General features: G+C 35.7%; 5 protein-coding genes and 2 pseudogenes across 6 annotated transcripts; 6 read left to right on the forward strand and 1 right to left on the reverse strand.

Annotated features, from left to right (window-relative positions):
• Window positions 1–14,742: 14,742 nt before the first annotated feature.
• On the forward strand, window positions 14,743–15,554 carry LOC120200862 (protein INAPERTURATE POLLEN1). Its single transcript, XM_039201602.1, has one exon. It carries the CDS (start codon window positions 14,766–14,768, stop codon window positions 15,552–15,554), a length of 789 nt encoding a protein of 262 aa, XP_039057533.1. The 5' UTR covers window positions 14,743–14,765.
• Window positions 15,555–20,477: 4,923 nt separating this feature from the next.
• On the forward strand, window positions 20,478–25,882 carry LOC120200863. The gene is given in 6 exon segments (XM_039201603.1): window positions 20,478–20,504; window positions 20,902–21,001; window positions 21,004–21,861; window positions 21,864–23,528; window positions 23,652–25,304; window positions 25,468–25,882. Coding segments are annotated over 5 exon segments (4,263 nt in total). The 3' UTR covers window positions 25,265–25,304; window positions 25,468–25,882.
• Window positions 25,883–29,336: 3,454 nt separating this feature from the next.
• On the forward strand, window positions 29,337–31,495 carry LOC120200864 (annotated as a pseudogene).
• Window positions 31,188–31,499, forward strand: LOC120200865 (5-methyltetrahydropteroyltriglutamate--homocysteine methyltransferase-like). The gene is made up of 2 exons (XM_039201605.1): window positions 31,188–31,208; window positions 31,266–31,499. The coding sequence occupies exons 1-2, from the start codon at window positions 31,188–31,190 to the stop codon at window positions 31,497–31,499; spliced, it is 255 nt and encodes an 84-aa protein (XP_039057536.1).
• Window positions 31,500–32,550: 1,051 nt separating this feature from the next.
• On the forward strand, window positions 32,551–51,168 carry LOC120200883 (exocyst complex component SEC10b-like). 2 transcript variants are annotated; one of them, XM_039201614.1, is made up of 25 exons: window positions 32,551–32,646; window positions 34,903–34,971; window positions 35,086–35,340; window positions 35,424–35,498; window positions 35,860–35,961; window positions 36,103–36,153; window positions 36,230–36,335; window positions 36,586–36,696; window positions 38,882–38,973; window positions 39,108–39,276; window positions 39,362–39,438; window positions 39,556–39,654; window positions 39,734–39,824; window positions 47,569–47,654; window positions 47,744–47,917; window positions 48,377–48,430; window positions 48,503–48,631; window positions 48,724–48,816; window positions 48,916–49,062; window positions 49,464–49,561; window positions 49,807–49,891; window positions 50,159–50,217; window positions 50,408–50,506; window positions 50,589–50,672; window positions 50,765–51,168. In XM_039201614.1, exons 2-25 carry the CDS (start codon window positions 34,903–34,905, stop codon window positions 50,841–50,843), a joined length of 2,484 nt encoding a protein of 827 aa, XP_039057545.1. In that variant the 5' UTR covers window positions 32,551–32,646; the 3' UTR covers window positions 50,844–51,168. The 2 variants fall into 2 exon arrangements, with proteins under 2 accessions (XP_039057545.1, XP_039057546.1); XM_039201615.1 differs by lacking the exon at window positions 32,551–32,646 and adding an exon at window positions 33,085–33,126.
• LOC120200866 lies at window positions 51,130–52,896 on the forward strand (annotated as a pseudogene).
• Window positions 52,897–53,324: 428 nt separating this feature from the next.
• On the reverse strand, window positions 53,325–57,605 carry LOC120200884 (anthranilate phosphoribosyltransferase, chloroplastic-like). Its single transcript, XM_039201616.1, has 10 exons — window positions 57,296–57,605; window positions 57,076–57,219; window positions 56,761–56,922; window positions 56,550–56,633; window positions 55,269–55,457; window positions 54,137–54,227; window positions 54,002–54,061; window positions 53,764–53,882; window positions 53,479–53,613; window positions 53,325–53,410 (listed from the first exon to the last, which is right to left on the reverse strand). Exons 1-10 carry the CDS (start codon window positions 57,506–57,508, stop codon window positions 53,381–53,383), a joined length of 1,227 nt encoding a protein of 408 aa, XP_039057547.1. The 5' UTR covers window positions 57,509–57,605; the 3' UTR covers window positions 53,325–53,380.
• Window positions 57,606–72,089: the final 14,484 nt, after the last annotated feature.

Raw genomic sequence — 72,089 nt, forward strand, 5'->3', positions numbered from 1 at the left:
GTAGTTGTAAAGTAAGAAAAATGAAAAAGGAAGAAGCTTTGATGGTGTTAAAAACTTGAAGGATTTTCGGCTATGGAGAAAATGAAGGAAGAAGATAAAGAAATGAGAGAGAAAAAGTAAAAGTTAAGAATGAAATAAAAAAATTAAGAATGAAATAGAAAAATTTAAGAATGAAATAGAAAAATAAAAAGAAAAAAAATGAGAGGGAAATGAGTGATATGACGGTTAAAAGAAATGAGTGGATGGGGGGTTAATGCGTGTATGAGGAAGGAAAAATATCCTACTAAAAGTAATGATGATGATGGGACAAAAACTGTGGAGTGATAAAAGTAAAAATCAGAAATAAAATAAATTAAAAAGGAATAAATCAAAAGAATATCTTCCCCCATTTAATGTGTTGTATTTTCCTCCCTTTGGTAACCGCTCCCTGCACGGTTTATAGCACTGTGGTCCCTATAAATCAAATCAAATCAAAAATTATTTACAAAATAAAATAAGAATAAAAAATTAAAATAAAAGAAAATATGAAATTTTAAATTTTTATTTATGCACAGTCACAAATTCACTGTCGTGGCATCGAAATTTGCTTCTCCTCTGGGCACTCCTCAGCGTCGTGTAGATGCAAAACTGCCTTGTTGTGCGGTGGTGGAACACCATTATATGCTTTTAGACGCTGGCCATTTACTTTGAAGATCGTCCCATATATATTTTTAATTTCAACAGCTCCATGGGGATAGACATAATGCACCTCAAATGGTCCTGACCATCGAGATTTGAGCTTCCCAAGAAAAAGTTTGATTCTGGAATTATAGAGCAAGACTTGTTGGCCCACATGAAAATGCCATGGCATCAGTTTCTGGTCATGCCACATCTTGGTTTTCTCCTTATATATTCGAGCATTCTCATATGCTTGTGCTCTAAACTCTTCAATTTCATTAAGTTCCAGTAATCTCTGCTCCCCAGCTAGTTGAGCATCAAAATTCAATTGCTCGATGACCCAATAAGCTTTATGTTCAAGTTCAACCAGGAGATGACAAGCTTTCTCATACACCAGCTTGAATGGTGACATCCCCAAAGGAGTTTTGAATGATGTTCTGTATGCCCAAAGTGCTTCATCCAACTTCGGCGACCAATTCTTACGTTTTGGGTTCACCACTTTCTCTAAAATCTGTTTGATCTCTCGATTAGATATCTTTGTTTGGCCATTTATCTGTGGATGATATGCCGTGGCAATCTTATGTCAAACTCCATATCTTTTCAATGCCTTGGCAATCAACTTGTTATCAAAATGAGTTCCTTCATCACAAATAATAGCACGAGGTACTCCAAACCGAGTGAAAATATACTTATTCAAAAACTTGAGCATGGTTTTAGAGTCATCCTTTGATGGTACTAGTGCTTCCACCCACTTTGATACATAATCCACAGCAAGCAAGATATATAGATTTCCTCCAGAATATGGGAATGGTCCCATGAAATCGATGCCCTAAACATCAAACAGCTCTATTTCCAAAATATTTTGTAGTGGCATTTCATGACGTCTGGATATGTTTCCAGTCTGCTGGCATCGATCACAAGATTTGTAAAATGCTTGAGCTTCTCTGAACAAAATTGGCCAGTAAAAGCCTGATTGTAGGACCTTAGCGGCAGTCCTTGCTCCATCAAAATGGCCTCCACATGGGGCTGAATGATAATGGTATAGAATATCGCGTTGTTCCTCTTCGGGTACACGTCTAATGAGCTGATCGGCATAATGCTTGAATAAATATTACTCATCACAAAAATAGTGCCTTGTATCATGCTTGAACTTCCTTTTAGCCTGACTATCTAAATCAAAAGGTAAGATTCCACTAACAAGAAAATTAACAAGGTCAGTATACCACGGGATTGTCGCGGTATATAAAAGTTTCTCATAAGGAAATTCCTCTTGAATATCTACAGTGTCATGGCATTCAGAATTGTTCTCTAGCCTAGATAAGTGATCAGCAACTTGATTTTCAGTTTATTTTCTATCGACCACCTCTAAGTCGAATTCTTGCAAAAGTAAGATCCACCTAATAAGTCTAGGCTTGGACCCTGGACCCTGGACCCTGGACCCTGGACCCTAGACCCTGGACCCTAAACCCTAGACCCTAGACCCTAGACCCTCGACCCTAGACCCTAGACCCTAGACCCTAGACCCTAAACCCTAGACCCTGGACCCTAGACCCTGGACCCTGGACCCTGGACCCTGGACCCTGGACCCTGGACCCTGGACCCTGGACCCTGGACCCTAGACCCTGGACCCTGGACCCTGGACCCTGGACCCTGGACCCTGGACCCTGGACCCTGGACCCTGGACCCTGGACCCTGGACCCTGGACCCTAAACCCTAAACCCTAAACCCTAAACCCTGGACCCTGGACCCTAGACCCTAAACCCTAAACCCCAGACCCTGGACCCCGGACCCCGGACCATCTATATGCTTCATATATCCAAATAAATTAAGGATGTCACCATGTAAAGCATGCAGGTGAGTCTGGGTCTGCATCACAACTTCCTCAAGAGCAAGAAACCTTGCCTCGGTATTTGATTGTTCAGTACCTGCAAATTGCTCATAAGCAAGGTCTTTAGACTTAGGATTTTTAATTCCCAATAACATAGGTAATCTAGCCCTAGTTATGCCCAAAATTCCAGGTAAAATCTCATCAAAAACATTCTCATTAACCTTTTTCTTACGACATAAAGCAGTAATTAAATTAGGGAACACTAAAGCACTTGTCTCTTTACCCAAACACTCATGAACTTGATGAACAATGATTTGACCAACATCAATAGGACGGGATACCATGATCGAGTGTAAAAGTATTAAACGAGAAAGTGATACCATCGTATTGTGAAATGTAGGCATGAGCTTGTGTTTGAGGAAATGGTTCCATAACTTGGTACGCAGTTGAAGATGCTCACGATTGACCGAATATCGACTGGTTTAGTGAGCATTCCACTCGGTGTTTGTGAAGCACAAGCCCTCTAAGATCCCATCATAGGTGGTGCTATCGGCATCATTTTTGAACGTGGCATGTCGGTCCTCCACATCCTGCAAATGAAAATACATATTAATCGCAGAGGGTATAAATCGAATATGTTTACCTCGCACGAAAATGGAGTGTTGGTTCAGCTTGGAGATATTTTGCATAAAGCTCCTTAACCAACGAGGCATTAACCGAACCCGGATGCCTTGCAAACTTCTTACATTTGAGTGGAGTAACAATGTCCATCACGTCCGGTCCAAAGCCACCGTCTGTCACCTCGGTAAAAATAAAACCCAACTCAAAGAAGAGTTTTTCAGTTTTTGAAATTTTGAAATCATGCCTTGGCTTCACCATTCTCGAACTGTTGCAAAGTGGAAGCCTCGATTGCGGCCAGTCTTGTACGCACCATTTTTAGTAGTTGTGAAGTAAGAAAAATGAAAAAGGAAGAAGCTTTGATGGTGTTAAAAACTTGAAGGATTTTCGGCTATGGAGAAAATGAAGGAAGAAGATAAAGAAATGAGAGAGAAAAAGTAAAAGTTAAGAATGAAAGAGAAAAATTAAGAATGAAATAGAAAAATTTAAGAATGAAATAGAAAAATAAAAAGAAAAAAATGAGAGGGAAATGAGTGATAGGACGGTTAAAAGAAATGAGTGGATGGGGGGTTAATGCGTGTATGAGGAAGGAAAAATATCCTACTAAAAGTAATGATGATGATGGGACAAAAACTGTGGAGTGATAAAAGTAAAAATCAGAAATAAAATAAATTAAAAAGGAATAAATCAAAAGAATATCTTCCCCCATTTAATGTGTTGTCTTTTTTCTCCCTTTGGTAACCGCTCCCTGCACGGTTTATAGCACTGTGGTCCCTATAAATCAAATCAAATCAAAAATTATTTACAAAATAAAATAAGAATAAAAAATTAAAATAAAAGAAAATATGAAATTTTAAATTTTTATTTATGCACAGTCACAAATTCACTGTCGTGGCATCGAAATTTGCTTCTCCTCTGGGCACTCCTCAGCGTCGTGTAGATGCAAAACTGCCTTGTTGTGCGGTGGTGGAACACCATTATATGCTTTTAGACGCTGGCCATTTACTTTGAAGATCGTCCCATATATATTTTAATTTCAACAGCTCCATGGGGATAACATAATGCACCTCAAATGGTCCTGACCATCGAGATTTGAGCTTCCCAAGAAAAAGTTTGATTCTGGAATTATAGAGCAAGACTTGTTGGCCCACATGAAAATGCCATGGCATCAGTTTCTGGTCATGCCACATCTTGGTTTTCTCCTTATATATTCGAGCATTCTCATATGCTTGTGCTCTAAACTCTTCAATTTCATTAAGTTCCAGTAATCTCTGCTCCCCAGCTAGTTGAGCATCAAAATTCAATTGCTCGATGACCCAATAAGCTTTATGTTCAAGTTCAACCAGGAGATGACAAGCTTTCTCATACACCAGCTTGAATGGTGACATCCCCAAAGGAGTTTTGAATGATGTTCTGTATGCCCAAAGTGCTTCATCCAACTTCGGCGACCAATTCTTACGTTTTGGGTTCACCACTTTCTCTAAAATCTGTTTGATCTCTCGATTAGATATCTTTGTTTGGCCATTTATCTGTGGATGATATGCCGTGGCAATCTTATGTCAAACTCCATATCTTTTCAATGCCTTGGCAATCAACTTGTTATCAAAATGAGTTCCTTCATCACTAATAATAGCACGAGGTACTCCAAACCGAGTGAAAATATACTTATTCAAAAACTTGAGCATGGTTTTAGAGTCATCCTTTGATGGTATTAGTGCTTCCACCCACTTTGATACATAATCCACAGCAAGCAAGATATATAGATTTCCTCCAGAATATGGGAATGGTCCCATGAAATCGATGCCCTAAATCAAACAGCTCTATTTCCAAAATATTTTGTAGTGGCATTTCATGACGTCTGGATATGTTTCCAGTCTGCTGGCATCGATCACAAGATTTGTAAAATGCTTGAGCTTCTATGAACAAAATTGGCCAGTAAAAGCCTGATTGTAGGACCTTAGCGGCAGTCCTTGCTCCATCAAAATGGCCTCCACATGGGGCTGAATGATAATGGTATAGAATATCGCGTTGTTCCTCTTCGGGTACACGTCTAATGAGCTGATCGGCATAATGCTTGAATAAATATTACTCATCACAAAAATAGTGCCTTGTATCATGCTTGAACTTCCTTTTAGCCTGACTATCTAAATCAAAAGGCAAGATTCCACTAACAAGAAAATTAACAAGGTCAGTATACCACGGGATTGTCGCGGTATATAAAAGTTTCTCATAAGGAAATTCCTCTTGAATATCTACAGTGTCATGGCATTCAGAATTGTTCTCTAGCCTAGATAAGTGATCAGCAACTTGATTTTCAGTTTATTTTCTATCGACCACCTCTAAGTCGAATTCTTGCAAAAGTAAGATCCACCTAATAAGTCTAGGCTTGGCATCCTTTTTGTGTATTAAGTATTTTATAGTCGAATCATCAGTGTGAACAATAACTTTAGTGCCTATTAGGTATGGTTTAAATTTAGCGAAAGCAAATACCACGTCAATTAATTCTTTCTCAGTGGTGGTGTAATTCAATTGTGCTTCATTCAAAGTGCGGTTATAATGGTAAATAACATGAAAAAGTTTACCTCAGCGTTGCCCCAAAACAGCTCCTATGGCATAATCGCTTGCATCACACATCAGCTCAAATGGTGATGTCCAATCAGGAGGAACTACAATGGGTGCTGAGATCAATTGTTATTTCAGCTCAGTGAATGCGCAGAGGCATAACTCGTCAAATACAAAGGTTGGTTTTGTTGAAGCAATATGCACAAGGGCTTAGAAATCTTGGAGAAGTCTTTGATAAATCTTCTATAGAATCCAGCATGTCTAAGAAAACTTCTTATTCCTTTGACCGAAGTTGGTGGTGGTAACTTTTCAATTACTTTAATCTTCACCTTGTTTACCTCGATACCCTTGTGTTAAATTTTATGGCCTAACACAATGCCTTCAGTCACCAAGAAGTGACATTTTTCCCAATTCAATACCAAGTCAGTCTCCTTGCATCTTTTGAGAACTTTTGCTAAATTGCCTAGGCATCGTTCAAAATCATCTCCAGATATTGAAAAGTCATCCATGAAGATCTCCAGAAAATCCTCAACCATGTCTGAAAATATAGCTTGCATACATCACTGAAATGTTGTCAGGCATTACAGAGTCTAAAAGGCATCCTCCTAAAGGAAAAAGTGTCATAGGGGCAAGTAAATGTAGTTTTTTCTTGGTATTCTGGTGCGATAGCAATTTGATTGTACCCTGAGTACCCATCCAAAAAGCAATAGAATGCTTTGTCGGCCAATCGATCCAACATTTGGTCGATGAAAGGTAGAGGAAAATGATCATTCTTTGTAGCTTTGTTGAGTTTTTTATAGTCCATGCATATCCTCCATCCGGTAATGGTGCTAGTGGGTAATTATCTTCATTAGTAACCACCGTCGTGCCTCCTTTCTTTAGAACACATTGGACAGGGCTCACCCATGAGCTATTGGAGATAGGGTAGATCACACCATTTTATAATTTCTTTCATCACCACTTTCTTTATAACAGGGTCGAGTCTTCTTTGTGGTTCTATTGAATTACCATGGAAATCTTCGAACATAATCTTATGCATGCATATCGTAGGACTAATGCCGTTCAAATCGGTTATAGTCCAACCAATTGCTTTCTTATGCTGCATCAAAACACTTAATAAAGTTTACTCTTGGTTAGCAGTAAGGTTAGCGAAAATAATCACCCGTAAAGTTTCATTGCTACCTAAGTAAACATATTTAAGATGCCCTGGCAAAGTCTTAAGCTCTAAAATAGGTTCATGCAATAATGAAGGCTTAGGAAGATTAAATTCATCAAAATTCATACATGATCTAACTTGTTGTAAGCTAGATTGCTCCTCCAAAATTGGGAAGTTGTCGCACTCCACTAAGCTTTCATTATCCCCCCAATAGTCATTTTCTGCTAGCTAAATGAATTGTTCTGGCAAAGATATTCAGTCTTTTCTTCAATCACTGAGTTCAATTCAGAAATGCCTTGGCATTCTTCAGTGTCATCAACATACTTGAGAGTTCGAAACACATTGATCAACCACTCTCATGGTGAGTTCACATTTTTCACAGTCTATCAAGATACGTCCAGTGGCTAGGAAAGGTCTTCCCAGAATAATGGGTGCCTTGGCATCAACTTCGCAATCTAGAATTAAGAAGTCATCTGGAAACACAAACTTATTCACCCTTACTATGACATCCTCGACTCTCCCTTCAGGTTTCACATGGGATCAATCGGCAAGTTATAAAATAACCGAGGTAGGTCTTGCATCTCTTATGCCAAGCTTCAAGAATATCGATTTCGGCATTAAGTTGACACTTGAACCAAGATCACATAGCGCCTTTCCAACGAAATTAGCTCCAATAGAACAAGGAATTATGAAGCTACCCGGATCATTTTGCTTTGGCGGCAACTTACTCAATGAAGAATAAATTTCTGTTGTCGTGGCAACAGTCTCTACTTTCCTCTTCTTGGTACAGATCTCCTTCAGAAATTTGGCATACATCGGCATCTGTTCAATAACTTCTAAGAGAGGTACATTGATATGGAGCTGATCAAGAATGTCCACGAACTTCTTGAATTGAACTTCATCAATATGCTTCTTCAATCTTTGCGGGAAGGGTGATGGAGGTCTAGCTTCCTTAACTACAGTAGTAGGAATTGTTTTTACCTTAGTAGAATCAGTAGTAGAACCCTTCTCCTTGTCCTTCTCAATAATGATATCATCATGTAATTCAACTTCATCATTGTCAGTAGTGGGAATAGAGTCATCATGTTGTGCCCCACTAGCCTTGACTTGTTGATTGATTTGTGTTCCACTCCTAAGAGTTGACATATTGCTATGCTTTTTTCCATGCCCTTTAGTGACTTCAGTATCACTTGGAAAACGTCCTTGCTGACGCTCTTGCAATACCATAGCAATCTGACCAACTTGACCTTCCAAAGCTCTTAGAGACAAGCTATGGCTTTGAAGTAAGGTGACTTGACTATGAAGTAAAGCTCATTGATTTTTAATTGAAGTAGAGTGGTCTTGCAGTATTTTCTTCGTAGTAGATATGAACTCTTGAATTGTAGCTTCCAATGAACTCATGCTCGCTGAAGATGAAGCTCCTTTGTTTGCATTATGCCATGGCATAACATTTTGGTAACCTTGAGGCTCATTGTGATTCTGCTGCTGAATAGACTGATTAGCATTGTGGGCTCCTTGATTTCCTATGAGAAATTGGGGTACTGACGCCATCCAACATTATAAGTGTTAGAGTAAGGATTGTTGCTGCCTCGATTAAAATTACCTACAAAGTTGATGGACTCATGATTGGTCGGGCATTCACTCTAGTGATGATTGTCTTGGCATGACAGACATTCCAAACTAGTTGCTTTCACTTCCTTCACCTTAGTGGAACGTTGTAAATTTTTTAGCATATTGGTGATAGTTGAGAGTTAGGCGGACACCGAATTCTTGGTATCTAACTCAATTGCTCCAGGTGCTCTCCTCCCACTCCCAAGCCTTGAGGAAGGAAACTAATAATCATTGTTAGCAATTTTGTCCAAGATATCAAATGCCTCAGTAAGTGATTTATCCAGCAATGTCTCATTTGCCGAGGCATCCAGTAACATCCTTGTGGGTGCATTGACTCCATTATAGAACATAACTACTTGAGTCTAATTGTGAAAACCATGATTTGAACACTTTCGAAGCAAACTTTTGTAACGGTCCCAACACTTATACATAGATTCGTCGTCACCCTGGCGAAAAGATTCTATATCATTCCTTAGTTGTGTATTCATGTTCGGTGGGTTGTACCTAAATAAAAAAACTCTTGCAAAGATCGGTCCACGATTTCATCAAACCGAACGGTACACCACTTAACCAAGCCCTTGCTCGGTCACGCAATGAATACGGAAACAACTTTAATTTCAGAAAATCCTCATGCACTCCTTCTTGGCGAAAAGAATCACAAACTTCCAGAAAATTTCGAATATGCTGCATGGCATCTTTATTTGGCATACCCCCAAACTGACCAATGGAATTTAACATGTTGAACATGACTGGTTTCAGCTCAAAATGTGTAGCTTGAATTTTGGGTGCCACAATCCCAGGATTCAATTCATCCAGCATCAGATTTAAATGATCACGAATAACGCGCGGCCTACCAGATGCCGTGACATTCGAAATTTTGTCATCTTGACCAATTCCTTGGTTTCTAATCTAATACATATTTCCTCGAGCCGTTGATTACGTCTCCTTTGTCTAAAGAGTCTTTCAATCTCAGGTTTTATCAGTTCCAAAGGCTCTTCAGAATGTCTTCTTGGCATGCACTAAATAAACCTGAAAAAATAATAAAATAAAAATATAAAGTAAACTATACACAAATAAAAATGCAAAAATAAAATGCTCTGGCAAAACTATATAACTTCAGGCTGTCAATCCCCGGTAACGACGCCAAAAACTTGTTGTTTGTTGTGAGTACTATAAAATTTTACGCAATTAATGTGCAAGTATACACAATCGTAAAAGTAATAAAGTGATGAGTGAATATCGTCTCCACATAGCACTACTCTATCTATGTATAATTAGTATTGATATATATACAATATCACAGTAATGGATGTGTGTATGCTGGTGGATATAGATTGATGGTCTGATGGTGTAGCAAATGGAAATGCAGTGGCAAGAGCAGATGTTTAGTGTTGAAAATGATGAAATATCAAGGCAATGGAAAAGGGTAAAACAGTAAATAAACAACAAATAAAATGATAAGTAGATAATCCCCACACGACAAGCTTCCACTAGAATGAATGGTAGAGATTGATTTAAGGAATGCTAAACTTATCTCTCTGGTAGATTTAAGCTATCTAAACTCTACTTGCTCAACAGTGTTTTTCGAAAGTGTTCCTACTATCTCTAGTCAAAGGAACCTAACAGAATAGGATGTCATGACATCTTCTCTCACTTAACGATGATGACAGCCCACACTATTGATAAAAATACCTTTTTAGTCATTGAAATCCTATCCTAGTCTCTCTCGAGTACTAAGGGATTAGGATATAGTATTCCTAGACCGGTTCAAAGCCCATTGAAAACACTATAGCCCATTGCTTATGAGGATTTTATCTTGTGTTTCTCTCGAATACAACAAGTATTTTTAGCTTAGGTTTCTCTCGAACACCTAACCTTCATTTAAGAAACGGACACTCTCATGCCTCTTACAAGCCTATATGGTGAAGTATTATAAGCAAAGCAAGCAAATAACCAAGATAAACAAAAATCTATCATTAAATAAAGTTTAAACAACCATTAGAACAACAACTACCAAATAAATTAGTTCATGGTGGAGTTCGAAATATCCATAGAACAAGCCATAAAATATTCGTTCCAACAACCCAAAAATAATATAAAAATAACAGCAAAAGGGAAGTGAGAAGAAGCTTTCGACGCACGCCACCGGAGGTCTCCTCGACCACCACAAACCACCTTAGCTCGCTAGCTCCTCTCGGACTTATCTCGCCACTCCTTGGAGCTTTATCAATAGAGGAAAACCCAAGGAAGAATAAGGGAAAAGGAAAATAAAAATGAGATTTTTTTCTGTTCTGCCCTATGCGTGTATTGTATCTCCTCTCTCTCTCTAATGAGGTGTCATATATAATAAAAATATCTAGGGGTAATGATGAGATTGTTGGGTGATGTTGGGTGCAAAATACCCCTCATACCCCTAGAATCACACCATATGCGTGAACCTTATCCTCCAGGTGGCAATGGTCCTCTGGCAGGCGGTTACAACAATTATTTCACGTGCATAGCCAACTGTCCTCGTACAACTGTATCTTTTTGTCATTTTCTGTGCCAGAAATGCCAAGGCATTTCAATCTGCTTCAGCCACGTGTGATGCCGCGGCATTACTTTCCAAAGACTCCTTTTGCTTGCTATTCCCTGCACACCACAATGAACTGTACATTTCTCTCATACAACACCTTTAAGAGATAAAATAGCACTACCACTACAAATGCAACTATATGATCCTAAAATGACTAAAATGATCTTTTAAACAAACAATAACTTAAGTGAAAAAGACTTTAAAAGTAGCCTTTCTAGGAAGTTAACAATAGTCGATTTAAACTTAATCATAAATTTTATAAGTATATGTATATATTAGGATAGAAAGAGAAATAAATTGAATGACAACAATTAGTAAGATCTTATTGGAAAATAAAATAACATTCAAAATTAAATGAAGATTTTATGAAGATCTTATTGGAAAATAAAATAACAATTAGGATATTTGGGTATGTTTTGGTTAATTTTCGAAATAAAAATGGTAAATTATGGGTAAAGGTAACAGTACCGATATTTCAAGGCAAAACTAGTTGAACTTGAGGATCAGTATCGATACTGATTAAAGAAGGTATCGATACTGAGATGGGGGTATCGATACCAAGAGTAAAGTATCGATACCATTATCGAGTATGAAATTCCATAATACCAAAATGGTATCGGTACCGAAGTGGGTATCGATACCATAAAATGGAAGTATCAGTACTGTAGGAATGGTACCGATACTAGTGCGCTTGAAATGGTGAATTAGGTATTTCTTTCAGCTTAATTTATTAATGATTGGATATAAGCAATATGAACTTCAATATTCATTTCAATTGTATTATTGTGTAGACATTGAACGAAGATAAATTCTGAACGATTCAACGTTATAGGTTATCGATCAAAAGTGATAAGGATTTCATTTAGGACTTCAGTGAGGCAAAGGTAAGTGCAACTTATTTGTTTTATATTAGATTCGAGGGTGACTTGCGATAAGTCAACCTCAGAGTTTTCTATCGAAAACCTTTCAATTTATTTTATGTTATATTTTTACAATGTTTTATTCAAGTTATATTACTTAAGCTATGTTTTGATGTTTATGTGTACATGATTATTAAAATGTGATATGTGGATATGTGTATACGAAAATGCTAAATGTGAAAGCGCCTATGTGAATAAGATACACTCTGAATAATGAAATGATAAATAATTATGTGGTTAAAAGCCCAAGGTATATGTATGAGGATTAGAGGTATAGTTGCATGCCAAGAGTCAAGGGTTCTATGTGGTCCTTCGGGACAAGTATGTGGTAATTTGGTGCAAATTATGTGAGCAGTGGTGACAACATTAGTACACAACCTCAATGTACTCAAATAAATAGAGTTCTCAGTAGTATACATTGGACATTTGAAAACAAAGTTATATAAATCGAACAATGTATAAAAGTATACATTCTTGTTATGAAAAGTAATTTGAATCCCTTATGAAATGTTTCTATGAAATGAAACAAATATTTCGTTTACAAAGTTCTATTTGGCTCGTACTTGCCTCACTAAGTCAACGACTTAGCCTGTGATTGTTTCACACGTAGGTTTGAAGAAAACATAAGGTTGAAGCTAGACGAGGATAGAATACACCCGCAAAGATCAAATCAGAATAATTTAAAATGTAGGTTTCTTATTATTTTGTAAACGGTTGGCATGTACTATAAGTTTTAAATTGAAAAGCTCTGATCTCTTTTGTAATCTTATACTTTTTGTATTTATGTAAATTACTAAGTCATATATTTAAATGTGAATGTGAGTTTTTATTAATTATTTTAAATTCAAGGGTTCTACCATTTTTAATACAAATAAAAGTTTAAATTTTCCCTTATTTTTAAGATTCGAGAATTTAACATGTTAATGTGACACCTCGGGCTCGTATCCGGGTCGGGTACGGGTTAGGGGTGTTACAGTCAGTAATTTTAAAGAGAGTGGGTAACTTGAGACATAAAAAGAAAAGAATTAAGTGCAACTCTGGAATCCGGAAATTGTGGAGGTTTGGGATTTGGAAAACTAATGAAGCACACTAAATCACTAATAATGGTGCCTCACATGGAGGGTTTTGTGTTTTCACATGGTCAATAATGTTAACTTAATCGGCAAACAACATTTCTTAAATGAAGATTTTAATTATTCTGCAGATACACGCCTATATGCATCAATATGCGCATGCATGCATGGTCTGCTATCTATAATCTTTGACAGGCACAGATGAGCACAAAGTGTTCTGCAAAATAAAACCCTGAGAAGAAAATACTAAAAACACATTCGAATTCCAAGTATCTATAACTTCACCTTAGAATTGTTTTATTCGCTTTGAAGGGATTTTCATGCTTGACTTCAACCCAAGTAAAAGGATTCGATGTTATCCAAGTGAATTGTACTAATTTTCTTGCCGGTAAGTCCTATTATCCATTATTACTAGATTAGTGCTAAAGCTTGCTTCCTTCCTCCTGGTATTTAAACCCAGCTGGTAAAATTTCCAAGTTTCCAAGTCCAGTTATATAGTTGAAATTTGGGACATATGGGAGGCCAATAGCCTGCATTTTCCTATATATATACACATACTTCCCTATCTCTCATATATTACCATACTGATCAAGATTTTCATAAGGATCCATGGAGTCTGCTAGTGCTAATCTCAAAGGATGGAATTTTTGGGTGCCTGCATCTTAGTTTATCTTAATTCATAAGGTTATGTTGCGTTTATCGTGATTATGTCAATAGCGAGTGTCAGCAATCATTGTAAGTATCGTTGTTATGAAATAATGATTTTGGACAACACATTTACCGTTATTACCGTTATTCTCTTACCATTTAGCCAAATGTTATCTTTTTTGTTTTATTATCTTCAATTATTAATTAAGCGCAACCTTTTAAATAAACACTCGGTACATTTTGGGGAGAACATTTTCATTGCTATATGATAGGCTTTTAAAATCATTTTAGCTCACCATCAACTACATGCATTACCATTTGGAGAATTTCCATAGCTAGCATATGCCATTTTGTTGTTTTCCCATTTTTAGTAACTCAGTGGGTTCAATGTCATGGAATGAAGTTTAAAATAGGGTTCATATTAGCTTGAGGTGCAAAAGGACTATTCTTCTTCACACGTACGATAATATTTACAGCATGATAATAGTTTTCAATATAAACGAGGAGAAGCCTGAAAACGTTGATTTACTAGTATAGTTGAAAAATAAATGGCCTTCACCTTTGAACATAAATGTACTACTACTAGTACAGCTAAAAAGTTCGACCTCATCTCAAAACTTACTTGACTTTATTAGCTTATGAAACCCTAACCCTAAAAATCACTCAAATTGATTTAAATTCAAAAGTGAATAGAATTTGAATTTAATCTGAATTATTAATAGTTCGATTCTAAAATGATCTAATTAAATAATTAAAAAAGTCTAAATCCAAAGTGATTGTAACATAAAGTGTTTAATGGTATAACTAGCAAATATATTTTTAAAGGTGCACTAATCCAATTCAAGTGGCCCAATAAAAAGGGTAAAACGTTGGTTCTCAATTCAAGCCAATTTTCAATTTATGAGTGGGCTCTGTTCCATTAAAGCCCAATATTAAAATTCGTAAGGAGACAAATGAGGGCCTACACTTGATAGATAGGTTGATACATGTCTGCAAGAAAGATTCTGAAGAGACAAAAAGCAAAACCTACCCTTTTCCCTCCAAAAACCACCGCCTTTTACGTTCCTCTCTCACTACCAACAGAAGCCAAGAAAAAGAAGCAGTCTCTGGTGCAACAATGGCTGGGCCGTTTTCTTTCTTGACTCGCAAGAAACCCACCGCAATCCCTTTCAAAGACTACTACGACAACTGGTTCAACACTCTAACCGACACCCTCCTCCCTCTCCTCCATCAATCCCTCTCATCTCCCTCCCCTTCCCTCATCCCCTTCCGCCGTGACCTCCTCCTCCAACACTTCCTCTTCTACTACGACTTACTCGACCTTGCTGCCTCCGACGATGTTTCGCAGATTCTTTTCCCCTCTTGGCGTAACTCCCTCGAAACCCCATTCCTTTTCCTCGGCGATCTCCACCCTTACCTCTTCACCAACCTCCTCCGCTCATTCATCGACGCAGCCAACAACGAGGCTTCAATCCTCGAAAACCCTGACTCCATCGATAAACCATGGCAAGTTTTGACTGCTTGGATGAATCCACCCAAGAAGCTGATCCTACGTATGGAGCAGATCGAATGCGGGTTAAGGCTGATGGTTCCCCCACTTGTTTCTCGAGTGAGGAACGTGCAGGCAAATTTTGTGGGGAAAGTTGCAGAGAAATGGGCGAAGAAGAAGGGGATAAAAGAGGCTGTGAAAGCAGAAATGGAGGAAATGTTGGATGTGTTTCTGGGGGCAAACAGGTTGAGGAGGAGTGTGATCATCGAGATTGTGAATGCAACGGATGTGTATCAAGGTGCTTTGTTTCTTCAAGGCTTAGCCCAATTTCTTGTTGGGTTTAAAGACCAGGCGTCACTTGCTGAGTTTCAACGATGCAAGATCCCCATCAATGGAGGAACTCACTCGGATTTTTGAGGTTTACGGTTTACCACTAACCATTTCCATGTTCTTTTGCTTCAAATGTATAAAATTCGATCGTGGTTGTAAATTTGTACTACTTGTCTCGGATTTAAATTGTAGTTACAGACACATTTTTAATCTCATTGTGTTTATTGTAATTGTGATAATAATATGTGTTATTACGGTCATTCTAAATATCGAGGTTATGAAATAACGATATTGAACTATATTTTTACCATGATATAACGTCTGCTATTCCAATATGGAACTGCTATTTCACACAGCCTTTCCAAGCTTCTTTGCTTTAACTGTTGTTGCTTGAATGAATTTGTACCTAGTTTCAAATGTGTAAAAGTTAGATCGTAGTTGTAAATTTGTACTAGGTGTTTGAGATTTAAATTACGGTTGCATTGTGTTTTTTGCGATTGCAGTAATAACTGGTTTTATTACGGTTACTTCTACGTATCACAGTTATAAAATAATGATTTCGAATGACATTTTTATTACTATTCCAATAACAGACAGCTATTTACAATCCCGGTATTTCACACACATTTTCAAGCTTCTTTGCTCAAGTGTTGTTGCTTGAATGAATTTTTACCAAGATTTCAAATGTGTAAAATTGTATCTTGGTTGTAAATTTGTACCAGTTGTTTTTATAGGGGATACATGAACTTTATATGGCTTCCATTGAACATTTTTGCTTAATCCTTTCTGTATTAACAATTTAATTACTTCTTCTGTTAAAAACATTTGAACTCAATTTAACTTTCATTCTATAATTTGATTTCTTTATCAAATCCTGTATATTAGTATCACAAAATGACATCAATGTGTGATTTCGTCTAAGGTGATGTTTGTTTTTACTGTGTAAGGTCTGCAAAGCTCTTATGTCTGCGGCGCGCAGACCACGCGCAGACATTGAGCTTCGCAGACCGTTTGTTTTTTAGAAGACAAAAGCTCTTCTAACGTCTACGCGTGGTCTGCGCGGCGCAGACGTGGTCTTATGTCTGCAGACATCTTCTAACCTCTTCAAAGAGGTTTTATATTTATTTTTATATTATATTTGATTTTAATTTTAATATTATTTTTTAAATAAATTAAATATTAAATTTTTAATATTATATTATAGATATTAATTTTAATATTAATTTTTTAAATAAATTAAATATTAAGTTTTTAATATTATATTATAGATATTTAATTTTATATCATAAAAATTATTTTATATATTATTAAAATTTTATATTTATTTTAATTATTTTGATTTAAGTTTAAATATAATATTTTTTTGGATTTGTTATTTTTAAATTATATTTAAAAATTTTATACAAAATGTAAGTATTTAAACTACATTGCTTAATAAAAAATGATTTCATTGTTTGATAATTAAGATTTTAAAATATAAAAAATTATAAAATATGTTTTTAAAATTTTAAAATATAATCACAATTAAATAAAAAATAATCATAAAATAATTTGATAAATTAAAAAATTTTTCTAAAAATATCATATAATTATAAAAATAAATTATGAATATATATTTTAAAAAATTAAAAGTATTACATAATTGCATATTTAAAAAAAAATCATATAATTTAATGATCATTTATAAATTTTATTCTATAAAACTTATAAAACTAATAATACTTGTGATTATGTGAGACTTATAATAGAATTAATAAGGTGGTGTTTGTTTTTCTAAAAAAATTATTATTGTAGTTGTATGAATTATTTAAATTTCAGTATTGTAAAACTAAAATTATTTAAATCTCAGTATTGCAAAACTCTTTTAAGTTTAAAAAATCAGTTTATTTATATTTCAGTTTATTTTAGCAGTCTGCAGACATTAAAAAACAAACAGTCTTCTTCTTGTAGACTGCAGACTTTTGGTTCACCTCTTCTGCTGCAGATGCCTGCAGATGTGGTCCGCAGACTGCAGACCTTTTATCTCTGCAAAAACAAACACCACCTAATTATAATTATCATTTGTTTTTATGAGAGAATTTAGTTTTTATATTTTAATTTGGCACATATAATATGTCTCCATCCCATATTAGTTCCAGGCCACTTTGTTTTAAATGAAAGATGCAATTGATAAAATAATATATTTTTACATTCTTTAATATTTTTCTGTTCTATATTGTATTTTTTAATATTTTTATTCCAATTATTCTTTTTAATATATTTTCTTTTTCTTCTAAATTTACTATAGTTTTTCCTATAATATTTTTTATTAATCTTCCTATATTTTTTATTTATTTTGGTAATAGGTTTGCTTCTCTTCTTTTTATAATTTCTTCTATAGATTTTATTAATTTCTTCTTTATTGTTAATATTGTTGCAACCATATTTTTTAGGTTACCTGAAACAAATCGAAGACTGTCCCGTATTCAGAATCCACACACGTCATTTCACTTCCCTCACAGCGTTGTGACTCTATCTTGCCCCTTGTTAAGTACTTGCCCGCTCTGCCTACCCCTTGCCCAAGCTACCCTACCATGATGAACCCCAAGTATACCTTTCCTTTTGCCGTCTCTCTCTCTCTCTCTCTAAAAATCGATCAAAAACAGTTTTTTCTCTATTCTCTGTCGATTTTCTCTCTCTTTTTAATTTTTTAACCATCTTTTTTGTTCTTCCATAGATCGAAAGGCAGCTTATGAAATCGAACTTGGTGGATGGATCTGAGATTGAATTAGATTGGGTAATCGGGAGAAACGCGATCCAAGGGAATTAGGGTTTTGAATTTGAGATTGAGGAAAGTTAGGGTTTGGTTTAGGGGGATTTTCAGAACATGGTGAAAGGTAGGTTTTTGTACGGATCAAGGGTTCGAATTTTGTGAGAAAGAGGAGGAAATTGAAGATAGTGAGACAATGAGGTGGCATTGATGATACTCGAAGGGGAAAATGCAAGGCTATGCATGGACGGGAGAAGTGAGGGGAGGAAAAAGTCCCTACACGTGCAACGGCTGGTCTGAGTGGTGATGGTGTGCTTCGCTCTTCTTCTTCATTAACGTTGATTTCATTTCAAAGGTATAGCTTTTTAAAACATTTTCTTCAACTTTGATTTGATTTTATTATGTTTTCTTTTATTATATCAGTTTTTATTTCCGTTTTTTTGTCTTCGGGTGATTTGAGGAGAGATGTTTTGCTAGATTGATTTGGAGGAAATAGAGTAAGGGATTCAATTTGTCCTGTGGGGATTTTGAGATGGTGGCTTGACTGGTGGTGGAAAGCGTGGAAGGTGGAATTACTCCTGATATTCTTGGATTTTATTGCTTCGGTGTTGAATTAGCTGGGGTATTGATTAGTAAGAAGGCATTTAACTTTTTATCTTTCGGGTAGATTGTTTGTTTGAGGTGCAAGTGTAAGAACTTTTGGCTTGATTTTTTGACGTGCACAGTGTTTCAGTTCTGGGAAGCGGTGTCTTATCTTACATTATACTTTAAGTAGTGATTGAGAGGAGTCTGTTTCCTTGGCTCAATTTACATTTTTTAAAATATTTTTGTGCGCAATACCAAAATGGTTTAGTTTTCTGTAATTTATAATTGCGGACTTTGCGGAGAAGTTGGTTAGCATGCAATGGCGTGTTTCTTCTTTGTCCAATGTGAAGGGAAGAAGTGTTTGGGAGACATATATTTAGATACAGCATAGATCAATGTGTATGTGCAGAATTATGGGAGTTTGCCTACTATTAAGGAGAAGTAATCACCATCATTATTGTTCTTCGAAATTTGGGAAAAATTTCCAAAGTTAGGACAGCCCGGACATTAAACTTTCTGGAAAGGAATCAGTTTCTGGATAATCATTTTTGAGGCAGAGAAATAATCACCAGGTTTATAATTCAAAATACGGGAAATGTTGCGTATATTTTGAACAGTTTGGAGCATGAAGTAATATTTCCATTGGGAAATAGTTTCTGTTATTTATTAGTGATGGAGGATTGGCAAATATTTTAATGTAAAGATCTGATACTCGTACTAGACATAGAGACTTTTCTATTGCCTAGGAATTAGGAAGGAAGAAAGTGTATAATGTTACATGTGGTGGATTGGCATATGCAACGAGTTTGACTTCCTTAAATATTACAAGTAATAATACATATTAAAATCTTTAACTCGATTCATATACTGGCAGCATTTTTTTATTATGCTACCACTGATGGCCTTGGATGCAATAAATGCAATATTTGTTTCTTAACTTGAAGCATATAAGTCTGTTTCATATTCATGGTTTAACCTACATGAATATGAGTAAGAAGATATGAGTTTTTTTATGCCTGATGGTGTCTTGGTTAAATTATAACAAAATGTATGCAGGTAGAGTCATATCTTATCTCTAGCCTGTAATATGATAATTAGTCTATAGAAATGTATTAGCATGTTGTCAATTGAGCCATTTATGATGATAAAGTGCATCTTAAACATATCCTAGGATTTACTGAGGAATGTATGATATAACTATTGAACACACAATATGTGAGTAGAAAAATTATCCTTTGCGGTTCTAAATACAAGTATAGTAAGCTTTGAACATATCTGAATTGCTGTAAGTCCTTTTTGCTAATGGTGCAGTCTGATGACTTAGGAATTGTTTTTGTGCAATTGGTTCTAAGTTGTATTGTAATGATACTGAAGTTATGGTTTAATATCAGTTGGAGCTTTTCATCATCTGATTGTGAATTTACTGCTGAGAAAAAAATTGTTTAGAAGTTGACCTGTCATGCTCTATATGGTGTTAAATGCATCTTTTTCTATACCTATGAATCTCAGAAGGCTTTCTTATATAATAAAGGTGTGTTATTGGAATCACAACATATCTGAATGGTGGAACACTTGCCTTCCTATTTGTTATAAATTCCTCTTTTTCTCACTGATAAAATTTGCAAACATGGATACTTTACTACTTTATTGACACTACCTGTTTTCGTCCTGATATGATGGATGCAGGATTAGTGTCAGTGACTGTGCTCTCTTCAAACCACTCCAAGATTCTGCACTGCTGCTCCTCTCTTTGGAATAATTCACTGTCCAACTTCTGATAAAAAAAAAACAAGTTAAATTTGTGTGTGATTTGGTTTTATTGACCTGTTGGTAAAGCTTGGCAAAGGCATCCTCTTGAAAGCTGCGCCAAACTAAATCTTTTATTCCTTTTGTGAGGATGAGATTCCTGCGGCCTTGGTATGTTAAACTTCTATCGGGTATTTGCTCACTTGGGTGTTGTTGAGTTGATGACATTACAAACAAGTGTATATGGTGGCTAACTGATCAAGATTATATTGATATGAGTGCCAGATGCTCTTGCATGTCTTATTAAGGCCACTTTTAGTCGATATTTTCATTTTTATTTATTTATTTTATCAGGAACATCGAGAAGTAGATCAACTGTTGTATAAGACGTGTTTAGAGATGCATGCAACAGTGCAGCAGGGTGGCCGTTCTCCAAAGCCGATAAATGGTCTGACATGACATCACAGTTAAAACCCGGTTCAGATGGTGTAAAAAACAGTGCTTCCTCATTTCCCTCCCAGGGTAAGGGAAAAAAGAGGGAGCGTGGTGATCAAGGCTTTGAGCCTGTCAAAAGGGAACGAACTAGTAAAATGGATGAGGGGGATTCTGGTTATGGTAGATCAAATGTTAATTTAAAATCTGAGATTGCAAAAATTACTGAGAAGGGGGGACTAGAAGATTTCTCGGGAGTTGATAAGTTGGTTCAGCTCATGTTTTCCGAGAGAAATGAGAAGAAAATAGATTTGGTGAGCCGGTCAATGCTTGCTGGCGTGATAGCAGCTACAGACAAGTTTGACTGCCTTAGTCATTTTGTTCAGCTCAGAGGGTTGCCTATTTTTGATGAATGGCTTCAGGAGGTTCACAAAGGGAAGATTGGTGATGGTAGTGGCTCCAAGGATGATAGTTCAGTCGACGATTTTCTTTTAATCTTACTTCGAGCTCTTGATAAGCTCCCTGTAAATCTTACAGCTCTGCAAATGTGTAACATTGGCAAGTCTGTGAATCATTTGCGTAGTCATAAGAATATAGAAATACAGAAGAAAGCAAGGAGTTTAGTTGATATATGGAAAAAACGAGTTGAGGCTGAGATGGATGCTAAATCTGGTTCAATTCAGGCTGTTCCCTGGTCTGCTAGAGCTCGTCTTTCTGAAGTTTCTCACGGTGGAAGCAAGCACTCTGGATCATCTGAGGTTGCCATGAAGAGTTCAGCTACTCAACTTTCTGCCACCAAAACTGGTTCGGTTAAGCTTTCACTAGGACCCATGAAGGAAGCAACATCTCCTGCTTCTGCCAGTACAAATTTAAAAGATGGCAGGCACGAAATGCTACTGTCGTTGGCCCCTCTGACACTCACGCAACCAATAGGGATGAGAAAAGAAGCAGTTCTAGTCAGTCCCGCAACTATAGTCAGTCTTATTCTACTGATCATCGGAAGATCGGGGGAGTTTCTGGAAAGGAGGATGCAAGAAGTTCTCCAGCTGGTTCAGGAACAGTCGCTAATATCTCAGGTAGTTCTTTACGTCACAGGAAATCCGTTAATGGTTTCCCAGGACCATCAGGGGTGCAAAAGGAAGCTGGATCTAGCAAAAATTCTTCTTTGCATAGAAATCCTGCTTCAGAAAAAATATCTCAGTCGGGTTTAACATGTGAAAAGGCGGTGGAGCCTCCTATGGCTGAGGGTAATAGTCATAAGTTCATTGTTAAGATCCCAAATAGGGGTAGAAGTCCTGAACAAAGTGCCAGTGGAGGGTCTCTTGAAGATCATCCGGTCATGAATAGCAGAGCTTCTTCTCCTGTGCTTTCAGAGAAACATGAGCAATTAGATCGTAACGTGAAAGAGAAAAGTGATGGTTACCAGGCAAATTTTATCAGCGATGTGAATACTGAATCTTGGCAGAGTAATGACTTCAAAGATGTGTTGACTGGGTCTGATGAGGGAGATGGTTCACCCACTGCTGTTCCCAATGAAGAAAACTGTAAGAATGGAGAAGATGCTAGGAAAACAACTGAAGTTACGAAAACTGCTTCCTCATCATCTGGAAATGAAATTAAACCAGGGAAACTGCAAGAGGCTTCTTTTAGCTCCATAAATGCTCTAATTGATAGTGTCAAGTACTCCGAAGCAAGTGAGTGCATGCCGGTTGGGGATGATGCTGGGATGAATTTGCTTGCTAGTGTGGCTATTGAAGACTTCTCTAAGTCAACTGTGGCTTCGCCTATTGATTCTCCGCGAAACAATACTCTTTTTGAGCATTCTTCCATGGGAAATGATACGAAACTAAAACCTCCAATTGGGGATGAGGTTGTTAAAAATCGAAATCAGTTTGTTGAGGCTGTAGATGATGAGCATCTAAATCAGGGTGTTGCTGCTGGTAATCCTTGGGCAAAAGGTGCAACTGGCAAGACTGGTTCTTCTCTAGGAAAATTTCGAGAGCTGAATGAGGCTTCAAGTATGGTGTTGCCACAGATTGCGGACCAACGCCTTGAAAATGGTAAATTAAAGGAAATCATAACGGCTGCTTTAGTCAATATGCCCTCTGCACGCACTATGGAGAAAACTACTGATATAGGAGATTCCGAAGAGCATATAAAGAAAAAGTCTGGCACAGTGGACGATGATTGCAGTGTGGACGCTAAGCCAAAGGGGAGCACGTCTGTGGTAAATGAAGAGGTCATTGATCCATTTGTAAAAGTGGAGAAAGAAGTGGATGAAGGATCTTCATCTGTACCTTATATTGAAGTTGATGTTGATAACAAGAAAAATGTCACCGAAGTTTTGGAGAGAGGTTCACAAACTCATCAGAAGTCGCCAGTTGTTATTGGGCATTCCATAAAAGGAACAGATAAAGAAGCATTTTCTCCTTGTCCTACAAAAGATATGGTTTCGGAAAATGTTGATGAAGCCAAGCCCAAGAATGATATTGAGATTGATGCAACGAGTCATGCCAGTCACAGTGAGAAACAAAAACCTGAGTTGGAAAGTAATTTTCTCTGATTATTTGGCTTAATTAAGTTTGAAGTATTTATTATTTGAACTTCCGTTTTGCATTTTTTATTTTTTCTCTCACTAAACTGGTAATTAAATTGAATATTTTTTGGATCAGTTGTCACTGCCCAGAAAGGAGAGCACGTGCAGGAGAACTTGGAATGTAGTGAGGGTCATGATCCACTTCCTGGACCATCTCCTTGTAAGCTGACTGGTTTAGAAGCAGATGAAGCGGAAGAATGCACATCAATTACTACAGATACACCTACAGGTGTAGCAGCTACAGATTCAAAAGTAGAAATTGATTTAAATGAAGACTTTAATGCGGAGGAGGGGAAATCTATGGAACCAAATAACTTGAAAGCAGTAGTATCTCCTGTCCATATAATTAGCTCATTGTCTTTCTCTGTTTCTTCTGTGTCTAGCAGCCTTCCTGCTTCAGTTACTGTTGCTACTGCAGCTAAAGGGCCTTTTGTTCCACCACATGGCCTACTAAGAACTAAAGGGGCACTTGGTTGGAAGGGATCTGCATCCACAAGTGCGTTTCAGCCATCTGAACCTAGAAAAAGTTTAGATATGCCTCCGGGTACAAATAACACTTACATTCCTGATGCTACTACTGGGAAACAGAGTCGGCCTCCGTTGGATATTGATTTGAATGTACCTGATGAAAGAGTCCTTGAGGATCTTGCTCTCCGAAGATCTACTCAAGGCACATACTATGCGCCAGACCTTTCAAACAATCATGATTTAAAATGTGGATTGGTGGGTTCTGCACCCATTCACTCTGCTGGACTTGATCTTGATTTGAACAGAGTTGATGAGCCTGCCGATTTGGGTATTCATTCAAGTGGCAATAGTTGTGGAGTCCCTATGCATTCAATAAAGTCATCAGTTGGTATTCTTAATGGTGAGGCAAGTTTCCGCAGGAACTTTGATTTGAACAATGGACCTGCTGTGGATGAGGTGATTGCTGAGCCATCGCTATTTAGTCAACATAATAGGAACAGCAATGTGTTATCTCAAGCACCAGTTCCCAGCCTGCAGATAAACAACACTGAAATGGCAAATTTCTCATCATGGTTTTCTTCAGGGAATATGTACTCAGCCGATACTATTCCGTCATTTTTTCCTGATAGGGAACAACCATTTCCAATTGTTGCAACTGGTGGACCACAAAGGGTGTTGCCCCCCCATACTGGTGCCACCCCTTATAATCCTGATGTCTATAGAGGACCTGTGTTGTCATCTGCACCAGCAGTGCCCTTACCATCGACTCCCTTCCAGTATCCTGTGTTTCCCTTTGGAACAACTTTTCCTCTTCCTTCAGCCAGCTTTTCTGCCAGTTTAACAGCTTATGCTGATTCATCCTCTGGTGGGAGGTTTTGTTTCCCCACACTCCATTCCCAATTGTTGGGACCTGCTGGTGCCATTCCGTCCCATTTCCCCAGGCCGCCCTATGTTGTTAGCCTTCCTGAAGGTAGTTATAATAGTGGTGTTGAGAGTGGAAGGAAGTGGGGAAGGCAAGGTCTAGACTTAAATGCTGGGCCTGGAGGCCCAGACATGGAAGGAAGAGATGAGAGGACATCTCTTGCATCTAGGCATCTGTCTGTTGCTAGTTCACAGGCCATGGCAGAGGAGCAAGCAAGAATGTATCAGGTTGGTGGGGTTTTGAAAAGGAAGGAACCTGAGGGAGGATGGGATGGATACAATCAATCTTCATGGCAGTAAGAATTATTACATATCACTGTGTGGTGGCCCATTAAAGAATGTGCGTCATATATGTTTCTTTCTAAGCTCCTTTTGGAAAGGCCTTTATATTTTCTTCCCCCACTTTACCTACTATGCCCACTCTTGATAGTGGACAGGGAAAGAAATTATAACAGAATTATGGATTTCTTCATTTAATAATTTGGTGTTTATTTCTTTTTCAGTTCTTCAAGGATGGGCATTGGCTAATGTCCAGAGGTCTTCTAACCCGTGTTCATCTTAGTGGAGGGTGGTAAGTGAGTCATTTGATGTTGTTCATAATCTGCAACCCCACCTTTTCATCGTATCAACTGTACCGTAAAAGAATCTGTTTGGGGTATTGAAGCTTTGTTCCTTGAATCTGTTCTGGACAAAGATCACTTTCCCTTTGTAAATATCATAACTGTTGGAAATCATGCCCTTATGTTGCCCAGACATTAGAAATTGGTGCCCATAATGGGTTTTAGTGCACATCTTTCTTGACCTCTTCCCCGCCCCCCCCAACACATAAATTTTCTTATTTTCCCAATTAAAGTGGTCACCGAATTTTGATACTGAAGCCTTCTCTGATGTGGCATGACTTAGTTACTGTGGTTGATGATGTATTCAAGTCGGTTAACTGTAGTTGATGTGCTAGACAGTTTTAATCGGTGTCAAGTTTAGGTGCTATCAATGTTATCAGGAGTGCAGTGAAGTTTAATAATAACCAAACAATACTATGGGCAAGTATATGCCATCCGTTCTTTTTCAGTGTGAATATTTTGCTGTTGGTATGTTGAACAGACTATGTCTGGATTCTGGAGCTTGTGATCAGCCAGTAACATGTTCACATCAAATTTCCATTTGTCTATTCTTTTCAAGACAATAGCAGTGTTCTGTTCAGGTCAGGTCAGGTCTATGATTGTGCTTAGGATTTTGTAAGTGCTTGTGCGTAAGTTTGTTTGACCCCTAGAAGTAAGGCTAAGGCTGGCATTCAATTCGGTTGAATCGAGAAAAAGTTACTCTAATTTCTAAGATTCGTGTCTATTTCTAGACAGTAGTGTCTTATGGAGCATAATTTTGATTCACCAATGATTAGCCAGAAATTGTGCTTGCATTTTGTTTAATGCATGCATGGTATTTATATTAATAATCAGAATTGCGCGCAAATAAAAAGATGTGCCTGAACATTAAGGTGTACAATAGAAGCCCCGATCATGTACTTGAGATCAGGACTAATGGGAAAATGAAATTATTTTTTTCATTCCCGGGAGAATCGAAAATGATTTTTTAGTCTAGAAAAAAAGGAAATTAAAAGAGTGCATGACCTTATAAATATGAATTTCTATTCTCATTTTTTACATTTGTTTTCTTTTTCATTATTTCACTCCTTTCCATTCATCCTTCCACTTTTGCACCGACTCTTTCTGACGATAACTTACAGGAGACATCAATCTTTGTATAGTGTGAATTTCTACAATATTTAGACAGTTATTCTTCCCTGAAAGGGGCAAAAGAGATACAGATTGCTTAAGCTTTAATGAATTAGGGGCCTGGATGATGCAGCAGTTCAAATATAGCAAAAGCTCTCTCCATGATGAATGGAAAGACTCCGTTGTTGGATTACAAAATGACTAGACATTACACGGAACTCCAACTCAACAACAAAAGACTTCAAAGCACATTTTGTTTACTTTCCATGCACTGTAACAAGGAACTACACAAATCCACTCATCTTTTTACTCTATACAACTATATATATGAATATGTATATTCTTTTACTATAATTGAACCGTAAGATTAGAAATGTAAACCACAGTGCGACTTCGAGGGCGAAGTAACTCTTAGTAGTCTACTAAAAGCTAACTCACTTGTTCCTGTTGGACAGAAAGGATCTCTAGGCGAAGACACTTCCGAAAAACGGTGTCGGAGTATATGCTTTTGATTTCAGAGGCAATCTGTTTCATTTTGGAAGCACAAAGTTTTTTCCGCAGAAGACGTTTCTGCAAATGGAATGAAAGAACGATCATTGCTGGGAACTTTTAGGCTCTGGATTAAAGAAATACAACAGCTTTCAATAGAACATAAGAAATTACTCCCATCCCTAATCAAACTGAATTTAGAAGCATCAAATTACACAACTCGGGAATTCTTAGTGCCAAATGTCAAACAGAAGCAAAGCACGCAATGCAACTAGCAGGTTGAAAACTTTTGTTCTATTTGATTTAATAGAACATAAGAAAGTACTCCCATCCCTAACCAAACTGAATTTGGAAGCATCATATTACACAACTCAGGCATTCTTAGTGCCAAATGTCGATAACATGGAGATCAAATGTATCATATCATATCTAAAGTACCCAAGATCGAGACAATAACAAGTGCTGTAGAATTCATATGCACAGGAAATCACTACCATCAGGGTAATATCTAAAAATTAGTACCTCAACAGTTGCCTTTAGGCAAAGTGGATTTAAAAATTTCTCAACGTACAACAGAATGTCATGCAAGAAACTTTCACATGTTAGGCAATCAGATGGTAAGGTAATATAACAAGTGCCCGGAAATTTAAGAAAAGAAAATACTGACATTATACATCCTCGACTTGGCTTTTTCTTCTTTTCCAGTTTCTCCTTCTCCTTCTGTTTCTGTGCTGGCTTGATGACAACCTTGATTGCAGCATCAAAAACTGCTTTCACATTCTGCAGATGTGAGGAAATCATAACTGAATAGAGATATATACTAAACAAAAGATGTCGTGTTTTGATATAACCTCATAAAGACAAACAGTATATCAATCAATGAAGAAGTTTGAAATAGGATCTTTATTATTAATTAAATGACATGATGCATATCAATAGAAGGTCTAACGAGTTATCAAAGAGTTCATTTCTATGAACCAGGCCACTAAGAGCTCCTCCGAGGTGTCCTCTAGAGACCCAAGTCCACCAATGCCATTAATAGGGAGCAGGTGCCAAGTTTTTGTCATACCTGCTGTGTTTTTGAGCTGCACTCAATGTAATAAGCAGCACCAATCTGTTTGCGGAGCTCTTCATCCTATTTTGATAGTATATGTTATATAAACTATATATGTAAGTAACCTATAGTTTATAAACAATTACTCATATTAGTGTACTATATAGTTTATACTTTATAACCTATAGTATATAATTTATAAACTATAGTTTATATTAATATACTATATAGTTTATATTAATGTTAATTATCTTAACTATAATTTATATTAATATAGTATATAGTTTATAAACTATACTATATAATTTATAACATATAGTTTATATTAATATTAATTTTATAGACTATATTTTATATTAATATTAATTACAAATTATAAACTAATGTTATATTAATATAAGTTAATATTAATATTAATTATATTATATAATTATTTTAATATTAATTATATTATATAATTATTTTAATATTAATTATAAATAATTTATTAATATAAATTTGATAAGAATGAAATTAAAAACACGCGCCAAAAGTATCTAGTTTCTCCCGCCTCTTCCCGACCATACCCTACCTCATTTATTTTCGCTCTCTCTTCTTCCCCGCTCAGCCTTTTCTCTCCCTTTCCTTCTTTCATTGTTGTTTCCAGCCAAAAGCATCCAAAATCTCTCACTTTTCTCTCATTTTCCCTCTTTCATTGTTGTTTCCGTTTGCCAAACGGCGATGCACCATCCACAGTCACACATTTCTTTGTACTGAGATCTACTGTTAAGTGTTGAGCATTTCAACTTTCACTTATGATTTTATTCCTAGGTTTTCACTAATATGATTGGGACTTATCATTTATTACTTGAGTTTTGTAAAAAGAATAACTCACAAAAATTGGACTCTTTGATTGAAATCTATTGAATACTGACGAGTGTGAGCATGTATGAGGCGTTTTTCTGTCTATCCAACTTCGGTTTTAGGATTCATTAAAGAATTTTTTTCTTCTTTTGATGAGATCTATTTGTTAGTGTTAGTGTTTGATCTGTTTTCTTGGCTTATCTTTCTATTTTGTCAGTTTATGAAAGCAACTTAATTAGATCCAATCGTTTTCATCATGGAACTTATAGATCCATAGTAAATTCATTAGTTTCTTTCTATAGATCTGAGTGAATGAAGCTTTAGATCTCTTTACACCTTGAAGGAGCTCGAGGCTGTTGCTGGCAAAGGTATACTATTTTATGTTGCGTTTTTATGACGAGTTTATCATTTTGTTAGTTATTATATCTAATGTCTATGAATTACTCTGATTTACAGACAACCTTGTGGTATCAACCTCCTGCTCACTTCTCCACACCGCTGTTGATCTAGTAAATGAGACTAAGCTGGATGATGAAATCAAATCCTGGCTTGCATTTGCTGCCCAGAAAGTTGTTGAAGTCAATGCACTCGCTAAGTCATTGGCTGGTCAGAAGGACGAGGTATCCCCTTTATGTTGCCACTTGTTTTTTCTAGTCTTCTAAGAACTAAGATCGCATCTCTATGTGTGAATGATGTCATGATGCTATATTCATATCCAGATGACACAATGTCACTTACTAGTTATTTCATCTATTTTTTAGGACTTCTTCTCTGCCAACGCTGTTGCTCAAGCTTCAAGAAAGTCCTCCCCAAGAGTGACCGATGAGGCTGTTCAAAAGGCTGTAAGTTTTTGATAAACTAAAATTTCGATTTTATTCCACGTTAGTGCTCACTGCTCAGTAATGGCTGTTCATTGTGAGAATATTTCTTTGCTTATCATGTTATACCGTGCTTGGCTGCTTGCTTTCCCAGGCTGCTGCTTTGAAGGGTTCTGACCACCGACGATGCCCAGCAGAAAAAGCTTAACCTGCCAATCCTCCCCACCACAACCATTGGCTCCTTCCCTCAAACCTTGGAACTGAGGAGAGTTCGTCGTGAATTCAAGGCCAAAAAGTGAGTTATCTGGAAATTTGTCACACTATCTTTATTGTAAAATGTCAATTGGACCTGTCTTCTGACTAGTGCTCTCTTCTTTCAGGATCTCCGAGGATGATTACGTTAAAGCCATCAAGGAGGAAATTAAGAAGGTTGTCGACCTTCAGGAAGATCTTGACATTGATGTCTTGGTTCATGGAGAACCTGAGGTGAGTATACCTTTTTGTTTTGTTCTCTTGCAGTGAAGGAGATACACCTATGCCTAGTTCTTAGCAACATATAATCAACTATTTCTTATAACTGTGCAGAGAAACGATATGGTTGAGTACTTTGGTGAGCAGTTGTCCGGTTTGCTTTCACTGTTAACGGATGGGTGCAATCTTATGGGTCTCGATGTGTGAAGCCACCGATCATCTATGGTGATGTTAGCCGCCCCAACCCAATGACTGTGTTCTGGTCATCTACTGCCCAAGGCATGACTGCTCGGCCAATGAAGGGAATGCTTACTGGCCCTGTTACCATTCTCAACTGGTCCTTTGTCAGAAATGATTAGCCACGGTATGCACATTAAAACCGGAAAATATGATCAGAAATTTAGCTTTTCCGCCAGCAATTTTTGTTTTGCCATTTGCATTATCTTTTAACATTCTACGGTTTGAGTATTATCCAGATTTGAGACTTGCTACCAGATAGCCTTGGCCATCAAGGACGAAGTGGAGGATCTCGAGAAGGCTGGTATCAATGTTATCCAAATTGACGAGGCTGCTTTGAGAGAGGGTTTGCCACTTAGGAAGTCCGAGCATGCGTTCTACTTGAAATGGGATGTCCACTCCTTCAGGATCACCAACTGCGGTGTCCAGGACACTACTCAGGTTTGAATATTATATCACTCTTAAGTCTCAAGAAAGCACTCGTATCCATGAACTCTCTAATCGGTATCGTATTTGTCTAACAAATCCACACTCAAATGTGCTACTCCAACTTCAATGACATTATCCATTCAATTATCGACATGGATGCCGATGTCATTACCGTCAAGAACTCGCGTTCAGATGAGAAGCTCCTCTCAGTATTCCGTGAATGAGTGAAGTACGGTGCTGGAATTGGTACCGGTGTGTATGACATCCACTCTCCTAGAATACCATCAACTGAAGAGATTGCCGACCGAATTAACAAGATGCTTGCCGTGCTCGAGACCAACATCTTGTGGGTTAACCCCGACTGCGGTCTCAAGACTCGCAAGTATGCTGAGGTGAAACCGGCCCTAAGCAACATGGTTGCTGCTGCCAAGCTGCTCCTCACCCAACTTGCTAGTGCCAAGTGAGAGATCTGGCTTATCTGAGGAGAGAAAAAATGAAAGAGATTATGTTTTATCATTTGAATAACTCTTTCTTGAGCCCAATTGATTTCCTTTTTTTATATTTGCTCTAAATATTTTGGGTAATATGTAAACTGTGTCAATTTCAGAATTTCATTCGTACATTTGTGGATATTAATAATAAATACTTTAAAGAAAAAATGGAAAATCACAGTATTTATTTCCAATTAACAAAACACCATATACGAGGAGTCCTATTAACTAGTTTTAAAAAAATGGTTATTAATTTATGAATATTTTAACTCAATTTATATAATTTAATAAAATCATTTTCAATAAGACAATATTTAAATTTAATTTAGTGATTATAAATAAAATTTATAATATAAGAATTATAAATAATATAAAGAATTAGAATTAATATAAAAATCAAATTTATAATATAAATTATAATTAATATAAAAATTAAATTTCAAAAAGTAATCATATTAATTTAATTTTCATAAGTTTATTATAAATTTAAAATAATATAATTATATTAATTGTAACTTATTATTATAAGTAAGGATAATATTATATCACTTTAATATGTCAGATCATTTACAGGTTGAGTCAATTACAGGTCAGGTTCATAACAGGTCAGGTTGAAAACAGGTCGGACAATACCAGTTATTTACCAGGTCAATCTCGGGTTCGGGTTCATATCAGTCGGATGCAGTTCGGGTTCGGGTATCATATTATCGGTTCAATTCGGGTTCAGGTCGTTCTCAGTCGGGTGCAGGTCGGGTTCAGATCCACAATTTCCAAGTCAAACTCGGATTCAGGTCAATACCAGTTCCGACTCGAATCGGTTTCGAATCACCACATCGCAGGTCAAAAACAATTTTGACTCGAATCGATTTCAGTCAGTTTTACAGGTTGGCTTTTTACACCGTTAGGTGTGTCCCTAAGACGAAGAGGGGAAGCAATTTCGACCCAAGTCGTTAAGCTTAAAGTTAAAGGTAATCCTTTATCATTATTTAATTTGAAGGGAAGTAGAGAGAAAAAAACTTGGGTCAAGCCTCAACTCAATCCCAAACAAAGAGCACCGCTGCCGTCAATCCATTCGTGTAATCTCCCCTCAATTCTCGGTTGTGGATCTTTGTGGATCAAGGTTAGATCAACCAAAAACCTCCCACATATCTCTGCTAAATTTCTCTACTTCTTTCCTTCAAACCTATATTTTTTCTTTTTATCTTGTATTTCAGATTTTGATGAAACCAATTTTCCCTGGACCCTGACTTCTGGCCTTAATTACCATTTCACTTTTTATTTTTATCATAAGGTTACTTTTTTTTGAAGACCTCTGCATATGAATTACAATATGTTCTTTTTTTTGTAAGTTATATATATATATATATATATGAAATGAAATTCTAGATAATCTTTTGTGCATGTATTACTAACGGATAAAATTTCGGGCAATCTTTTCTGTCTTTGAAGCCGAAGAGTAGAAACTTTTATATCTTATTTATGGAATTTTATTTTTCTGGTGTTCACGGGAAAATGGGGAAGAAAGGGTGGTAAAATTGATGACCAACTAGTGGATGTTGCGCAAGATCTACATTGATCATTTACATGCCATGTGCTTCTGGTCAGTATTCCTGTTTGAAGTGCTACTGAAAGGGATACATTGATTTAAAACTGAAAAGTGTTAGGAGGGATTGTGTAGAAGTTAAACTTGTGTGTGGAATGGAATAAAACCACTCGGTTTTAGAACTAGTTCTATTTATCTCAAGAACGATTTGTTTGTATTAGGTACCTAATGGTAGAATATTTAAGACCACAATTTCCCGAACAAATGACTGGAAGTTTTAGCCAATTTATGGTATTTGGTCTTTTTCAAGTAGATAGACATGTATAGATAATTGCTTGAATTAAACTCTAGCATAATCTGGACATTATCTCTGTCAATTCTATGAACTAGGTTCATGAGTAATCTAATTGTTAGGCTTATGAGTGTTTTTTATGATCTAAATGAGGAAGCCCTTTGCACATGCACGTGGGTTCAACTATTGAAATATGCCTTCATAAATTATAAATAGAGACCTTGATTAGTAATTTCAACTTTAGAATTATCTAGATATGACTGTAGGATATATACACGCTCAAACACACTCCAAGGACCCAAAGTGAGTGGGAAAAGAAGTGAAGAATTTTGAGAATATTTATCGTATACTGTTTTTTTACTGCTTGTGGAAAACAAAGTTTGAAGCTAATCTGCTGCATTTATTGAATTTACTTTTAAATTGATTTATTGTTTTCAACTTTCAAATGTTTGGAACCTGACATTAGGTTGAGTGAGTTTATAAATGAGTATTTTTTCTCTTCCAGATTTGAGTGGATTAGTCATAATTATTTTTGAACTAATTTGGACAGGTTTTAGATTTTATGCTGCCTCAGGGTGCTTGAACATCAAGTTATGGAACCTTAAGAAGTTATACCATTATATCAATTGTTTTTGTCCCTCACAGTTTAAAATCTGTATTGGGGATTTTTATATTTTTGGACCTAGAATTCTTCAGTAGTTCAAGGGAGTTTTAGTGGAGAGTTTTAATCTCCTTTTCAGCAGACTGAATTTAGGAAAATGATGACATAGTCTCATTTACTGTAACATATGATATTTTTCATTTATTGGCAGAATTGATTCTTCCTTCTGTCTAAAATTTAGAGGTTTCTTATGAAGGGGTTTTTTAACGAGATCTCCAATTCTTATAAAAAAAAATTTAGAGGTTCCAAGGCTTGATCTGTACTGTTGTCACTTGTTCCTAACATATATGCACTGTTGCATTTATTGGCAGCTGTGTCCATTTTCTTATTCCATGGTTTATAAAGTGATTAAAAAACCTGATTTCTTCTTATTTATGGTCCTAATTTGTTGCTTCTCTGTAGAAGAATAAGTTAAACCTGAATTCTCTCTATTGCATGGCTAATTCATGCACTTTGCAACGTTTTAGTCTGTTTGTCCCTGAAAATCTTTTAGCACTTGAAATTCTAGTTGAATCAATCAATAGCTTGTTGACCGTTAGATGAAAATTCAATGAATTGTATCTAAGCTGTGAATTGGAGGTAAGTTTTGTGTTCCTACCTGTTTCTGTTTGATAGCTGAGAAGATGCCGGACCATAAAGAAAAATGCCAAATGGTGTATTTACTTTGGTTTTCTAAGGCAATTGATGTACAGGATCAAATTAGGGCATGATGGGGTATTTAGAAAGCGTATGTAAAAATAATCACATTTATCTTGCGTGCTTTTTTATTGCGTCTGTCCTCAAAATTAAACTGTTGCAAGGGCTTTTCTTTTCTTCCAATTAATAAGAAATTTTGTTGCAATTTCATGTTACTTTTGTTTGTTTAATATGTGTCAAATAGATGCCAGAGGGGTCAAAATCTTCTTCTGTTAGTAATCTTCCACTCATCCTGGACATTGATGACTTTAAGGTAATGATTCTAACCACTGGTTTAATGTACCATTAGTTAAAGATTGTCAGAGCTTCTTTAATTTTTCTCATTGGATTCCTTTGGATAACTCTATGAATGGATGTCAACTTGTAGGGTGATTTTTCATTTGATGCATTATATGGGAACCTGGTTAATGAGCTCCTACCATCTTTCCAAGAAGAAGAAGCAGATTCAGCAGGTGATCATGGCCTTGGTGTGAGTGAGGTTCTACCAAATGGACATGCCCGTGCCTCTTCTGATGCAGCAAAATTCGCACAAGGACTCTCTAATCCTCTATTTCCAGAAGTAGATTCTTTATTATCACTATTCAAGGATTCTTGTAAAAAGTTGATTGATCTTCGCAACCAGGTTTATTTTGTAATAGTTGGTGATGGGTTTGATAAAACCATAGGATTCATATTAATGTTTTAATTTTGTTGATTGGAATGAAGATTGATGGAAGACTCTACAATCTCAAGCAAGAGGTTTCTACTGGAGATGCTAAGCACCGAAAGACACTAACTGAGGTAAGTCGGCAAAATTACTTCACACCATTTCTTTTGAATCATTTATGTGAAAATGGTACGAAAAGAAAGAATTATCTCTTTCATGCCTGTTGTTTTAGAAATGTATTTGTCTTTTGGATATTTAATGTTTGTCTCTCTACAAGAAAACTAAAAAAGAAAAGATGAAGTGCTATAGTTTCACTGACTTTGTTTGCAAGGATGATGGAGAGAACAAATAGTGAATATTGAGATAAATGTTTTCTTTTGAAAAGCTCTCAGCTTTGACATTTCTACCTTGACCTGAACAGCAATAAGGTGAATTCCACAAAGTATGAGTTACCATTGGGTCATGAACTGATTGGTTTTACTTATTTTTCTCCAGCTGGAAAAAGGTGTAGATGGGTTGTTTGACAGCTTTGCGAGACTGGATTCACGTATTTCAAGTGTTGGGCAGACTGCTGCAAAAATAGGTGATCATTTGCAGGTAAAATATCTGTTGTTTTAGCAACACTAACTTGTTTTTTATGCTCCTAGTTGGTTGTCATCATTTGATGAATAATATTGCTAAAAATTATATTTATTTATGGCATTTCCTGAATGCATTTATTTGGTATTTTCTTGTCAGAGTGCAGATGCTCAGCGTGAAACTGCTAGTCAAACCATAGAGCTTGTAAAGGTACTTTGAGTTGGTGTGTTTCATTTGCTATTTGTTGAAATTGCTTTAACACTTTTGGCAATTTAATACTTTGCAGTACTTGATGGAGTTTAATAGCAGTCCGGGCGATCTAATGGAACTTTCACCTCTATTTTCTGATGACAGTCGTGTTGCTGAGGCTGCTTCAATTGCACAGAAACTGCGTAAGATGGCATTACTTTACCATAGCTTTAGTTATGGCATATACTCACAAGCTCTTTTATTTACCAAATCTGTACACGAAAAGTGAGTCACTGAATGTGAAATCATGAATTGATATGTCCATTCTAGCAAAGTGTAACATATTTCATTATAGGAGCTTATTTCCATAACTGGCAACTGCAAATATACTTTTAAGGCTTCTTACAACTTTATGAACAGTATTTACCTTTCATGGGATTTCATTGATTTTAGGATCATTTGCTGAGGAGGATATTGCCAGAGCCGTGCCATCAGCTTTGGGAAGTGCAACTGCCAGCAGAGGATTAGAAGTTGCAGTTGCTAATCTTCAGGAATACTGCAATGGTATGCTAACTTTTTTGTTATATTTGCCTATCTTGAAAACCGAGTGATCAATGAGAATGATAGAAGAGTGAATGAGTGGGTTTTAGTGGATCTTGAAAGGGGAAATTTTGATGAAATTATTTTCTACCGAATAGTCATTTTAGCTAAATTATTTAAGTTGATTTTTTTCAACTTGATAATTTGTAGAAGCTTTAGAATCGAACTGTGAAGAGAAAAAGTTGGCAAAATTCTGTCTTATTAATGATCTCCCCTATTTTTTTAAGGACTACTCAATCTCGGTGTTAGTGAATGGATCTCCAACTGAGGAATTCCACATTAGTAAAGGGTTGAGACAAGGCTGCAGTCCGTCCCCTCTCCTATTTAATATAGTTGGGGAACTTTTAAACTTAATGTTGATCAAGGCTGCTGATCTAGGCCTTTTCCAAGGGTTCAACATTGGTAGGGTTGAAAATCCCTTCCATTTGACTCATTTACAGTTTGCAGATGATCTAATCCTATTCTGCAGAGATTCTCCAATGCATATCTTAAATATTAAGAGAGTTTTGAGGATTTTCAGTGTTATGTCAGGGCTGCATTTAAATCTGTCTAAGAGCACTTTGTATGGCGTTAATATGGAAGATGACATGCTAAAAGATTGGGCAAAGGAAGTGGGTTTTGGAGTGGGGTCTTTTCCAATGACATATCTTGGTTTACAGATTGGTACAAGGAAGAATTCTGAGGGTATGTGGGAACCGGTAATCCAGAATTTTAACAAGAGATTAGCTGGATGGAAAGCTAATTCTTTGTCGATGACTGAAAGACTAGTGTTGGTTAAACTTGTGTTGTCCTCCTTGCCAATTTTTTTCCTCTCTATTTTCAAAATTCCTTTCAAGGTGACTCAGAAGTTGAATTCTTTGATTGCTAAATTTCTTTGGGGAGAAGACCAAGCTAAGAAACAAATTCACTGGGTGAATTGGAAATCAGTTGTCAACCTTATGAAGAGGGAGGGTTGGGAACCTAGTCCTGAGTTTGATGAATAGAGCCTTGCTGGGGAAATGGGTCTGGAAATTCGCAAATGAAAAAAACAGTCAGTGGAAAAAGATGATCTGCTGTAAAAATAACGTTAGTAACTTGTCTCTCTCAATAACAAAGGTTTTTTCACCACTAGATTCTTGGATATGGAGAGGTATTATGAATAATTATGTGAAAAAGGATCAGATTGGAGACTGTTTGAGAGCTAATTCAAAGTTCCAAGTGGGGAATGGTAGGTCGATAGCTTTCTGGACTGATGTTTGGGTTAATAATTTGACATTAAAAACTCAATTCCCCAGAATTTTTGCTCTGTCGACTAATAAATTAGGGAATGTATATGGGTTTGGTGGTTTTGAAAATAATGTATGGGTTTGGAATATTCAACTAAGAAGAAATTTATGTGACTGGGAATTAGACCAGTGGATTGCTTTAATGTCTTTGATTGATAATATAGTGTTGTCCGGTTCAGTGGATGATTTTCTTGCTTGGTCGGGAAAGGGGGATGGAATGTTCTCGGTCAAGTCTTGTAGAGTGACGTTATCTTGTAGTTCTGAAGGAAGTTTTGAGTGGAATAAGTGGGTTTGGTCTGGATTGGCTCCTCCTAGAGTTCAAACTTTTCTGTGGCAGATTTGTCATCGTAAATTGGCAGTTAGAGTGGAGTTGAAGAAAAGAGGGATTCTTTAATTACTGCTATGGACATTGTTCTTAGATGGATTCCTAGGAGTTGTAATATGGAGGCCGACAAGTTAGCTAAGCAAGGGATTGGTTGATTGTTGCAGGCTTATTGTTTTAATGTTTTGTGTTTTTTTTTCGGGCTATGTATAGACTATAAGTCTGTAATGGTGTTGATAGTTTGGTTAACAGGTCACCCAAACAGAGGCTGGTGCATTAGCTTAGTTAGTTTAGCCTTAAGTTAGTGTTGTTGTATATGGTTGTTTACGGGTGTTTTGTGGTTTTCTGTTTTTGAGGGGGGTGTTTCTCTGGATGTATCTTATGTAATTTCAGATGTTGAATGAAATCCTAAGGCACTCTTTTCCTCCTTCCACTGATTAAGGAGCTTTCTTACAAGCTCCATTAATCAAGAAGGGATTTTTTAACGAGGCCTTCAATTCTTATAAAAAAAGGACTAGTCTATCAAATTTCGTGATTTTATCTTTTTCTGAACTCTTTGTAGAATTGGAGAACAGATTATTGGCTCGGTTTGATGCTGCATCACAGAGAAGGGAGTTGACTACCATGTCTGAATGTGCAAAAATTTTATCTCAGGTATTAATTAATTGTATATATAATTGTTTATTCTTTATAAAATTTAATTCAGTTATTAGTTTCCTCGCTGAGCAAGTTACTTTATGCAGGAAGCTTGTTAATCAATTTTGAATAGATCTTTTTCACAAATGCAGTTTAACAGGGGCAGCAGTGCCATGCAACACTATGTGGCAACTCGTCCAATGTTCATTGATGTAGAAGTCATGAATTCAGACACCAGATTAGTACTTGGCGACCAGGGTTCTCAAGCTAGTCCTAGCAATGTTGCTCGTGGGCTTTCTTCATTGTACAAAGAAATTACAGGTTGAGAGACTTGTTGTATTGTTTGATAAGTCAAGGGTTTGAGTTCACCAATAGATGTGTTGTTCCTTTGTTGTTTGTCTTGCAGATACCGTGCGCAAAGAAGCAGCTACAATTATGACTGTGTTCCCGTCTCCTAATGATGTTATGTCAATTTTAGTTCAGGTGAATTGAAGAATCAGTATTTCAAGTTCCTTTGTTATTGAACTTAATCAATATATATGCAGCACCAGTATGACTACCGGTTTTCTACTTACATTTTGTTTCCCATGTCATATGCAGCGAGTTTTGGAGCAGAGGGTTACTGCTCTTTTAGACAAATTATTAGCGAAGCCATATCTTGTAAATCCTCCTCCCATGGAGGAAGGTGGACTTTTATTGGTAAGTGAACTTATAAAATTGCATCCATAATTAGAAGTGGCAAATTTTGACTCTACATGTATTCTACTTGAGGTTTCAGTATTTGAGGATGCTAGCTGTGGCATATGAGAAGACCCAGGAACTTGCTAGAGAGCTACGAGTTGTTGGATGTGGTGATTTGGATGTTGAAGGTAACAATATTACAATAGCTTCTTCACAAATCTCCTTGAAGTGCATATTCCTTTTATAATTTTAAACACCATATGGAACTAAATATAGTTAGTTAATTCATGTAGATTGTGTTGAATATGGGATAACATGGAAAATAGACTAAAGTGGATGGTGGTCGTCTCAGTTGAATTAGAAAATTAAAATAAAATGTACAGTATGGATTTCAATCTAGAGATATGATGTTATCAAGGGTGCGAGGCGCATAAACCTTTATATTGCCTCTAGGACAAGGTGCGAAAAAAGTGCTATCCTGAGTGAAGTGCAATATCCAAGTGTGTTTTTGTAATATATTTTATAAATCTTAAGATATATAATAAACTCTAAAGTGGGGTCTAGGTTATCTGCAAAACATCCAATCCTTTTATTGCTCACAGCATACACAATTTCCTTATGGTCAATGTTCGTTGTTGAATGCTCAAATTACGAAGTATAGAGTTTGATATCATCCCTTTCTTACCAGGAAACGTATATCAAATGAAAAAAATGAAAAATAAAAGAAATTGAAGAGAAATTCAATCAGGTGTTTTTTATGCCTATTGCCTTAAAAAAAGCGTGCCTAAGAGCTCTAGGTGTGCTCATAATCAAATGGTCCTGGCCTCTTTTGTGGTATAATGCTATGGCGTAAGGCGCAGGCGTGTGTAGAGACACACCTTGACAACACTGAGTAGGAAGAAAGTTGTGTATTAAAGTTAATGTGGATGGAGCTGTTAACAGGGATTGGAGTGCTGGAGGTATACTCCGTGATTCAGCCAGCAATTTGCTTGGATCCTTTTCAAAATCTATAGGGCCAGGCCCTCCTGCCTTGTCTAATATTCTAGAGTTTTAGCGAGCTATGATGTGTGGTTTTTTTTTTGATAAGATTTGAAGGCCTCATTAAAAACTACCTTCTTGATTAATGGAGTTAATGTGTAAACTCTTTAATCAGCTGAAGATGGAAAAGAGTGCTTTATAACTTTATTGAATAAAGTAGGAATTACAGCCTAGAGGAAGAAAACCCAATAACCCTTACAAATAATCTCTCGAAAACAAAATACATAAAATTCAGCCTATACCAGCCTTTGCCAAGGCATCAGCCTCCATGTTAGTTGTTCTTGTAACCCATCTAACAAATACCCCACAAAACCTAAGTTTAACAACTATATCTTTAACAATATAAGCATACACAGCTGGACAAGAATCAACTTTAATAATCCAGTCCACAGCTACCCTGCTGTCACTCTCAACAATCAAACGAAATTTTTCCCTCCCTTGGATAGATGAGACGAAAACAAGTCCCCTTTGAATAGCTTTAAGTTCCTTCAAAGTTGGAGGACCCGGACCCTCTGACTCCTGAAAATTCCTAATATTGCACCAAGATGATCCCTTAAAATGCCTCCCAACCCACTTTTCTTCCAATCACTACTAGTGGCAGCATCCACATTCAGTTTAATGAAGCCTATAGGAGGAGGACACCAGGGAAAGTTAGAAGACTTCAGGGACTTGTAGGACAAATGGGAATCCCCTATTGAAGGTCCGAAATCAACGAGTCTTTAGGAATAGAGATATCCTTATACTTAGCTAGGAACCAAGATGCAAGCCTGACTCTTGCTAAAAAGAATAATTCAATCTGGTCCAACTTCCCCCCTTCAAAAACAATTAAATTTTTGGTTTTCCAAACAGTCCAAATAACAACCCCAGGAATGAATGACCATATAACAGAGTTTGGCTTCAACTCTTCCCAGCCTAAGAGAAAAGTTTTAGCATCTTCATGAAGAACAGAACTAACACTCCACAATTGTAAAAATTTATTCCATAATGCCCACACAACCGAACAGGAAAAGAATAAATGCGAGGAAGACTCATCAACCTTTTTACAAAGAGGGCATAAAACATCATCAATTCCTTGAACTCCTTTTCTTGTCAATTCAGTTTTAACAGCAAGCTTTTGCTGCACAATTTGCCACAATAAAGTCTCAACTCGAGGTGGTAGTAATCCTGTCCAAACAACCTTCATCCAGAATTGAACCTCTTCGGATCCCTTCGGATCCAGAAACACATTTCTTAACACAAGAACTGACTGTAAACATACCATCCCCACTGCCTTTCCAAATTAAGCCATCACTGGATTCTGTAGACAGAGAAACAAGAGAAACAAGAGAAATAGTGCTCATCAAGTTACACCATTGTTCAAACTCCCAATCATTTAAATTTCTCCTCACTTGAACATCCCAAATCCAGCCCGATGGATGAAAATCTCCAAACTCACATAGCTTTCCTGATTTATTAATAGCAATCAAAAACAATCTTGGAAAAATAACCTGTAGCGGATAATCTGTTACCCAAACATCCTGCCAAAATTGAATGTGCTTACCATTGCCAACTTGAAAGCTATATAAGGAACGAAAATTAGTACCAAATGAATCTTGCTTGAAATAATTATTAACCACTGCTCTCCACTGCCAAGAAATACCAGCTGGAAGATTACTGTCAAACAATAATCTAGAGGAATCGAAACTGTATTTAGAACAAATAAATCTCCTCCAAACCGAATTTCTCTCGTTTGCAAATCTCCAGGACCATTTCCCTGACAAAGCTCTGTTCATAAAATTCAGATTACGTACTCTCAACCCTCCCTCATTCTTAGGTTTACAAACTTCAGCCCATTTAACCCAGTGATTTTTTTTACCATTCCCACCTCCCCATAGAAAATTAGACATAATAGAATTGAGAGTCTTAAGGATTGAAGCTGGAATCTTAAACATTGACAAAAAATAAGTGGGCAGTGAGCATAAGACAGATTTAATCAAAACCATTCTTCCAGCTAGTGATAAAGTCGCTCCCTTCCAACCTACCAATTTTGAGTGAAAATTTTGCACCACCGGTTCCCAAATAATTGAGGAATTCTTTATTGCACCTAGAGGGAGACCTAGATAATTAGAGGGAAAACTACCCACTGCACAGCCAATGGAATCTGCCCAAGTTTGAACCTCCTCTAAAGATATGTTTACTCCGAACAGTCTGCTCTTCTTGAGGTTTAGCTGCAACCCTGACTTAACCTCAAACACTCTAAGCACCCTCTTCACATTCATGATCTGCATCTTCGAAGCCCTACAAAAAATGATTAAATCATCCGCAAATTGTAAATGTGTAAGATTGAAAGACCCTTCCTCCTTACCAACTTTCAAACCAGAAAATAATCCCTCTGAAACCGCCCTTAGGATTAGTAAATTCAACAATTCCCATACTAGATTAAATAATAAGGGAGAGAGTGAACAACCCTGTCTTAGCCCCTTTGCCATTGGAAACTCCTCCGTTGGAAACCCCATTAACCAACATCGAAATCGAAGCTGTAGTAACACATCTCCTAATCCAACTAATCCAAGTAGAGTCGAATCCCATTTTTTCCATTACCTTGAACAAAATAGGCCAATCAACAGTATCGTAAGCCTTCTTGAAATCAACTTTCAAAACACAACCCTTTAGCCCTTTCTTCCTCCAATAATCTATACCCTCGTTTGCAATTAGATAGCAATCCAAAATCTGTCGACCGGGAATGAAAGCAAATTGAGTCGGGCTTATGATATCTCCTATACAACTTCTAAGCCTCCTTGAAAGACACTTGGTTAAATTTTGTAAACTCCTCCCGCTAAGCTTATGGGTCTAAAATCTTCAAGGCTCCCATTATTAGACCCTTTAGGAATAAGGGTGATAAAGGTATGATTAATACCATACTCCCATTCTTTCCCCAAAGAGAATTTTTGAAAAAAATCCATAATGTTATCCTTTAGCACAGGCCAAAACCTTTTGAAGAAACCCAAATTCAATCCGTCCGGTCCCGAAGCTTTGTTACTATCACAAGACTTTAGAGTCTCCCACACTTCCTCCTCGGAAAAAACCTTCTCTAAAAGACTACTTTGTTCGAAAGAGATTTTAGGGAAATGCAACCCTATATCTTCAACCTCCAGTGTAGACCTCTGATTGAAAATTTTAAAAAAGTGATCTTTTACAGCAGCTTTAATAACATCTGGGTCTCTTGTAAAATTCCCATTTACCTTTAAAACAGTCAATGCATTTTGTTTTCTCCTCACCGAAGCACAAGTATGAAAGTATCTTGTGTTTCGATCACCATCATTCACCCACCTTTGTCTAGAATTTTGATGCCAAATCTGCTCCTCAATTCTATGAAGTCTCGACAATTCTCTTCTACACGCGTTTAACTCATCAACAATCTCCTGAACTACCATGCCTTTGCTGTGCTACCACCTCAAGCTTTTGAATTTTATTTTCTAACTCAGAAATTGCAGTTCCCGAAAACTTGCTCTTCTTCCCTGCCCACAGTTTGATGGCTAATTTAGAGTTCTTCAAAATACCAAGAATTCTTGATTTTCTCTTGCGCTTCTTGCAATCTGTAATTGTTTGACAAACCATTTCCTGGAAACCATCTTCCTCCATCACATAATTCTATAGTCTAAAAGGCTTGTTTCCCCAATTTACACCTCCGTTTTGTAACAATATAACATTGTGATCTGATATGAACTTAGGAATAAGTGACTGAATAATCTCAGGAAAAGAAGCCAAGAATTGTCCATCCATCAGGAATTTGTCCAATCTAACAAAAGTGAGATCATCTTGGTTATTACTCCAAGTAAACCTTCCCCCCTCCATGGGCAGATTAATTAATCCTACAGACTGAATAAAATGAGAGAAAATCCTCATTGAAACTCTATTATGAGCTCTACCCATCTTCTCATCTTCACACAAGTAAACATTGAAATCTCCTCCAACACAAACCGGCAGATTCTGTCCCGAAATGAATTGACTAAGTTCTTCAAAGAAGTTTTCTTTTTCCTCCTCCACAAAAGGACCATACACATTAATGAGGACACTTTTGAACTGATTAAATATGAATTTTCCTGTAACCGCAATGAATCTTCTGTTTATGCAATGATCTTCCCTCTCAAACACTTCATCATCCCAACAACATAACAACCCCCTGAAGAACCAATAGTTGGCGATTCAACAACCCCTTGAAAACCATTTAACCCGTTTTTTCTAAGAAAAGACCTTTGTATCTTCTCTGCTTTGGTTTCTTGAAGCCAAAGAAAAGAAGGATGAGAGTTTGCAACTAATCTCTGCACCGCTCTTTGTTTTTCCTTTTTACCCAAACCCCTTATATTCCATGTGATTATGGCTAAGTTTTTCTTCATAATTAATAACTGAACAATCCCCAATACGACTCTCAATTAGCCATATTACAACCTTTCTGTAAGTTAATTATTTTTTCCAAAAAAGCTTCCTTCCCCTGCTTGAAGGAAACACCCAAATCTGACTAATTTGCCATGTAGCGACTGCTTCATCTAAGAGGTCTGAAAAGACTGAAGAAGCTGCTGTAGAAATACTGACTTGATCTACTGTTTCCCTAAACAATAATCTTTTAACTCTTCTACTGGTCAATCGGGAATTGGATAGAAAAGGTTGTTTATCCAAATCACATCCTACAGGCTCTCCATCTATACCTCCACCACCAGATTCCAGGACTAAATTTGGAATCTCACAATCTAGTAAATTAAGCCCTCCTGTTTTAGAAGTCTGCTGAACATCTGAGCAAAACTAATCCTTAACCATCTTTGAATCTGAAACAACCTCGTTAACAATATTTCCATTCTGATCATTCCCATGCCAGTAATTCCTCTCCTTAGTTCTTCTGTAAACTCTACTATAACATGACATTCTCCTCTTATCTAAAGGCACACTCTTGGAGGAATGCGAGCTTTTGTGCACTGTTAACGAACGACCTCTGGAATGGTCTTTTAATATCTCTGAATTAGAAACTAACATCAATGACTTAGTTTCTTTAACCTCACTGTCTTCACTGCCAAAAGAATCAGAATTCTTACTGGACACCCTTTTAACTATTTCATATCACTGCTCTCCTCTGCTTTTCTTCTATTTTTAACCAGTTTACCAAACTTGTTAATTGTGTAAGCTGGCCCAGAAGGAATTAATTTATAAAAATCTAGTCCAGGCAGCTCAAAATCATCCGATTAGGCTTGTGATCCATTAGCCGAAATATTTGAATTCCTGACACCCAAACCTGCAAAACTCTCCTCCTCTGTTTTTCCCAACGTTGTGTGAACATGACAAACTTGTTCTAATACTCTTCTCATGTTTGGTAAATCTTGGAGAATGTGTTTCCCCATCAGTTTCTGCTAAGCCAGAAAAACTCCCTCCTCTATCCAAAAGTTAACTTTTTGTCTGCATTTCTCTGCTGATTTGACTGGACTTTTCTCAAATTCTGACATATCCCTATCTTCCTCGTCCTCATACCTCAACTCACCACAATTTTCTCCAACTGCTCCGACCACCGGAGAAATTTTGAAAAAAGGCTTTGAATCATCATAAACCGATCCAATCTTAATATTAACTCTGAACGATCTCCCATAGGATCCCAGAATAATAAATTCTGGCACATCAAACGGGCTAACCACTCTCATAAGAATCCTCGCAGAAGTGAGATCATCCCTGTTCTTGGTGGAGTCATGAATTTCCACCATATTTCCCCATCTCCCAGCTATTCTTTCTAAGAAAGATTCGTTCCAGCATAATAGAGGAATCCCGAATATCTCAACCTGGCAAAATGCCATAGGAACTCCATCCTCATTCAGTAAAGGAGTCGATCTTTCAAACCACAAGCTTATCACATCTTTCTTCTTTGTCCAAGCTTCCATCATATCTTCGTAGGATTTGAAAGAGATAACGCAGGAATTCCTGGCATATCCCCAGCCAACAATCTGAACTTCATAACCTTCATCATCAAAGAACTCCTTAACTGAGTTAAAATCCAAGGAAAGCTTAACAATCCCCGTTAAAGAACTTTTGACCCAACTCGAGCTCTCAGACGGAATATGCATTTCCAGAACATTCTTCCTTACTTTCTCCCTGTGACTCCCTTCAGAATGAAGCTCCGAATACCCCAACGCATTATTTCTCATACTAACGGACAGTAAAGCATCTTTATACGATCTTTCATCCCAAATATTCCTGCTGGTAAAATCTGTCGCTTTCAACTTTGAAGGTCCTGCTGCACTCGAGACTGGGGCCGGAATAACTGGACTGACCTTCCCTACTATCCTTGGACGAACATCATTGTATTTTGCAATTCCAACTGAAATCCTTCTCCCATCTATCAATGATCCATTTAATATATCTATCGCTCGCTTTAAACCTGATTCTCGCTCAAACTGAACAAAAGCAAAAGTCGAAAATCTATATTTAGGATTTCTTGTTTCTTTTGGGATAAAAACTCTCTCTACTGCTCCCTGAGCCGAAAAAGTTTCCCTAAGCACACGTCTAGATACTCTCCTACTGAGATTGTCAACAAACACCTTCCAAACCTCACCGGAATCTATCTTGTCTTTCTTTTGCTAGATTGTACCGTAGTCAGGATGTACTGGTTTCTATTTCTAATAAAATTCTGAGGTACTCTTTTCCTCCTTCCAATGTTTGTTGAATTGATGCTTTAGCTATTTAACAAATACGAAGGGGCTTTTTAATGATACCTCCAATATTTATAAAAAAAAGTATTCTTTTAGCTGAATCAGTAATTGTTTTACTATCCTTATGAAAACGTATGACCATCGACCTATATTTAACAATACGACTGTAGTAGAAAGGTTAACATTGTATGTATAACCGATAATAATATTAACTGAGCCCTATTTACAGGTCTCACGGAGTCTCTATTTTCTTCTCACAAGGATGAATATCCCGAACATGAACAAGCATCTCTTGGACAACTGTATCATGCAAAGGTTTGCAAACTTGCTTTGCTTGTTCCCCAAAGTTTGAGTACTTGATTTGCTTCATTCTTGCAGATTGTAACTTATGTTCTCTGGTGCAGCTGGAAGAATTGCGTGCTGAAAACCAGAATGTTTCTGATTCAGCTGGAACGATAGGGCGCTCTAAAGGGGCTTCAGTGTCTTCGTCACATCAGCAGATATCTGTTGCAGTTGTGACAGAGTTTGTACGATGGAATGAAGAAGCATTAACCAGATGTACTTTATTTTCATCTCAGGTGATAATTTTCCACCAACCAGTGGTATGCTCTATTACTTGTGTACAATCTTTTTTGCAGGATAGACTGCATAGAGGATTTTACTGATCACCAATAAAAGTGGTTTAAGGGAAATTTTGTGGTTTTTGAGTGTTTCTATTATGTATAAACAATTAATTGTAATGTCCTTAAAATTTATTCTAAATCTTAACCTTCCAGTGGGTTTCTTAAGGTGCATGCTAATATTTTGTTTGAAAAGCTTTGCAATTTTTTATAATCCAGAGGCCTTATCCACCGCCATGGCTGGTATTGTAAATTGAGGGATAGTTGATGTGACATGATTGCATATATGAAAATTAAGCATGCATTATGCAACGGAATGCTACTGTAGTAAAAAGAAAATGCTTGCTGATAAAAAAAAAAGATATTATGACATAAATGAGACCAATTGCTAACTTAAATGCAATATGTTTTTGACAGCCTGCCACACTTGCAGCCAATGTAAAAGCAGTGTTTACTTGCCTACTTGACCAAGTAAGTTGGCTTTAGACATGTTGGTTCTCTAGTTTCTTTTGTCTGGGTACTTATTTTATCTCAATTTTTTAGGTCAGCCAATATATAACTGATGGACTTGAACGGGCTAGAGATAGCTTGACTGAGGCTGCAGCCATGAGAGAAAGGTTTGTGCTAGGTACAAGTGTTAGTAGAAGGGTGGCTGCTGCAGCTGCTTCTGCGGTAAATACATGATTATGCTATATTTCGAGAATTAAGTTCAATTTAACCAAAAATAATAATGAAATAAGGTTGGTTAATTACCTGATGTGCAGGCAGAAGCTGCAGCAGCAGCTGGTGAAAGCAGTTTCAGATCTTTCATGGTTGCTGTTCAGCGTTGTGGCAGTGGTGTGGCCATAGTTCAGCAAGTACGTTGTGTTTCTTGTTTATTTCTTATAGTAATGTTCACAATGAAAGAATATTATATTCTTCTGAATATTTGAACAAATCTTGCCTTTTATTTCCAGTACTTCGCAAATTCTATATCTCGGCTCTTATTGCCTGTTGATGGTGCTCATGCGGCTTCTTTTGAAGAAATGGCCACAGCAATGTCTAGTGCAGAGGGTGCTGCTCATAAAGGGCTTCAGCAATGCATTGAAACTGTGATGGCTGAGGTCAGTTAACTTCTATTTTACCATTCCGTTTTTTCTGGGTAATATTGTCAAGCTAATCGTCGGATACAGACGTCTCCAACATGAGTTTGCTCAATTTTTTTCAAGTATTTCCTTATATTTGGAGGGTTGGACTTCCATATCAATGTCTGTTTTATTTGTCATCTATATGTACTTGTAAGAAAATGAAGAATTGGAGCAACATAGCTTAAGAGAGTGTCTATGGATTCGGGTCCTATATTTCTTTTATGAACTTTGTTTTCATTTCATTCCTTCTCTTCTCATCCACTACATGGTGCCTTTTTTTAAACTCTATCTTTTGCCAAACTTTTAGATTTACCTGTTATTTGCTCTCTTCAAATTTCTTAATGATCACCTGTTATGTGTTGGCGGAATCCTTTTAGGTTGAACGGTTGTTATCAGCTGAACAAAAGGCGACGGATTACCGCTCACCTGATGATGGAATGGCTCCTGATCATCGTCCTACAAATGCCTGCACAAGGTTTGTCCTTACTAGTTATATTTTGTGGGGTCATACTCTATGGATGTGAAACTGATTGATTCAGAAACATTAATCATCAAATTCCATTGCCTATAATTTTTGTTGCTTGGTTATCTTTATGTTATTTGCTGTCTAGTTAACTAAAACTCCATTGTTTCCAGGTTACAGTAGCTATCTTCTTTAGCAGTGCAGCTATGAAAACGAATTATTTTATGTATTTTTCTTGTCTTCTTTATCTTGTCTAGAGTTGTTGCTTATCTTTCTCGGGTTCTGGAGGCTTCTTTCACTGCACTGGAGGGTCTTAACAAACAAGCATTCCTGACTGAACTGGTATGATTTTTTCATTTGATATTCCCTTGATTTATATTGTTCTTAATTTTTGTGTACAAACAAGATTAGTTTGCATGGCATTGGCAAGAAATTCATGCACTTGTAACATTTCCCTTAATTGTTTTCAGTATTTTTGTTTTGTGGTATGTGGTATTGATTTTCTTTTTTCTTTTCTATTGTCATCTTTCCTGTCTCTGTTTATAATGTTTCGATTAATGAATATACCACATTTTGAAAAGTTTAATTGTGGATCCTATGTCATTTCAGGGAAATCGCTTGTACAAAGGACTACTTAATCATTGGCAGAAGTTTACTTTTAATCCGAGGTATTTGACCTTGCTCTAATGTTCTTATTTTGATGACCAATGAAATAGCCACAGTGATGCATGTCTTTGACTAGTTTTTGATTGAGAGAGGGCCTCTCATATACTTGTTGCATGTCTACCATATAGATCTTGTAAAACGTGTTGTAGTACATGTTTGCCTCATACTTTTGAATCTTTTATGTTCTTGTAGTGGAGGACTAAGACTGAAGCGTGACATAACGGAGTATGGGGAATTTGTGCGTAGTTTTAATGCTCCTACCGTTGATGAGAAATTTGAACTCCTTGGAATGTAAGTTATTGAATTCATGGAACATTGGATCACTGCTTTGTCATTTAGACCTCCATTTCATTGATCGACTGTTTGTCTCCAGCTTGGCCAATGTTTTTATTGTTGCTCCTGAAAGTCTCTCCAGCTTGTTTGAGGGAACACCAAGTATTCGGAAAGATGCACAAAGGTATTGCTCATATTAGTGGTTTTCTTTTTCTGTGAATTACATTTGATATGTTTGCAGAAGGTTGCTAGTTTTGACTTTGGCTCATACTTCAGGTTTATTCAGCTTAGAGACGACTACAAGAGTGCAAAACTTGCATCAAGGCTCAGCTCTTTGTGTTCGAGTTCTAATTGATTTAGAGCTGTGCTGTTTGTTTGTATTTGTTGTCGGACTTTTATCATCTCAAGCATATTCCCTTGGTTTTGAGTCACCATTACCGAGCAAGAGCTGGTCCGAGATTAAGTTTATTGCGGCGATAGTGAGCCCATGATTGAGCACAAAAATGAAGTACTATTTTATTTTGAATGATTTTTGTTTAATTGTTTCGACGGGGAAGAGAACGCAGAATTCGTAGGGTTGTGCATGTTAGGACGGTGATATGGGAAGTTGGATTATTTTCAGTTTTCAGTCGCAGAATTCAAGAAAAAGCAAAGATGTGGTGCCCTAGTTTAGATTATTATGTTTGTGGAATTGTGAGGTAATTAAGGTCCCGTACAATGCTTTTGCAGCCCTAAAGGTGTTTATTAGCAACAGAAGCAACGCTAAACACGGGTTTTTTTTATACCAAAATCTCGTCAATAGTGTTTTTTTCCCACCCAAAATAAAACACATCTTTAAGCTTTTGCGGTGGAAAAATTGGGTTGAAAGTGACATTTATTTTTTATCTTGTCAATTTATTTACACTGTTATTAATAATTTATAATGGTTAAGTTGGTATGTGAACAGTAAAATTATTAAAATAAGCATGTTTAGTATCTCTGCAAGTCATAAACGAAGCACTGAAAAGTTCTAATCGTTACTAGCCCAAAATAGCTATTCTCTCTTCATCGATACCATTCCGTTCAAGCTCGAGATCCTAAGCTACTTTGTCCCAAAAAAGTGAGGGAAGCTCCAAGACATTGTTTTGATCCCCTTAGCTACATATTTTTTTCACAACGATATATCATCCCCTAATTGGATATGAAAAAAGATAAATTAAATTAATAAAATATCTTTCAATCTGGTAGTGGTAGTGATATGCATCATCATCTAATTGAATATTAAATTTATTAAGATAAATTAATAATACATATAAATATTAAAGATCAAACTTATAATTATATTAATTTTATTAAGTTAGTACTTTCGTTCAATGTTAACACAAGTGATTTAGTTGAATACATTTAAATAGTTAGATAATATAATTAATAAAAATTTAAAAAATGATGGTCAAAATGAAAAGATACATAAACTATTCTATATATATATATCTCTTTGAATTAAATAATATTATCTAAAAATGGAATATAACATTGATGAATTTATATATAAAGTTAATTATTATTTTTTATATAATCTTGAAAAAAATGTTTCTATATAGAATCATTAACAAAAAAGAATACATCAGAAACTGATAAAATCCTAGAAGGCTAGAACATTTTTGTTTTAAGCAGGGTCTGTTATTGTTAAATCAGCCATAATTTGTTTTTAATATTTCCAACGCCGAGTCAGGTTGCAGCACCATCCAAATGTGATGTAGAAGCAGCAGCGTCGGCTTTTAATATAATAAGGTGATGAGGAGTCGAAGAAAGTAGAAATTTGTGGTTGTTTCTGTAGCCGCCCCACCTGGCAAAAGCAGGCCAGCTGGAGACTCCAATCGCTGCCACCAACATCTCCATTGGACACTTGGTATCACGCAAGCAGACAAAAATCTTTATTTATAAACCGCCATCCTAAGAACTCAAGCAAGCAAATGGCACTTGACAAGGTCAAACACATCGTTTCCTCCACACCACTTGTTGTCTTCAGGTACATTTCTCCACGTTCAAACTTTGGGATTTCTATTTCTAACCCTAAACTTTTGCTTCTTTGCAGTAAAACCTATTGTGGTTATTGCAATAGGGTTAAGCGGCTGCTTACTCAGGAGCTTCTTACAAGGGCATTGAATTGGATGAAGAAAGGAAACTTTATATATATATATATATATATATATATATATATATACCAAACAACTATTGTCGATTACCGTAAAACATTTTCTTGTTTTTGGAAGGTGATGGTGGTGAAATGCAAGCAGCTCTGGTTGAGTGGACTGGGCAGAGGACTGTGCCTAACGTGTTCATTGGAGAGACACATTGGTGCCTGTGATTGTAAGCCCAAATTCTCATTGATTGCTTGTGGAACGAGAAAAATACAGACAAGAACATGACTCTTTTATTTGTTGCAGCTGTTGTCAGCTGGTGAATCTCCTCACAGATGCCAGCGCCATTACTGTCAATCTCAATGCCCGAGTCCAAACCTTTATGCAAAGAAAAAATAGCATTCTTTCTATATCCAATAGTCATGTCTGTACTCGACTGGTGAGAGAATGAGTTCGAATGGCATTTCTGAGACTGCTTGGGTAATTTATTATTATTACCATATGATTCCAAATACATTGTTTCGGTTGGCAAAACATTAGATTAATGAAACAAAAACTTTGTTGAACAACCACCATAGCAATACGAAAAAGGGCATAAGACAAGCCTTGCAGCAAATTTCTTTCATGGTATTATTCAAATGTGCCAAAGCGACCATCAAGTACCTTTTAGAGAGCAGCTGGTTTTATATCTTGTAGAAGCCAAATGTTTTCTTTTATCAAAAATATTCCCAGCATTTAGACCTCTGAGTTGAATGTCATCGACCCAAGTGCTTTATTTTAGTATAGTTTTTTCTTTAACGTTCTGCATTGAAGAAAAGAAGACATGAGGTGTCGTAATGAAGCACGAAGGAGGAGAAAGGTTTCACTTACAGTTGAGACGTCTATCCATGCATTAAGCGTGTTTAGCGCTTTCCCAGATAATTGTGTCTCCCGCGCCAAATTTGCCCCTTCAGAAAGTGATTTCACATGCCCACTCACTAGAAGCGCTGCTGCTGCATTAAGGATCTGAAAATATTGTATCATATTCATCTTAGTGCCATTAAATTACATTTATAGGCTTTTAATCATCCAACAGAAAGTAGTAATAATAATAATATGGCATGCAAGTTCACATATAGGCAGAGACAAAAAACAAGGGGGAATCAAGTGGTTTACAAGTGCATCTGCAATGGGCCCTTTCTCCCCTGATAGAATACGCTTCAGCACATCCGCATTGTAGTTTTTCTCACCACCTCGCAGGTCCTCTATAGTACAGCGAGGAATGCCAAAATCCACTGTCAAAAAATTTATCTTCTCAGACGGCGGTTTTAAAACGATTTTCTACCATTCAATAAATACATCTAACAAGGATTCAGCTTCACTGCATCAATGAAAACATCAGACGAGATCTTACATGGATCAAATGCAAACTCTTGGATATTTTCTGGAGTGACATCAAGGACTCGCCCAGGCCCTGTGTTACATATGCAGTGAGATTGCAATTGATTTAAAGAAGACATGAGAGCCAAGGGAAAGGAATGAAGCTTACCAAGGGGACTCATTTCATCTAAACCCTCTGAGTGCACAACTAATGCTCTTTTCATGCCAAACCGCTGTAGTGCTTTAGCCATTTTGAGGACCTGTTTCAAACAGTTGGAACCCATCTCGATAGTGGATTAAAGGAGAAAACTATCAAATTACATAGAAATGCAAATGCTTTTTCATATTCTATTTCTTTAGTGCAAGAAAGGTAATACGATCACATGTATGGCACCATGGTTTGTGGTGGAAACTACAAGACTATGGCATCCATCAGATGTTATACGAGCAAGCAACAATGCATGCCTTACAAAATCTACTGCAATAGCGACGGTTGGATATATATACGATTTGTATGTGATCTCAAGGTTCCATAGTCGATTAATGTTTTGGAAGAGTTTGAGCCCGTCATTTCCCTTTACCCTTCATCTTCACAGGGAAGAGACCCTAAAATTGTCAAATGCCATCTATCTGCTCTTTCCAAAGCTTTTATTAATTTTCACCACGAAAGCTCAAATTTTTCAATAAATAACTCGTATATTTCTCCTTCAGTATTTGCAGTTTGCACTCTTTAACTTTTATTCATTGTCTTTTTACCAAGTACAGGAAAGTACTTGGAAAATGTGTGGTTGAATTTTTTGAAAATGGTTTTTGGAAAATGAAATTGTGTGAAAATTAAAAACATTAAAAAAAGGTTGTTTCCGTTGTTTTACTAAAAATATTTTCTAAAACTGAAAAAGTTGAAAACATGAGTTTTTCAACTTAATGAATTGGCTTGAGTTCAAATCTATAGAAACATAAAAATATTTTTTTCCAATAAACTTTAACTATCAAATCTCTGACCTTGTTAGAACTTATAACCCTTATTGATGTAGTAATCTTTTATTTTATTTTATTTCCCATGTTTCCATGTTAAAAAATAGGTACTTTTCATTATTGAAAGCTAGAGAATTTGACTTCTATGTAACTTCTTTTATGAGTTAGTATCACTTTTAGTATGGATACTAACTTTAAAAGAAAATAAAAATGATTATTTTGGTAAATAAAGAGCATGATTCTAGAAACCTTCGCTTTCTTAGGCTGCAAGGAGAGAGCGAAAGAGATACTTCTATGAATACTGTTAAGGCACTAAGAAAACTTACTAGATCTTCATGGTAAACACCAACAACGGCAAAAGGTACTCTTGCAGGGTTCAACATAGGGCCCAGTATATTGAACACGGTTTTAACTTTTAACTTCTTTCTTACAGGGCTCACAATCTTCATTGCTGGGTGGTACTTCGGTGACATCATGAAACCAATGCCTGCTTTATTCACACAGCTCACTATTCCCTTCAAGAAAATGAGAAAAAAAGGGGAAAATGGATCAATGCCACAATAATATCAGTTAAGGTTTACATTTATGATATCTGGTGCACAATTTACATTCATTTAATTTAGTGGGCCAGGTACTCATTGCTTTTACTTTTCACTTAAATATAGTTGCAGACGCCATATAAAAACAACCTAACAAAATTCCAGCATGGATAACATAAAATAAAGGAACATATGATGTATTCATGAGTAATGTCATGATGTAAACTATTGAGGCCCACGCAAAGTTCTGATACTAGTACTAGTAGATGGTCCTTATGTAGAAGTTATGATGTGCATGTTGTGTTGCTGAATAGGAATGAAGAGTCTTCATAAATTCCCAGCAGCATGCCATAATGAATGTAAAACAAAAAGATTGAAAGCAAGCGTTAGTCTATAAAAATACATTTCCATTTCACATAAGAACAAACAGTGCTCGAAGTTCGAACTGAAAGCCTTACATATAATGTAGAATGAACTCTTTGTACAATTATATTAAAAGACGCACGGTGTACCATTAAAGATATTGAGAAGGCAAAAAACAGCAATGGATAATTAGTTACAAGTTTAAGCAACATTGTGGGGAATCTAACAGAGTTATCCATCTATTGAGTGCTGGAAACTGTTACTACAGCAACTAAGTGAAGTTTGCAACACCCAAAATGTTAGAATTCCCTTTCTTCTCCAAAGTAATTAAGAAACGAGAATATAAGCTAAATTATTCAACACTTTCCACACAATAGCCTGACAAGTATTGTATAGAAAAACCTAGTGCTACCATGGAAAAGCTTTTAGCAATGCTTGGCAAGATGCTAGATAGATTTGTTCTTTAGCTGCTAATAAGTGGATAATTAAGCTTTACCTAAACACCTAGTAGGTTGGCATGGAAGACATACTACTCACCAGGGGAAAATGTCATTTACATTGAACCAATGACAAAATGAATGGGACAAAAATTATGCCTCCAATGATCATAGAACGGCACACTATAAAGTACTTCCATGTGATCTATATACCCTCATGGAAGACCATTAATGCAACTATAAATGGCGGGGTTCAAAATGTACCAACCTCAGCGTTCAAATCAATAACTATCCCCAAAGCTTCTAATACATCAGCACTACCACATGCAGAAGAACTCGATCGGTTCCCTTGCTGCAGCACAGACAATCGAAACATTTGAAGTGTGTGACAGTTATAACAGTACAGTAAATTTGGCATCCATAGGCCCAAACAATGATAGAGAAAATAATTTTAAATCGAGGGATTGTGACTGAGTGACCTTGGCAACTCTTGCACCACAAGCAGCAGCCAATATTGAGGCACCTGTTGAAATATTCACGGTGTTCGCTCCATCACCACCCGTTCCAACAATGTCAACCGCGTCATTTAACCCTTCTACCTTCAATGCATGTTTTAGCATTGCCCTCGCCAATCCCACAACCTATATAGAAACGATATTAGAGGCCACAGCCGGTCTTTTTAATCAGATCACCGCCACCCCATTCAAATAAAAATGGGGGAAAGTGAACCATTTGCATGTAAATCACTGAAATTTTCTTTGGAAGGGAAACAAATTTGTTGATAAGGAACTTACTTCTTCAAAAGTCTCGCCTTTGGCTCTCAGCAAAACAAGGAAAGCACTAATCAAAGCCTCATTAGCTTCAGTTAACAAAAATTCTAGAGACGACTCGGCCTCGGACTCCGTTAAGTCAACGCGATTGATCAAACACTCAATCAACTGAAACCCCCAAAAAAATGTGTTAATACTAGATAAAATTTGAAGAACCCCCCCCCCAAAAAAAAAAAAAACTTACCTCATTAATTGAAGATATTGACGAGCTTGGATTTCCACGCACACTTGGCAGAGCAGATACAGAAGTAGAGTCAGAAACAAGTTTGTTGCGACTGTGGTTCGAGAAAGGGACAATTGTTGAGGTACTATCGAGAACTTTAGTCAAGGGGCGGCTCTGATTAAATGAAGAGAAAGACAGTATAGAGGACTGCTGCAGAAACAGTGTTGTCGCCATTGCTCCGAAACCCAGAAGAATTAAGTCAAACCCAAGATTTTACAAGAGTTGGGTTCTGGAGAAAAAAAAAATTCCGTTTGAGAAGAACTGAAAGCCTATGGACCTTTTTATGTATATATATATATATATATACACACACACACATATGGTTTAAACACGGGGGATAAGGAGACTGTAGAAAAATCATGAGTGGGGCTGAAGCTGATATAAATTTATTTCTATGAATGGAGCATTGTTTCCAGGAATTTGTGATCCATTCACAAGGTTTGATTTGGTTTGGGGCTCTCAGTAAATCTAGTTTTACCGCGCGACAAAAAAATAACTAAAAATTTCCCAGTCTATTTTCCCACCTAAAACTTAGGTGCACATTCACATCCCACCACGTTTTCTTCCTTTTTGATACCAAAGCCATTATTGGTAACTCCAGCTAAGCGCTTCACGTGCCCAGAGTTTACTTTCCAATATTGGATTTGAATTCTCTTTACAAAACATACTAAAAGCATATCTTTGATGCTTCCCATCATCATTTTATACTCATGTTGTAAAAACATAAAACAAGTAGCCACTATTTTTCTTAGTAAAACAATGAATTAATCAAATTTTATCATGAATCCTTTTTTGTACAGGGAGAGGGAAAAAAGAACAACTTGAGCACTAAAAAGAATTATCCTTTAGGGAAAAGAATTATCTTTTAGGGAATGATGTCGGGACGACTTTTTTCTCGAAGCGCGAATATTCGGAATAAATTTTAAAAATTGGAATTTTAGAAAATATTTGAAACGTTTGGAGTCGTCATCGACATTTGAGATTAAGAATGTCAAAAATTCGGGAAACGCCCTTTAAAATAATTTTTTTTAAAAAGACGTAAATCAGTTTGCGTTTTAGAGATTTTGAGTTCGGGAGTCAATTACGCTTGAGAAATGATTAGCACCGCAAAATGCCCAGAAATTAGTACCTCCAATTATAAATTTGTCCCTATATTGAAAATTAAGAAATTTGAATATTTATTTAATTAATTATCCTTTTATTCCCTAAAAATAAGAATATTTAACCTAATTAAATTTTGAGAGACGCACAATATTTGTTAATTTCCAATTAAAGAAGAAACTAACCCCTAATAGAAATTAAGGTAATTATTTCTTATGTTTAAATGAGCATCCAGCTCAGTTGGTAGAGCACAAGGTTCTTAACCTTGAGGTCGTGGGATCGAGTCACATGGAGGGCATTTCATAATTCGGAGGTCTCCTACGAAAGCTGCTCTCAACCTAGTGTTGGGGGCAGTCTACTATCTTACCTCCCCCTTACCCCATTACATATGGGAACAAGGGACATCCATTTTATTTCTTATGTTTTAATCGAAATAATGAAATATTGTCATCCTTAAAAATTAAAGAATTAATCAATTATTAAACCCTAAAAGAGAAAATTAAAGGTGACATTAATTATTATTTAAAAGAATAAGGATGTTTCTTAATTTAAAGTACGAAGGCCAAGCCTTCGACGTTAATTAAACAACTTGTCCTTAACAATTTAAACGTAGGAATAAACCTCTACCCTTTTGTTTTGATTAATGAATATATTTAATTTTTATGATAATCTCTTGTAGAATATCTATTTATTTAAAAATATTGAAAAAGAAAAATCTAATTATTTTAAGACCATTTCTTTCAATATTAAAAAACAAATAGAGATTCTATTCTTATGAATTTATTTATTTGTTTCTAATTATTATTAAAGAAACTAATCCTAAAAGGATAATTCTAAACTTATTAATTCCTAATTGAAGAACTTAAACTACAACTTTAACAAATTAAAAAAATGACTAAATTAAAAGATTTAAAATCTAAAGGTTTAATGCTACAATTAAACGAATGACCATTTTAAAAGATTCAAGAATTGTCATTTAATATTAATGATTAAACACATTTAATAAAGCATTCAAAACAATTAGGAAGAAATTAGTGGCTAAATTGAACTCATTTAAAATTTGAAGAACGAATTACAAGTATTTGGTGACTAAAATAAAATAAATGAAAAGCCACAGTCCGCAGCAAAAAAACATTAATAATAGTGTTTTAATGAAACACATAGCCCAAAAGTTATACATTATAAGACCCAAAATTTTAACATGGAGCTTATTTCAACACTCCAGAATTTCCTCCTTTCCCCCCAAATTCTCTCTAGCCAACCAAAATCTTCCCCAAATTCATCTCATGTTTTTCATGTTCATCCTTAGTTCATTCAAAAACTGAGCCTAGATCCTATACAAACACCAAAACTCACCCTAAATTTGTCGGATCAAACACCCATACTTATCAAGAAATATGTAACACCCAGGGCCGACCCAATACATGTGCCAGATGGGCCTTGGCCCAAGGCAACATATATTTGAGGGGCATAAGTTTATAAGCACATATATACAATATATATATATTTGACCCAAAACATTAGCCCAAAATCCAGTGAAGCAAGCTGCCAGCGCCGCACACCAGCTCAAGCCATCCTTGCCGTAATTACCAAATCTACAAGTAGTAACCCAAATCATCAAAATTCAATATCTACTAAATCATCCCCAAAGTCAAAGAAGAAAAAGCAACCTAAATCCCTATATTTTTGGGATTTTACTTCACCAAATAACGAAGAAAAATCAACAAGAGGACAAGTAAGAGTCGGTGGAAAAAATAGAAAAAGGGAACCATTTCGAGCACAAAAAAGGGGAAGAAAGAGGATTTGAAAAAACCATTCAAGAAAAGGACCATTAGCAAGCGAAATACACAAAAATGGAGTGAGCAAAGGCAACCATTCGATTAAACATCCTCATCCTATTCGAAACACTTGTAACAGAGAAGGTAGGGTTTATTATTTACAGAGGTATGGATTTTTCTTAAACAATACCATGCAACCATTTTCTGTTTTTTATTGTTCTTGAATCAAAATAAAAAAGTAAAATAAGGTTAGATGTTTACCGAGGTTATTTGAGTCATCGGAGTCCAAGACCGAAGCTTTGGATTTCTTTCGAGAGGCTGACCTCAAGGCTTTCGATCGGGGAAGACGAAGTGAGTGGAGAGAAGGGAGAGGGCCAAGCGGCTAAGGGTTCTTTGCGTGAGTGGAGTTTAGGGTGTAAATTAATCTGTGACTCACCTTTACATGGCAATAGGGGACACGTTTTGTCTGGTAATACGACAATGGTAGCTTGGAATTAGACACCTACTCATCTCCATGATTCATTGGTCATTTCGATTTTGTGTTTTGAACATTGTAATTTCCAGGCTATTTTCCTTGGTTTACGATGTTCTTGCCCCTAACAAACCACACATTTCTCCTCTTATTTTATCCTTTTCACAACTTTAATTATTATTATCTTTTATCAATGGTCAATTCCCCATTTATGTTCATTTCTTTTGCATATTTTGTTTCTCTAAGGTTTAATTCTGTTTTCGGTCTTTGTACTTTTGCATATATAAATTTTCTATTATAGGGAGGTCATTATCTTTACCGATTCTGAATTTTATCTATAATTTTAGGGTCTATGTTAAGAGTTCATAATTGAATCTTTCAATAATATCATTTCGTTTTAATTCAGACCCTTAAGTAATAACATTGTTTGAATTTTGATTGTGTAGTAGCAAACTTAGTTTGATGAAGAAGAAAAAAACAGTGGCTAAATATTTTCGTTCAAGACATTTTTTAGAGTGATTGCTTCTAATTATTTTGATTTCATCATTAATTTTCCAGATCAATTGATTGTGAGAAAGAACAAGTTAACAACATTAACTTCGGTTACTGGTCAGGTTGTATCTTTCCCTACTAATTTATATGTTTTATTGTTTACTTGCTACTATATTTGTTTTATTGATTACTTTTAAATATGTTACCTTGAAAACAACCATCGGGTGCCCAAAATAGAAAACGAAAAAAACAAGAACAAGAAATGGCTAATTCTTTACATGGGTCTTTAGATAGATTTATTGTTAGACCGATTAAACCTTCTAATAATCCGATTGGAAATTACAATGATTCACCTAATACTTCTAATAATCCTATTGTAAATTTATGGGCATAAAATTATTATCTCGCCCAGGGCATTAAAATTCATTGGACCGGCCCTGGTAACACCCCAACCCGAATACGAGTCCGAGATGTTACATTGACTTTTTAAAATAATTTTCGTATAAAATAACAGAACATTTGAACTTATATTAAATAAGATCATATATTTTTAAATTAGGTTCGTTAAAACCAATTTGAAAAACAAAATACGTTTTCATGAACAGTAAAATACGATATGAACATTACCGTATGAACAGTAATGAAGAGTACCATGAACAGTACCGAATGTTAAAATTTTCCAGAGTGCTTGAGGGGCACTGATACCCTGCTACAGTACCTCGGCAAAACATGTATAAAACTCATAAAATTTAAAATGTTCATCATTATACATTTACCATTTACATATATACGTTTACAACATTGCAAAACTCGATCAGAGCGTATCCAATACAAATCTTTTTTATTACATGCCAACTAAATTCTTTCTAACAAAATACATGTAATTCGATCTACATTTCTGATCTGATCTTCAGTAAGGAGAACTGACATGTCTTGTTCCTCTTTACTTCTCTTTTCGCTTTCCAAACCTACATGTGAAACAATCACACGCTAAGTCGATGACTTAGTGAGGCATATAAAACATATAATATAACCATATAACATTTCATAAAAACAAAAGGCATACATCTACAAATACTATCATTAAACCCTTTTACTTACCATATACTCATCATATAACACATATATCACTACACCAAGGAATAAACATATCATCATGTAACTTCTATAATGCATAACATTTGATACTACCTTATCATACCAAAGCATATATTCTTCTCTGTAACATATACATACATGCACATATCATGTAACATAAAATCATTAACATGTTTTTCATTTCTCATTTTATCATCATTAATTTCTTTTTATACCATATCAACATATAATATAAACTCTGAATCATACTAATGCATAAACAATTTCCAATCTCATATAACAAATACATTTCACTTAGGAATACATACAATATCACATATAAATCTTATAAATACTTTTGATATCTTTTATAGGCCCATGTACATTATTGAGAACTCAAGGTATTCGAGTACATTGAGGTTGTGCACTATTGCTATCACCACAGCTCGTATAAGTCACACTGAGTGGCATATGAAATTTGTCACGAATGACCTATGTATATCCCGAAGGATCACTGGATTTGTCCTGAATGACCGCGTAGACCCTCGACTCTTGGCATGCCAACTATACCTATAGCTCTCGTATCATATAACATGGACATTTTTCTTATGTTTCATTTATTCATGTACTCATATCATTGCTCTTATGATCATATATCATATGTGCATATAATCACGTAATTTACTTTCATGTAATTCTTGTCACTTTTCATATGATTTCATATTCGTACATCACATAGCTCGTATCACTTTGCATGGTTTCACATGCACATATATATCATATCTTGTTCACATATATTTCCCATATAACTCATATCATTTGATTCATGTCTTATTCTTATATCATCATATATATATCATCTATGTTCATTCACTTAATCTCATATCTTCATATATCACATAACACATATATAATGATGCATATAACATGTAATCATGTAAGTCATGTCACATAAGAATCACAAATCAATTAACATTTTAAGAGTCACTTCTTACCATAATAACTGTCACTGGCTCATCGCAAGCCAATGTTTGTTCAATAACATAAGTACAAACTAAATTGCACTCACCTTAGCCTTGCTTTGATTCGATCCTAATTCTTTGATTGTTTTGGAACTTGTTTAGGCTCAATATCTACATAAACATAATTTCCGAGACCATTATCAGAATTCTATACCTTATAACTTGATGTTAATAACTTAAGCTATTTTAATGAACCAAAAATTCCATTTTTCCTTTAGGGGGTATCGATACCTCCCCCTAGGGTATCGATACCCTTATAGAAATCTGTAAATTTTGCCCAAAAATCACTATTCATGCACAAAAAATCACTATTTAAACCCGAAAATCATCAACTCTTCACTCAATTCTTCTATTTTAAACCCCTATCATGTTATTAAACCAAACTACCATTAATAAACCATCTTTAACCTCACAATTCCTTTCTCCATATAGAATCAAGAATCATACCCAAATTTTCAATATGTTCTAATTTCAATTATATCATTTCATATCTCTTAATTCCACTTATGACAAGTCAAATTTGACTTCCACTTCTAATTATGAACTATATTCCAAGATTTCATTCAAGAACTCAAAATCTTTAATCTTCCCTAACTCCTTTATCATTTGATTTTAAGATAACTTAAGTTTTCCTTAAGCTTAGTTATCATCTAATGATCAAAACACAAACCTTAAATCAACAAATAATCAATTAATTAGAAAACTTACCTTTGAGCTTGGAGATACGGGGAGGAGGAAGGAGAAGAAGAAGGGAGAAGAGTTTGTAGATAACTCTCCCCCACCCCACGTGAATCATTCATATAAAGGGGGGAAAATATCTTTCTTGCCAAATGACCATTTTGCCCTTTAATTCCTTTGATAATTACTAATAACTTTCAGGAAATATTTTGAAATAAATCATTGAACTATTCAATTATTATACTTTTATCATCAAATTCTGAAATTTTACAATTTGGTCACTAACCTGGTATTGAGGATGTTACAAAATATCAAATGTTCATCCTAAAAGCCAAATTTTGATCCTTTAACAATACCCAAAAAATTGTTTTTCAAAGATCAAACACAATTTTCCTCCTTTAAAACCCCAAGAACACCCAAATATCAAAACCCAAATATTATTAATCCCTAAACTTAAAATCACTACCCAAACATTCAAACATCCAAACCCCAACAGTTTAACCACATTCTCTACTGCCTAACTCAATACCAACCGGCCACTAGCCACTATGTCAAACTCCGGCCACCCCAAAACCGATGCATGTTCGAACTAAAAAACAAGATAAAAATGGGATGTTCACCTTGAACCCAAGATCAACGATGAGCGACGACGGTGGACAAACTTCGAAGGTAAAAGCCTCTCATTTTTCAACTCCTTTGCTTCGAAATCCACGATAATGGGGAATGCTTGGTGTGATTATCTCTATCTTTTGCTAATGGTTGAAGTTTCTATTTATATTAATGATTTTTACCTCCTAATCCAACCGTTCCCGCTTAAAAACGGTTAGAATGAGCTCGAATTCATGATGGTTTTTTAACTGAATTATTCTTGATTTTTTTCATGCTTCAAAAACCAATCGGCGGTGGTGTGATACGTTAGAGGTACAACAGTGATACGGCGGTGGTGTGATACGATAGAGGTGCAGCGGGGATGCGACGGTGACTCACCAGGGAAGACGACCAGACCAACGCATGAGTCACACTCGTCGGTGACGCGCCGACGAACTCCCTAGTCGGTGGTGACGTTGATGATGCCTTGGAGAAGACACAATCTTTTCCATTGGATCTATCTTTGATCAAATGGTTGAAATTGATTGTGTTTTTTTGTGTGGATTGATGACGTGGCATCATGGGAGGCCTTGGATCCACCTCTTAATCCAATGGTCTATATGTATTTGTGTTTGTTTCACTTGGATTGAAGCATCCATAGCCTTTGGATCAAGGCTCATCAATGGTGGAGATTTGCTTGGTTTTCTTTCACTTGGATAGGTGATGTCACCACCTAAAAAGCCACACTAATTAATGCTTAGTTGACTTTTCAAAGAAAGGCCAATTTCCCCTAATTTTGAAGCAGAAATCGGCGGCTAGAGTGCTCAGTAATAAGAACTACCTATTGATGCTATATGACATGTAGATAAATATATAACAATAAAATTTCCTTGTTGAATCAGACGATATACCGATTTTTGGGATATCTAGTGTGTTCCAATCAAAACCAGTGAAAAGATATAAATCTTTTAAAATAGTAATTGTTTACAACATATTTTCAAACCCATAGTGGAACCCTCCAACCAAATTTCATTATGCAGTTCCCCATAAATGTATCCATAAGGGCTTACCCTAAGCACACAACAAAGGGAACCAACCTAAGGGTATGCCTTGGGGCCTATAGGTCTACCCAAGGGTATCCTTAGGTCCGTAAGGATTTACCAGCTAGATCAGGGTTGTACCTACATACTCCAGAATCCTATCCATATAAAAATCCAGTAGAAATTAGTTTTAACCGTAAATCGTAATATCTGGATCATGATCCAGTAATATGTCATAACCGTGATAATGAAATAAATCGTATAACTGATCTCCACCTGTACACCATAAGTAGTCACATGATTAACCCAAGAGAGTGTCCTTGGGGCATGAGAGCCTACCCAAGGATCATCTTAGGTCCGTAAGGATTTACCAGCTTGATCAGAGTTGTACCTCCATACTCCAGTCTACCCAGATAATATCCTAATAAAACAGTTCGAGTATAACCCGTGAAAACAGGAAACCATAGTTTATAAACCAGTAAATTCTATGATTCCATAAATCAAGAACAATTCATATCTTTCAGTGAAAATAGGTAACCAGAGAACATATACCATGTAGTCATAGTTCATAATCCAGTAAATCATTAAATCATTGATTTCGAAAAACCACGTTTTAAAACAAGTAAAATGTTTACATGTCACATAAGGAACACACTAGATGATCCATATATTCTTAAGAGCTACTTGGTGATCAGGAATGTATTCATAATCTGTTTGTATCATAGTTACTTAATATTTCAAGTATGGCACGAGTGATTCCATTACTCAATAATCAGAGGTATTCAGGATTATGAATTGAATTATCAGGATTTTAAGTCCAATTGAACCAAATGGGGTATTCAGGATCCTTTGCATCTGAGTTATTTGTGTGATCAGATATGACTGGAGTGATTTGAGATGATAAGGGAGAAATGAAGGTTCAGGATATTACAATATGTTTTCATCTATCAAATTATTGAAATAACTCGAGTTGAACAACTCCCAGAACTGATACATTTCGATCGATCCATTCATTGCCCTCCAGGATATTCACTCTTTAGTACCAACAATTCTCGTCCATAGATCACCTTCAGAATCATCGATGAATATATCTTAAAGAGACGAACATATATTCCAATGATCTTTATTTCATTTCCATATTGCAACAATATTAGGAATTGTCAATGTACTTTTATTCGTGATTAATAATTGTTGAGTTAATCGATCGATGGAATCGACCAAGAGGGGTGAATTAGCTATTAAAATTTTAGTGCAAGCTTTTATAGAAAATTAAACTAATTGCACAACGATTTAGAGTGGTTCGACTTTCTCAACAAAGTCTACGTCCACTACCTTAGCTATCCACACTAAGGATTTTCCAACAAATTCACTAATTTGTTCTTTCTTTTGAGGCTAAAGAGATAACCTTACAACTCCCTCAAGAATATACCCTAATTCTTGAGCACACTCTTTTTCAAAGAGAAAAACACAAATTTGCAAACTTACAAGGAAAACCTCACAAGGTAGATTGTTTGCACAATTCTAGAACAAAGAAAGAACACTCAAGAATGAATACAATTGAGTACACGTATTGTTCTTGAAAATAAAATGAATATTGAATGAAAAATAGGCTTGAAGTGATCAAACAATGAGTTTGATGCTTTCTCTTTGATTCTCTCTTGATTCTAGTTGGTTGTTGTCTCTTATTATTGATCAATGGCTTCTAAGCTTGTTTAAATACTCTTTCAATTGATTCTGAACGTTGGGGATCATTAGTGGAGTTAATAGAGCCGTTTAAGTGTGAAAACAATTAATAAAATCAGTTGGGAGCGTGTGTGCATCGATGCATAGTCAAGGTGCATCGATGCATCAAGTGTAAAATTCAAATATTTCGACCGTTAGAACACTTAGTGCATCGGTGCACTAAGGGTGCATCGATGCATAAAATGCATTCGATGTTTCAAATAAGCCTGAGTGCATCGATGCATATAATGCATTCGAAATGGTGAGTGCATCGATGCATCAATGAGTGCATCGGTGCATTCCTTTACAAATATGATTTTTGGCTTGCTTTTGGTTCGAAATACTTTGTGAAAATTGTTTCAAAAAATATTTTAAGTATAAAACACAACTTTACACTTTATTAAGAATTGAAATTGAACTTTGAAAGACTTGGAGTAATATTTTGGTATTCGAATAATTATATCGAATATAGTTAGAAAATCTTTTATAAAATCTTAAAATTCATTTATCTTTGTTATATCGAAACATCAAAATGTTTTCAACAATCTCCCCCTTTTTGATATAACAAAACATTTGAGTAAATTTAAGATTGTAACACCCCAACCCGTACCCGACCCGAATACGAGTCTGATGTGTCACATTGACTTTTCAAACTTTGACTCTTGACAAAATTCAAAGAAAATTTAAAACTTTCATTAAAATAAAAGCGGGTTATTTACATAAATTGACCAAAATAATCAAAATCGATCAGCACATATTCAACTCAATCAATTAGTACATTCCAACTATATTCAAATTAACCAAACACATTTAAATCATCTATTTTATGATCTGAAATTTTGTAAGGGAGATGCTAACCTTTCTTGCTCCTCTCAGCTTCTCTTATCACTTTCCATAACCTGCGTGTGAAACACTCACACGCTAAGTCGATAAATTAGTGAGGCATAAATAAATTGACTATAGCATATCATAACTAATTCTTATTATGCACATTTCATGTAATTATGATAAACTATAGAATGCCTCCAAACATAAACGCAGTATATATATATATATATATACATACATACATTTCATTTTACCTATTATTATTACTCATGTTTAATATATATTATACTTATTACATTTTGTATATCATACACATACATATTGTTTTGACAAAGAAACACACGTATCATCATATAATTCTGGTCACATATTTCATAACACAAGGCATATAAATCGTATTTAATAAGTTTATTATTATCTCTTTAATAGTCTTATACTCGTTCTTTATCTTTTAGTCATAAGTTCTTGTACCTATTCTTCTTAACCAAGCTATATACATATATATACCTCATCATATCACATATATCATTTCACACCATAAAGATTACAAACAAAGCACATAATATCATACAAGGTTCTTTTATATCATCTTCTTTATTTGCCCATGTATACATGTGAGAACTATAGATATGTGAGTCAATAGAGGTTGTGCACTAATGCTGTCACCACAGCTCGTATAATTGCACTGAAGTTCCACGTAGAATTACACTGTAGTGCCGCGTAGAAATGCACCGAAGTGCCATATAAGATGTCCCTAAGACCACGTAGAAAATTCCTTAAGAATCATATACATATGCTAAGGATCAAGTGTGTGTCGTAAAAGACCTCACACATGTTCCAAAGAATACATATATATCCCGAAGGACCACGTAGACCCTCGACTCTTGGCATGCCAACTATACCTCTAGCTCTCATGACACATAACATGGGCAGTAATATTCATATTATTATGCATTCACATATTCATACCACATATACACATAGTCTCATAGCTCTTTCACATAGCTCATTATCAATTTTCATAAGATCACATCCAGTCACGTAGTTCATTTCCATATAATTCACATGTACATATATTCTTTTCCATATAATTACGTAGTCATATAATATTTCATATGACCTCATATATCACATCACAGAGATATATATTCAAATACTCATAGTCACATAGCACTTAAATTGTTCCTATTTACAAAATTCATGATCATATAGCTTCTATCACAAAGTCACTTATTTTATCTCTTATTCTCATATGTTCATATTTATCATATAACACATAACTTTTATTTCATATTTATATCACATTCCTACATCACTAATTCATAATATATTTTATATCATATCATCTATCTTGTTCTTTATTTATGGGTATGCACTGATATTACATAACCTAAGTCCTATTTATAAATATATATCCTATTTTATAGGTGTATATCATCACTTTATATTCAAGTTTCCTAAGTGATATATTATTCCCAGTTTATTCTATAATTCAATCTTATCTAGTTTTCTTCAACTCTCCATAAATCTATAACTCTAATACACTAATTCTCATAATTGATCATACCGCTATGTATTGGTCTAACTCATGTTTCTATTATTCATATAACCTTTACACATGTTTACCTAGTTCCTATTGTTCTCAGGAATTCACTTTCATCATTTCTCTTTGTTATTACATATTTTATCTTATAATCATATATTCACATAGTCTTATGTTTTACTATCATATAACTTATATTTATTCTCTTATAACTCTTCCTATTCATATATTTTCATTTCCATAAATTCCATAAATCTTATCACATGACTTATCTTTTATACTCATATAATTCCATATCTATCATGATATCATCATATAATTTATGTAAACATATATATTACTTATATCGGTCCCTATATCTTATCACACTAACATATATTCATACAAATCATGACACACATATAATAACATATTACTCATACACTCATAGCAAACACATGCTCAGATTCATGAATTCATGCATAATACTATCTGAAATAGACTTGTCGCAAGTCTTATTTCCATTAAACATCATATACTATCTAATATGCACTCACCTGACCTCACTAGTCAATTCGATCTTATCTTTCCCTTGATCGATCTTACTTACCAAATGTTCCAGAATTGCTTTAAGCTCAGAATCTACAGAAATATAAATTTTAAGACAATTATTAGATACCTACACCTTGTAATTTGATACTAGCAACTTAACAAACTTAATAAACCAATATTCACATTTTTTCTTTAGGGGGAATCGGTTCCCTACTGTGGGGGTATCGGTTCCCCCATGACATTCTGTAATTCTGGTTCGTTTGAAGGGGTATCGGTTCCCCTTGAATGGGTATCGATTCCCCTAGCCCAGAAATCACATTTTCAGCACAAAAATTACTTCATTTCCTCTCAAACATTTCATATATCATCCCCTTTCTTATTTTTAACTAACATATACATGGTTAAACTCATTACTACTCATTCAATACATCTTTAACTTTAAAATCTAATCCTCTACATAGAATTCAAGAATCACACTAAATTTTTTACTTGTTCTAAATTCAATTCCCTCACTTCATATCTCTTAATTCAACCATTGACAAGTCAAATTTATCTTCCAATTTGAGTAAAAAACTCTATTCCAGAATTTCATTCGAAAACTCTTAATCTTTAATCTCTCCTAATTACACCATCCTTTGTTTTTAAGATGATTTCAGCTTTCCTTAAGCTTAATTATCATCCAATGATCATAACCAAATCCTAAATTCAGCTAAATTTCAACTAGCAAGAGATCTTACCTTTGCTTATGGCTTCACGGTGGAGAAGAAGAGAAGTCTGGAAACTTTCTCACATTTTCCACGTTTTATAATTCTAAAAAAAAGAAAGATAAAAATCTTTTTCCATGAAAAGACCATTTTGCCCATTTAATTCATCCATCTTTGCTATTTAATCCAATATTAAAATTCTTTACTTAAATCCCGGAACTTTTAATTTATTTCTAAATTAGCACAAAACTTTCAAAATGCTCATTTTTGTCACTAATTGGATTTTGGGATATTACAAATCTCCCCTCCTTTAAAGAAAATTCGTCCTCGAATTTTCACTGCACACATACAATAAGAACATATTTTCTAATGTTCTTATGTTGCCTCTTTACTTAATTTTTTACCTTTAGTTCTTCAACTACCTTTTTCCTTTATACATTCATCTATTGTCACTTATCATATACACAGTAACCAATAACCTCAATATATTTTCTTTTTAATCTCTAATTACCTCATAACAATACCAAACTTTTATTTCATCTTCATTTGACCAAGAACACAACTCGAAACCTTCTTCAAATGTAATTAAACATATACTTTACGGGATCGAACAATCTTTTCACATCATCTTACACACTTTTCTTACTTCTATATTGAACTTATTATCTACACTTACATATAACATTTGGCATACTTAATCCTTTAATTCCTTCTCAAATCAAAATCTTCTTATAACATAGATCACATCTTTTCTTCAGGATCTCATACTCTTTTCATATCGCTTATACTTATCCCTGATTACCAATCTTCATTGCATCTTCATAATTTGATAATCCGCTTTACTTATACAGAACCTCATTCTTTACCATCTCTTGTACTTGTATTTTCTTCCTCAAAGCCCCATTTTTTTAAACATACAAATACTTATTTCCTTGCCTACATCATATCTATATGATCAAAACCATATCCAAATCCACATTTTACTTGATTAACTTAACTTTATCTTTTCTTCAAATCTTATAACTTTATTATCCGTACTATTATAATGAATCAGTAACAGTTTTTCAATTTAGGGCATAAGCCCTAATCAGACTAATCATATTCATCTTCTCAGTTGAAATCCAACCAGTGCAATTTACTCACTTATCCAACCCACACTCTTATTCATATACATTACTA

Source organism: Hibiscus syriacus, unplaced genomic scaffold (genome assembly GCF_006381635.1).
Source record: "Hibiscus syriacus cultivar Baekdansim isolate YM2019G1 unplaced genomic scaffold, ASM638163v2 tig00006613_pilon, whole genome shotgun sequence".
NCBI lineage: Eukaryota > Viridiplantae > Streptophyta > Magnoliopsida > Malvales > Malvaceae > Hibiscus > Hibiscus syriacus.

Coding starts and splice junctions, on each gene's coding strand:
- LOC120200862 (XM_039201602.1), top strand. CDS start 14,766: ATGGCTGGGCCGTTTTCTTTCTTGACTCGCAAGAAACCCACCGCAATC.
- LOC120200865 (XM_039201605.1), top strand. CDS start 31,188: ATGGATGCCGATGTCATTACC. Junction 31,209..31,265: donor TGGATGCCGATGTCATTACC/GTCAAGAACTCG, acceptor GAATGAGTGAAG/TACGGTGCTGGAATTGGTAC.
- LOC120200883 (XM_039201614.1), top strand. CDS start 34,903: ATGCCAGAGGGGTCAAAATCTTCTTCTGTTAGTAATCTTCCACTCATC. Junction 36,154..36,229: donor AAACCATAGAGCTTGTAAAG/GTACTTTGAGTT, acceptor AATACTTTGCAG/TACTTGATGGAGTTTAATAG. Junction 50,218..50,407: donor AAGTTTACTTTTAATCCGAG/GTATTTGACCTT, acceptor ATGTTCTTGTAG/TGGAGGACTAAGACTGAAGC.
- LOC120200884 (XM_039201616.1), bottom strand. CDS start 57,508: ATGGCGACAACACTGTTTCTGCAGCAGTCCTCTATACTGTCTTTCTCT. Junction 57,220..57,295: donor CAATATCTTCAATTAATGAG/GTAAGTTTTTTT, acceptor TGGGGGTTTCAG/TTGATTGAGTGTTTGATCAA. Junction 54,062..54,136: donor AGATGAAATGAGTCCCCTTG/GTAAGCTTCATT, acceptor TATGTAACACAG/GGCCTGGGCGAGTCCTTGAT.